The 70,963-nt window shown below is 43.1% G+C and overlaps 5 protein-coding genes across 5 annotated transcripts in view; 3 read left to right on the plus strand and 2 right to left on the minus strand.

Moving 5' to 3' along the window:
* Positions 1 to 6,131: 6,131 nt before the first annotated feature.
* Positions 6,132 to 21,146, plus strand: LOC139418667 (proto-oncogene DBL). Its single transcript, XM_071168299.1, has 27 exons — positions 6,132 to 6,185; positions 11,273 to 11,401; positions 11,678 to 11,794; positions 12,000 to 12,149; positions 12,272 to 12,396; positions 12,571 to 12,685; positions 12,784 to 12,903; positions 13,053 to 13,244; positions 13,418 to 13,609; positions 13,928 to 14,099; positions 14,324 to 14,409; positions 15,372 to 15,457; positions 15,665 to 15,731; positions 15,821 to 15,936; positions 16,061 to 16,130; positions 16,252 to 16,344; positions 16,519 to 16,611; positions 16,719 to 16,844; positions 17,009 to 17,224; positions 17,345 to 17,437; positions 17,844 to 17,964; positions 18,107 to 18,167; positions 18,492 to 18,691; positions 18,923 to 19,035; positions 19,189 to 19,301; positions 19,391 to 19,494; positions 19,886 to 21,146. Exons 1-27 carry the CDS (start codon positions 6,135 to 6,137, stop codon positions 19,918 to 19,920), a joined length of 3,156 nt encoding a protein of 1,051 aa, XP_071024400.1. The 5' UTR covers positions 6,132 to 6,134; the 3' UTR covers positions 19,921 to 21,146.
* A 114-nt stretch (positions 21,147 to 21,260) lies between these two features.
* On the minus strand, positions 21,261 to 26,720 carry LOC139418668 (coagulation factor IXb). The gene is made up of 8 exons (XM_071168300.1): positions 26,415 to 26,720; positions 23,506 to 23,675; positions 23,372 to 23,396; positions 23,129 to 23,242; positions 22,756 to 22,887; positions 22,294 to 22,646; positions 22,071 to 22,197; positions 21,261 to 21,977 (listed from the first exon to the last, which is right to left on the minus strand). The coding sequence occupies exons 1-8, from the start codon at positions 26,479 to 26,481 to the stop codon at positions 21,397 to 21,399; spliced, it is 1,569 nt and encodes a 522-aa protein (XP_071024401.1). The 5' UTR covers positions 26,482 to 26,720; the 3' UTR covers positions 21,261 to 21,396.
* A 12,858-nt stretch (positions 26,721 to 39,578) lies between these two features.
* LOC139419602 (fibroblast growth factor 13-like) lies at positions 39,579 to 45,455 on the plus strand. The gene is made up of 5 exons (XM_071169578.1): positions 39,579 to 39,783; positions 41,628 to 41,738; positions 41,946 to 42,049; positions 44,271 to 44,469; positions 45,041 to 45,455. The coding sequence occupies exons 1-5, from the start codon at positions 39,579 to 39,581 to the stop codon at positions 45,181 to 45,183; spliced, it is 762 nt and encodes a 253-aa protein (XP_071025679.1). The 3' UTR covers positions 45,184 to 45,455.
* A 17,165-nt stretch (positions 45,456 to 62,620) lies between these two features.
* Positions 62,621 to 65,295, plus strand: LOC139419603 (zinc finger protein ZIC 3-like). Its single transcript, XM_071169579.1, has 3 exons — positions 62,621 to 63,581; positions 63,799 to 63,962; positions 64,651 to 65,295. The coding sequence occupies exons 1-3, from the start codon at positions 62,621 to 62,623 to the stop codon at positions 64,843 to 64,845; spliced, it is 1,320 nt and encodes a 439-aa protein (XP_071025680.1). The 3' UTR covers positions 64,846 to 65,295.
* A 3,096-nt stretch (positions 65,296 to 68,391) lies between these two features.
* Positions 68,392 to 70,963, minus strand: part of LOC139419604 (pinopsin-like) — a 5,210-nt gene continuing 2,638 nt past the window's right edge. Inside the window, exons 3-4 of the mRNA XM_071169580.1 lie at positions 68,758 to 68,991; positions 68,392 to 68,625 (exon numbers count right to left, since the gene is read on the minus strand). Coding sequence (XP_071025681.1) covers positions 68,392 to 68,625; positions 68,758 to 68,991 — 468 coding nt within the window. The remainder of the gene's footprint in view (positions 68,626 to 68,757; positions 68,992 to 70,963) is intronic.

Genomic DNA, 70,963 nt, shown 5'->3' on the forward strand with positions numbered 1-70,963 from the left:
AACCAATACATTTGTATTTAATTTGAAGACACATTGGGACTGGCAACCCTTGTTTCCAGAACGCATGAGTCCTGATCAGACATGTAACATTTATATATTTCTGTGTGGTACTGTGCCAGCCAGGAGGACAGCGTCTAACAGATGTTTGAGTCGACAGTGTCAGGAACCTGGCAACCTGCATTCTAAATATGGTCATTGGCTTAGCATAGCGAGCAAGCATATCCTCAGAAAGAATGACACTAAATACTACTAAATGTAGTACTTCAAAAAACGACCGAATTCCAAGGGTAAATATGTATATCAGTAGTAGAGAGAATTAGAGAGTATTATGTCAGTATTAGAGAGTAAAATATAGAGTAATGCTAGTTCCACCTGAAATTAATGTAGGCTTACTATTATTACCTTATAGGGTAATAGGGTACATTTGGGTACATTTGTGGGTGCAACAATTCACACAGTTGCTGAGATATAGTAGAGTCAATGCCACTGCTAACAATTCCTTTGCTAGCTATATTTTTTTTGCATTTTTCTGTTGTATTATGACAGAGTACTTACTGTGTGCTATAGTCTGGCAGCACTCTAGAATAGCTATTTTATTATCTGAGGTATAGTGCCACCTACTGGCCGAACAATATTGCTTCTGATCCAAGGACTATATGAGAGATCAGATCACTGTCCAATGTCATGTTGCGTCAGACGGAGGAATATTCCACTGCTGTCCGTGGTGCTAAATCTCAGCTATATGCGGCTTGGTTAGCCAAGCATCGGCCCTTTTCCACTTGACAAAGTCACCACAGGCTAAATCGGCTTCTTTACTCGTTCCAAAACTTTAATATTTCCAGCACTGAATTCAGTAATCCATCTATGTGAACGGATAGTGTTGGTGTTGTACGAGTGACGCTTCGGTTAGTAACCGAAAATACCGAAGAACGAAATTACAGAGTTATCCAGGAAATCCGCCTAGGCCTACAGGTTTTGATTGAATAGGAACTTGTCAGGAGTCTAGTCAGAGATGAGTTTAGGTGAAAAGTTGAGTTGTTTGGCTTGTTGGAGAATAATCAGAATTAGTTGGTAACATAGGTAAGATGTTTTATATTCATCATATGTTTGTAAGTTACTTCTCATCAGAATGTTTTTGTATAATACTGTGGCGGGGTTTGCAGTCATCTGGTCTCTGTCAAGACTAAGTTACGTGGGCCGGAGAGAGGGGAGAGGTCAAGCGTGTATCTCTTGGCTCCACAATGTCTGTGTGCCAGTAAATGTGTCTCTGTGATCTTGTCAAGATAGGATGGATTTGATATATGCCTGTTGATATGGAGGATTTGTTTATGGTTCTGAGTTTGAGAAAATAACATAGTTTAGGAGACAAAGCTGAACGATAAATTATGCCTATGCTGTCTGGCTATGTGTGTCTTTGCTATTGAATTTGTCTTTCTTCCCATAATTTCATTTTAAGTACTCCAAAGTTTTTTCCCATCATTCTTCATATCATTGATCTTGGCTTCATAATACAGGTTTTTCTTCTTTTTGTTGAGTTTAGTCAAATAATTTCTCAATTTTCAATAAGTAAGCCTGCAATGTGCAGGCAGATTTATTAGCCACTCCTTTTGCCTCATCTCTTTCAACCATACAGTTTTTCAATTCCTCATCAATCCATGGAGCCTTAACAGTTCTAACAGTCCGTTTCTTAACAGGTGCATGTTTATCAATAATTGAAAGAAGCAATTTCATAAATTCATCAAGTGCAGCGTCAGGATGCTCCTCATAATGGATTCTTCAATCAAAATGAGCTGTTTTCTGTCATGCTGTTCCTTATTTTATCTTAGTGTATTTCTGTATTGTTTCAGTGTTTCACCATAGTGAAGACGTAAAGCTAAGGTTTTCTGGTTCTCTGTGTTTTTAGTTGGATTAGGTTTCTCAATTTCTTTCTTAGGTTTTTACATTCTTCATCAAACCATTTCTCATTGTTGTTAGTTGTCTTAGGTTTTCTGCCAGAATTTTTCATTTAATATGTTAGGTGATAGGTCAGATATATTGTTCAAGCGTCCTACTGTTACGTATACACCTTCACTGTTGCAGGAAAACATTTGGTCCATGAAGTTGTCTAGGAGGGATTGGATTTGTTGTTGTCCAATTGTTTCTTGGTATGTTTCTACACTACCTTCCTTCCATCTATAGCATTTCTTAATAGTGTGCAGTTTGTTTGGCTTCGATGCCTTTCGATGTTGATTATTGCTCTGTTTAAGTAGATTGTGGTTTCGCTGTGATCTGATAGTGGTGTCAGGGGGCTGACTGATAACGCTCTGGAGAGACTCTGGGTTGAGGTTGGTGATAAAGTAGTCTACAGTACTACTGCAAAGAAATGAGCTATAGGTGTAGGAGTCCCCTCGAAGCCTACCATTGACTGTGTACACATACCCAATGGGCAACAGAGCTGCAGGAGTTGGGACCCTTTGTTGTTGGTCATGTTGCCGTAGTTGTCTCTGGGGGGCATATGGGGGACATAATGCTGTCTTCTCCAGGTAGGTGTTTGTCCCACTGTGTGTTGAGGCTATCAGGTTCTTGTCCAGTTCTGGCATTTAGGTCATGTTTAGGTCATTCATACCATGTTTCTTGTAGGATAACAATGCCTGTATTTCTAATTTCTTTGGTGAAGTCCAGGTTCCTGTTCCTTAGGCCAAGGGCAGATGACTTCAGGCAATTGGATATTCCAAGATATTTCAGGATGAAGTGTCCAATGTTGTTAGTCATGTGGTTTGGCCTCAGACCAGTAATTGTGAGAAGAGCCTGCTGAGCATATTGGCTAGGGTAAGAGTGGAGTGGGGGGCATAGACCAGATCTGAGGGGGCCTTTATGGGGTGTGGGCATGGTTGGTTTGGGGGGTATTGATTGGTCGGGGTGGGGGTGTGGAAGTGGCTGGTGGTCCTGTGCTCTGGATGTAGGTCCTCTTGTTCTTTCTCTCTCTCTCTCTCTCTCTCTCTCTCTCTCTTTCTCTCTTTCTTTCTCTCTCTCTCTCTCTCTCTCTCTCTCTCTCTCTCTCTCTCTCTCTCTCTCTCTCCCTCTCTCTCTCTCTCTCTCTCTCTCTCTCTCTCTCTCTCTCTCTCTCACCTCTCTCCCACCTCTCTCTTTACCATTCTCGCTCTCTGGTTATCTCTCTCTCTCTCTCTCTCTCCTTCTTTCCCTCTCCCACTTCTCTCTTTACCATTCTCGCTCTCTGGTTATCTCTCTCTCTCTCGCTCCCTCTCTCGGCAAGAATTGTTTTAAGGTGGAGATATGGTTCTTCTGTTGTAGTCATGCTCAATGCTCTTAACTGAAAAAAAACATGCTTATTTTATTTCATAATAAACAACATTTAAAACAGCCAAACTCTATTCACAACAGTATTCAGTTGGTAAGAGACAGACATTCAGTGAATACTAGGAATAGATTGTCCACCATCTATCTATGTGTTATCTAGACAGAAAAGAGAAATGTTCATCATAGGTACACTTCAACTATGACAGACAAAATGAGGAAAAACAATCCAGAAAATCACATTGTAGGATTTTTAATGAATTTATTTTAAAATTATTGTGGAAAATAAGTATTTGGTCAATAGCAAAAGTTTATCTCAATACTTTGTTATATACCCGTTGTTGGCAATGACAGAGGTCAAGTCTTCACAAGGTTTTCACACACTGTTGCTGGTATTTTGGCCCATTCCTCCATGCAGATCTCCTCTAGAGCAGTGATGTTTTGGAGCTGTTGCTGGGCAACACAGACTTTCAACTCCCTCCAAAGATTTTCTATGGGGTTGAGATCTGGAGACTAGGCTAGGCCACTCCAGGACCTTGAAATGCTTCTTACGAAGCCACTCCTTCGTTGCCCGGGCGGTGTGTTTGGGATCATTGTCATGCTGAAAGACCCAGCCATGTTTAATCTTCAATGCCCTTGCTGATGGAAGGAGGTTTTCACTCAAAATCTCACGATACATGGCCCCATTCATTCTTTCCTTTACACGGATCAGTCGTCCTGGTCCCTTTGCAGAAAAACAGCCCCAAAGCATGATGTTTCCCCCCATGCGTCACAGTAGGTATGGTGTTCTTTGGATGCAACTCAGCATTCTTTGTCCTCCAAACACGACGAGTGGAGTTTTTACCAAAAAGTTCTATTTTGGTTTCATCTGACCATATGACATTCTCCCAATCTTCTTCTGGATCATCCAAATGCTCTCTAGCAAACTTCAGACGGGCCTGGACATGTACTGGCTTAAGCAGGGGGACACGTCTGGCACTGCAGGATTTGAGTCCCTGGCGGCATAGTGTGTTACTGATGGTAGGCTTTGTTACTTTGGTCCCAGCTCTCTGCAGGTCATTCACTAGGTCCCCCCATGTGGTTCTGGGATTTTTGCTCACCATTCTTGTGATCATTTTGACCCCACAGGGTGAGATCTTGCGTGGAGCCCCAGATCGAGGGAGATTATCAGTGGTCTTGTATGTCTTCCATTTCCTAATAATTGCTCCCACAGTTGATTTCTTCAAACCAAGCTGCTTACCTATTGCAGATTCAGTCTTCCCAGCCTGGTGCAGGTCTACAATTTTGTTTCTGGTGTCCTTTGACAGCTCTTTGGTCTTGGCCATAGTGAGGTTGGAGTGTGACTGTTTGAGGTTGTGGAAAGGTGTCTTTTATACCGATAACAAGTTCAAACAGGTGCCATTAATACAGGTAACGAGTGGAGGACAGAGGAGCCTCTTAAAGAAGAGGTTACAGGTCTGTGAGAGCCAGAAATCTTGCTTGTTTGTAGGTGACCAAATACTTATTTTCCACCATCATTTGCAAATAAATTCATAAAAAATCCTACAATGTGATTTTCTGGATTTTTTTTTCTCCCATTTTGTCTGTCATAGTTGAAGTGTACCTATGATGAAAAGTTGTGCCGGAATATGGTAGAGGAATAATCACTCTATCTTCTAGACTGTTAGAGTATTTATCTGGTCAATATGTCAGTCTGTTTGTAACAGTGTGTTATACGAGAACACGTGATCGTATTATAAATTGCATTTTAATGTTAAAGGACTCCTGGAAGATTAGTCCAAATTAAGAGTCCAAATCAAAATCTCTCTCTCTCTCACACACACACACACACAGACACACACACACACACACACACACAGACACACACACACACACACACACAGACACACACACACACACACACACACACACACACACACACACACACACACACACACACACACACACACACACACACACACACACACACAGAGAGAGAGAGAGTCCTATAGAAAAGATTGCTCACACACAGCATGGCATGGGGAAATACATTTTTTGTAGAAAATGATGAAGGACATAATTCATATTATTTACATGAATTTGATTTTGCAGTTGACGTGAAATGCGCGTGACAGTGACACTGACACACCCCTATTCTGAGTGGACGCAAGTGCGTTCAAGGTGTTGCAGACAGACAGCGCAGCCTGTTACTGGTGATGGGTATTCCGAGTCTTTTCGGTGAACCGGATCATTTGGCTCCTTTCACCTTAAAAGAGCCGTTCATTTGGCTACCAAACGGCTATTCGTTCAGTAGTGCTTGCAAAGTGACACTAACCCATAAAAAAATAGCCAATCTCTAATTTAATGCCTAAAACGTTGCCTACCATTAGGTCAGATCGTGAAATGCGAGTTCAACTATATTTTTACCAGACCAAATATATGAACAAATATAATGCAATGAAAAACATTTGCGTTGATCAGAATGAGGCTCTCTCCTCACTATATGGTTCCGGCATTGAGGAATGACCATCTTCAGATAATGTTTTTTATAATTTGTCTGCAGATAATCGATGTCTGGAGCTGAAAAAGCAACAGTAACAGTATGCAAATAAGGGAGCCAAATGAACGGCTTTTTCACAGATGCAATTCGATTCCCAACGTTCACCAAAAACAGCCGTTCAAAAAGAGCCGTTCGTTCGTAATCACTACCTGCTACCCACCCGGCCACTGCAATGCGATGCTGCGGCTGCTCACTACTGCCGAGAGTCCCGCGCAGTACTGATGGAGGGAGGGAAGTTGTGAGGCGGCGAGATATCCCCTTAAAATAGGGTGATATCCCCTAGAAAGGCCAACCCAAAACCATGGCGGAGGCCAATCCTTTTAGGGGACTGCCCCGTTTGCGGAGGGCCGCGGTAAGGTGTTTACGATATAAGTATTTATTTGATGTTTCCCGAAATTAGGAATCAGGATCTGTCTATTGCAGCATAGCGAGGCGAACACTGCTTGGCCGGGATTTGCCCTACTGCGGCATCAGCTAGAAATCGCATGCGACTTAAGGCATATACAAATGTCAGATAACACTCGAGTTTCTGTCTGTTCTAGTAAGCGTGAATTTCAAAAATAGTTTACATAGTTGCACGTCTATACATGTGTTTGGAGATGCGGGGGGGTCGGACAGGACATGCCAATGACAAAATGGTGTGTATGATAAGTCTTGCGGGATAACAACAGTAACATTAGTTGAAACAGGTCTTTAGGCATTGAAGAGTGATATAACCTAGTGTTTGTTGTAGGAGGGTATTATCTTCAGTGTTATCTTTATCGACAGAGAGTTAATGCATATTGTATGACCTTAAAATATTATTGCAGTAACCCAGTTGCATTTCTACAGCTGTCTGTATGTATCCGTCTGCATCATTCATATACAGTTAGCTAATAACTGATATAGCCTATTGTACTATATTTGCTCTGTAGTTCACCACAGGGCATCACAGGCACCACAGCCAATTCCTACTTTGGCCGCCTTTCCTTCCAGTTCTCTGCTGCCAATGACTGGAACAAATTGCAAACATCACTGAAGCTGGAGACGCATATCCCCCTCACTAACTTTAAGCATTAACTGTCAAAGCAGTTGACTAATTATTGCACCTGTACATAGCCCATCTGTAAATAGCCCACCCAACTACCTCATCCCCATATTGTTTGTTTTCTATCTCCTTTGCACCCCAGCATCTCTACTTGCACATTCATCTTCTGCACATCTATCACTATCACAGTGTTTAATTGCTAAATTGTAATAATTTCACCACTATGGCCTATTTATTGCCTTACCTCCCTAATCTTACCTCATTTGCACGCACTGTATATAGACTTTTCTATTGTGTTATTGACTGTACGTTTGTTTATTCCATGTGTAACTCTGTGTTGTTGTTTGTGTCGCACTGCTTTGCTTTATCTTGGCCAGGTCGCAGTTGTAAATGAGAACTTGTTCTCAACTGCCCTACATGGTTAAATAAAGGTGAACTATATATATATATATATATATATATATATATATATATATATATATATATATATATAAATGTACTGTAAGCAAGGTATTTCACTGACACAGCAGTGTGGCTGCAAACGATGGAGACAGTAGTTTTGGTAGAGCTGAATTATACCAAAAAACTGTATCTCATAATACATGCATTATGTGATGGTATAGGGGTCTATTTGAGATGTGTAATAGGCCAAAAAACTGTTGATATGCATGTTTCTGATCTGTGCTGCAGTGGTCAAACTAATCTTCAGCATGTCTCCACTAGGATTGACTGAGTGTGAGGGAAAGCTGATAGGCTTGGTGTCGCCTGGTGTGTTTCATTGATCACCTGTCCTGCAGACTTTCAGATTGACTTTGCCTTATATCTATTTGCATTCACGCTGCTGCTCAAAGCTGCCCCTTGGATCACAGTGGCCTGTACATGGAAGTACATCTCCAATTGGCCTATGCAAAGTTCCATTACTGAAGTCCTCTTCACTTTTAGTGCTGAGCCTGAGGTGCATTTGCCTCACACATCTGAAGAGAGTCTGACATAGAACAACAGCTAGTTGGTCACAGGGATGTTATAAGAGTCTAAGGACCTCCACTGTTGTTGCAGTATGATGGAGGGGTTGCAGTATGATGTTGGAGGTGTTGCAGTATGATGTTGGAGGTGTTGCAGTATGATGTTGGAGGTGTTGCAGTATGATGTTGGAGGCGTTGCAGTATGATGTTGGAGGTGTTGCAGTATGATGTTGGAGGCGTTGCAGTATGATGTCGGTGGCGTTGCAGTATGATGTCGGTGGCGTTGCAGTATGATGTCGGAGGTGTTGCAGTATGATGGAGGTGTTGCAGTATGATGTTGGAGGTGTTGCAGTATGATGTTGGAGGTGTTGCAGTATGATGTTGGAGGCGTTGCAGTATGATGTTGGAGGCATTGCAGTATGATGTTGGAGGTGTTGCAGTATGATGTCGGAGGTGTTGCAGTATGATGTCGGAGGCATTGCAGTATGATGTTCGAGGCGTTGCAGTATGATGTCGGAGGCGTTGCAGTATTATGTCAGAGGGTGTTGCTGTTACGGAGTCTAGTTGATAGGTGTCTGTCTTTATTATTTTATCCAACATATCCTACTGAAACAGATGCAGTATAATGTTGGAGGTGTTGCAGTATGATGTCGGAGGGCGTTGCAGTATGATGTCGGAGGTGTTGCAGTATGATGTTGGAGGCGTAGCAGTATGATGTTGGCGGTGTTGTAGTGTGATGTTGGAGTTGTTGCAGTATGATGTTGGAGGCGTTGCAGTATGATGTTGGAGGTGTTGCAGTATGATGTCACATGTGTTGCAGTATGATAGAGGTGTTGCAGTATGATGTCGGAGGTGTTGCAGTATGGTGTCGGAGGTGTTGCAATATGATGTTGAAGGCGTTGCAGTATGATGTTGGAGGTGTTGCAGTATGATGTCGGAGGTGTTGCAGTATGATGTTGGAGGCGTTGCAGTATGATGTTGGAGGTGTTGAAGTATGATATTAGAAGTGTTGCAGTATGATGTCGGAGGTGTTGCAGAATGATGGAGGTGTTGCAGTATGATGTCGGAGGCGTTGCAGTATGGTGTTGGAGGTGTTGCAGTATGGTGTTGGAGGTGTTGCAATTTGATGTTGGAGGCGTTGCAGTATGATGTCGGAGGTGTTGCAGTATGATGTTGGAGGGAGTTGCAGTATGATATTGGAGGGGGTTGCATTTTGATGTTGGAGGTGTTGCAGTATGATGTCGGAGTTGTTGCAGTATGATGTTGGAGGTGTTTCAATATGATGTTGGAGGCGTTGCAGTATGATGTTGGTGGCGGTGCAGTATGATGTCGGAGGCGTTGCAGTATGATGTCCGAGGCATTGCAGTATGATGTCGGAGGCGTTGCAGTATGATGTCGGAAGCGTTGCAGTATGATGTCGTAGGCGTTGCAGTATGATGTCGGAAGCGTTGCAGTATGATGTCGGAGGCGTTGCAGTATGATGTCGGAAGCGTTGCAGTATGATGTCGGAGGGCGTTGCAATATGATGTTGGAGGGTGTTGCAGTATGATGTAGGAGGATGTTGCAGTATGATGTTGGAGGTGTTGCAGTATGATGCTGGAGGTGTTGTAGTATGTTGTTGGAGTTCTTACATTATGATGTTGGAGGTGTTGCAGTGTGATGTTGGAGTTGTCGCAGTATGATATTGGAGGCGTTGCAGTATGATGTTGGAGGTGTTGCAGTATGATGTTGGAGGTGTTGCAGTATGATGTTGGCGGTGTTGCAGTATGATGTTGGAGGTGTTGCAGTATGATGTTGGAGTTGTTGCAGTATGATGTTGGAGATGTTGCAGTATGATGTTGGAGTTGTTTTAATAGGGTGTTGGAGGTGTTGCAATATGATGTTGGAGGCATTGCAGTATGATGTTGGATGTGGTGCAGTATGATGTTGGAGGCGGTGCAGTATGATGTTGGAGGCGTTGCAGTATGATGTTGGAGGTGTTGCAGTATGATGTTGGAGGTGTTGCAGTATGATGTTGGCGGTGTTGCAGTATGATGTTGTAGGTGTTGCAGTATGATGTTGGAGGTTTTGCAGTATGATGTTGGAGGTGTTGCAGTATGATGTTGGAGGTGTTTTAATAGGGTGTTGGGGGTGTTGCAATATGATGTTGGAGGCGTTGCAGTATGATGTTGGATGTGGTGCAGTATGATGTTGGAGGCGGTGCAGTATGATGTCGGAGGCGTTGCAGTATGGTGTCGGAGGGCGTTACTGTTACGGAGTCTAGTTGATAGGTGTCTGTCTTTATTCTTTTATCCAACATATCATACTGATACAGATGCAGTATAATGTTGGAGGTGTTATATTATGATGTCGGAGGGCGTTGCAGTATGATGTCGGAGGTTTTGCAGTATGATGTTGGAGTCGTTGCAGGGTGATGTCGGAGGTGTTACAGTATGATGTTGGAGGCGTTGCAGTATGATGTTGGAGGTGTTGCAGTGTGATGTTGGAGTTGTCGCAGTATGATGTTGGAGGCGTTGCAGTATGATGTTGTAGGTGTTGCAGTATGATGTTGGCGGTGTTGCAGTATGATGTTGGAGGTGTTGCAGTATGATGTTGGAGTTGTTGCAGTATGATGTTGGATGCGGTGCAGTATGATGTTGGAGGCTGTGCAGTATGATGTTGGAGGGCGTTGCAGTATGATGTCGGAGGCGTTGCAGTATGGTGTCGGAGGGCGTTACAGTTACGAAGTCTAGTTGATAGGTGTCTGTCTTTGTTCCTTTATCCAACATATCATACTGATACAGATGCAGTATAATGTTGGAGGTGTTGCATTATGATGTCGGAGGGCGTTGCAGTATGATGTCGGAGGTGTTGCAGTATGATGTTGGAGGCGTTGCAGTATGATGTTGGAGGAGTTGCAGGGTGATGTTGGAGTTGTTGCACTATGATGTTGGAGGCTTTGCAGTATGATGTTGGAGGTGTTGCAGTATGATGTTGGCGGTGTTGCAGTATGATGTTGGAGGTGTTGCAGTATGTCGGAGTTGCATGGCTTTCGACCTTCGTCTCTCCCAAGCCCGTACGGGAGTTGTAGCGATGAGACAAGATAGTAGCTACTAACAATTAGATACCATGAAATTGGGGAGAAAAAGGGGGTAAAAATGTAAAAATTTAAAAATATCTAAAATAAAAAAATAAACATGCTGACTTAGGTTTATTCACTCGTCTAGTGCGATAGGGAGAAGGGCTTTATGTAAGAGTTATCTAATGAGCTAAGAAGGTCAACACTGTGAACGTCCACACTTATTGAGTAGGATGAAAACTATGAAGAACCGCTTGAGAACGGTAGTGAGGCAATAACCAAGTAGGAAACAGAGCAGGCTGACACAACAGTCATGCCACACAGGAAATAAGGTTCAATGATATCAATTATCTTAACTGTTGTTCTCTTCTCCTGCTGTCTTCTTTCTGCAGATGTCCTTCCCGGGGAATCTCCACCTGGTGTTGGTTCTGCGGCCCACCAGCCTCCTGCAGAGTCCCTCAGGCACCGGCACTGACTTGGGCTTCCGCTTCAGCCAGGATGACTTCATGCTCAAGATGCCGGTAAGAAGTGGAAAATGACGAAACCAAGGCTTGTTTGAAATGTTGAGCAAATACCCGTACAGAAAGTGGTTAAGGGGCCGTATTCGGGCGATCCCAGTAGTTGTTTCAACAGTCGGACAATATCAGGGGCTGTGAAAGACTCTCTTAGGTTGTGTTTACCCACAATCTCTCTCTAAGATGTATTACTGTAAGGTGAGGAGTGATTATGATCGATTCTGGTTGTCACGGTGGTTTTGTGCTGTACACCTCGGTCTGCTACTCTGCGTTCTTCCGCAGGTGGTTATGCTCAGTTCGGTTACGGACCTGCTTCGCTACATCGATGAGAACCAGCTGACCTCAGAGTTTGGTGGAACTCTGGAGTACTGCCATAGTGACTGGGTTGTCCTTCGTACGGTAAACATGCTGTCCCACGGTGTCACCTGAAGCAACACATCGATTTATAGGCAGACCTGGTATTTTGGTACACGGACCTTCGTCAACAACATGTAGACAATTTCACCGCAAAGCAGCCTAGATGTGCAGTGTGGCAGAGTACATGACAATATTGGTGTTTTTGGTATAAGGCAAGACGTTCATTACTATTTGTCTCCCTCTGTAGGCTATTGAGAGCTTTGCCGTGACTGTCAAGGAGATAGCCCAGTTGCTGCAGTCGTTCGGCACCGAGCTCGCCGAGACTGAGCTTCCAGATGAGGCCGACGCCATCGAGTTCCTCCTCAGATCCCACACTGACAAATACAGGCAGCTGAAAGTAAGACACGCCTCCCATGACAACCTCGGAATTATTCAGAGTTTTTGTTGTTGTTGTCGCAAGGCCGTAGTAGTGCATGTTGCTGTGATGTCCCGTGAATAACTGAATGGCAACGATTGCAGGATGACATCAGGTCAGTGATGCGGGAGGGCCGTCACTTGCTCTCCAACCTGGAAGCCGCCAAGGCAGCTAAAGCTGATGGCCAGGAGGACAAAGATATCAAACAGGACTGGGACACGGTGCAGAGGTACAGTACATTGTTAAAAAAAAGATGGTTCAGACAATTGTGTTTCCTTGGTGTGTCTAGTTTCATTTATCTCGTGTTGTCTTTGCGGTAGCTGCCATGGGATGGGGTTCTGGAGGAGTTACCGTTTTGATAAAGTGTTTGACCTTTAGCTTGTGTACCATCTGTTTTCTTCAGGCTTCTGGCCCAACTACGGGACATGGAGATGGCTTTTGATGGCTTTTTTGAGAAGCATCACCTGAAACTGCAGCAGTACCTTCAGCTGATGAGATATGAGATGAGCTTTCATGAGGTACAGCCAGTTTACAGTGGTAAAAGGGAAAAGTGTCAATCTGTACTATTTCCTACATTTAGTGCCAAAGGTCAAACTTCCTTTTTGCTGTTGCTCAGATGGAGGAGATCCTGGACCAGCTGTCTGGTCAGGAGAAGGAGGTCGCTGCCGTGGGCGGGACTGTGGTCCAGACAGAACAGCTATTAAAAGATCTGGAGTCACTGGACACCCGCGCACAGGTCAGGGTCCCACGACAGAAACGAACCTCTCGCTTGACCCTTATCGAGTACATCCTGAGATTTCTGACAGAGAAACGTAAACTGATAGGTGCACCTATGATGGCTATCCTTGACTGTTTTTTTTGTTGTGTGATTGTGGTGGTTGTCAGGAAGAGATGGGCCGCGCCCAGATCATCATCCTGCGAGGCCACCAGCTGGCCACCGGTCACCACTACGCTCTGGCCCTGATCGTCCAGCGGTGCAACGAGCTGCGGCACCACTGTGACGTGCTGACCACCGCTATTCGAGCCAAACGGGCTACCCTCACCCGCATACGCCACCTGCTGCTGCGTCTGGAAGAGGCATGCGAGCGCACGCACACACACACACACACGCACACAATTGTAACCCCCATCCTCCCATATCCACTCATAAAGCTTGTAGAGTCTGTGATGTCTGTGATGGTCAGTGTGTCATGCTTCCATGCGTCTCTGTGTGTGTGTGTCTGTGTTTGTGTGTCTATATCCGCCTTCAGGCCCGGCGCTGGTGTGACGAGGGGGCTTACCTCTTAGCCAATCAGCTGGTGGATAAGTTCCAGTCCAAGGAGGGAGCTCAGGGAGCGCTGCAGGATATAGAGAGACTCCAGGAGGAGACACCGTTGTGTCTGAGCCAAAGCCCTGATGTCCTCAGTCTGGAGTTTGAGGCCATCCTGACCCCTCAGCTAGAGGTATGCATCCCTGTTCCATAGTGTGTTCTTTGGCATCAGTCACATTTCCACCCAGCCTGGCTCCAAGTCATACCGTGCCATTTCCTCCCGTTATCACCGTATCATTTCATCCCAAAGCTCTTTGGTGCGACGACAACATCCTGTCGACACGGCAAACTTGACATGTACTCTAATACTACAACTGCCACAAGCGTAGGGTATTATTATCAACAACCTGCTGTTGCCAGCACTTTCCACCTTTCTCCTCCCTCATGCAGATCCAATAGGCCTGTCGATCTCTATCAGTAATCTCTCTCTCTCTCTCTGTCTCTATCTCAGTCTCAGATTGGGGTGGCCACTGAGAAGCTGTCTGCCATGCAGAGAATGATCCACAACAGACAGGCATGTCTGAGGAAGCTGGCTGACATTCAGGTGCGGCCCATCCAGCTGGTGGCCCCTCGGCCTGAGCACTCTCCCCGGTGCAAATCCCCTCTCTTCTCCCCCAAACACAGTACGTTACCTTAAATACACAACCACAAAACTCTTACCGAGGCCTAACGGACGCTGAATGTGAGTTAGTTCTCGTACTCTGATTATTAGGTGTGTGAGAAAAGGTTTTTCAAGGATGATAGTGGACATTCAGCAGCCTGTCTTCCTCAGATCAAGTGTTCATACTTGAAGTAATAGTATTTTTTTTTATTTTTATAATCATTCTGTGCATTTTCATGCCTGCAGGTGTAGATTTCAACTCGGTTCTCAACTCAAGGTTCTCTTTTGACCTCTTACCTGGCAAGAGGGCAGCTCGGAAAAGCCCTCGAAAGGTGAGAGTTGGGTTGTGACACCTACAGATCAGAAGGTTCCTTAAGATCCACTGCATTCATCAAGTGTCTGACACGCACGGGACCTGTATTAATATAGGACTTTGGCTACGTGGTTGTTTCGAACCGGAACACGTCCGTTTTTTCCCCAATCGACGATTCGAATGGGATTCGTTTTCCCAAACTGCCCCGGGAAATATATAATTTTTCTCATTCAAAATGGACCAAATGGAGACAGGAGGCTGTTCTAGGTGTGAATATATTTCGACTTACCTGCGTGAACTGTATGCAGTCATTCAATTAGCTGACGTAATTGCCAATGGATCAATTCATTGGCACAATTATCATCCGCTTAATCTTTTAAAAGAGAAATAGGCACTGCCCGCTGGTTGAATCAACGTCGTATCCACGTCATTGTAATGAAAGGACGTTGAACCGAAGTGGAATAGACGTTGAGTTAAAGTCTGTGCCCAGCAGGCGGGAAAGTTGGTACATGACAAAGCAAATCCAACATCTGTAGCGCTTTGTTTTAAGACTGCGTGCAGCACCTGTTCAACTCTGTAACATCCCTCAAAACACAGGGATGACGATTCACACGGGATAAGTATTAGCAGAGAACCTGGGGAGTCTGGAATAATAACCTTCCCGCCAAGTAAAAATGACTGATATGGCAGAAGACTAAAATGACAGATGTGGTGTTTTGTGCTCGTGCGGATAATTACATTACCCAACCATCCCAACCTCCCCCGTCCCAATAGGGCTATAGAATGTCCCTACTTTACATTTCATGTCAACACGATTTGCATTTTCTCCAGTGTGGGATAGCATATCCAGTGTGGGATAGCATTTTTTTTTATTTTTATCTGGCCTCCACATCATCTTTGTCCTACAGGGTGGCTTATCACGGTTTCAGCTTGTCATGTTGACTAAATTCATTCTTGCCCTCTCTCTCTCTCCCCCTCCAGATAGAGGTGATGCATGACTATGAGGAGAACCGCAACTCTCTCTCCTACGGCCAGGAGGGAGAGGAGAGCCCAGACCAGCTGAAACGGTGAAACAGAACCCCACTCATCATCAGTCTGCATGTACTGTCTGATTCCAGCTTGGTTTCATCAACTGTTTATCTGTCTTTGTCTGTTATCTGCCTAGAAAATGTAATTGCATTTAATTTAATAAAGGAATTTCCCTTACTGGTGCCTCTCTGTCTCTCTCTCTCTCTCTCTCTGTGCATAATGCTGACTGTGCTTTGTGTCTTCAGACACATAATCAAAGAGCTTATTGAGACAGAGAGGATCTATGTAGAGGAGCTGCTCTCTGTCTTGCTGGTAAGGTGTTTCATTTAACAGTTGCACAGACACACAAACCATCCCAAAGGGTACAATATTAAAAAAAAAACAAGTCTTAATTTCTGTAGGGTTACAGGGCAGAGATGGATAACCCCGCCCTCTCCAACCTACTGCCCTCTGCCCTGCGCAGCAAGAAGGAGGTCCTCTTCGGGAATATGCCAGAGATCTACAAATTCCATAGCAGGCAAGGAAGTGCACAAACACTCACTCTTTCACATGCACTGAGGCACTGATAAGCAAAAGCTCTGTTTTTACAGTGAGGAGAGTATTGATTGAAGTCATGCCTCATCCGCCCCTCCTCTCTACAGGACCTTCCTCCAGGACTTGGAGGGGTGCCTGGAGACTCCCGAGAGGGTTGGAGCATGCTTTCTACGACGGGTGAGCAAGCTTCTGATCACCCCTCTCTGACTTCATGTGGTATGGGGTCATCAGGCAGAGCCCCCTGTAAACCCTCTACAGTCAGTTGGCTTGGTTTTGACGTTTTCTCTGTCCGTTTCAGAAAGAAAAGTTCCAGGTGTACGAGCGTTACTGTCAGAACAAGCCACACTCAGAGTTGCTATGGAGACAGTGCTCTGCTTCCCTCTTCTTTCAGGTACTCTGGCTAAGTGGACTGCCAAACTGTTTTTTTTCATTGAAGAGAGATGCACTTCCCATCACTTTTGAATCCCCTTTCACGTGTTGATCAAAGTGATATAGTTTTGACGAACGTTGCCTTCTGGATACATTTGAACGATTTCTTCAGTCTTTACGTCTCCATCCTGTGCAGGAGTGTCAGAAGAAGCTGGAGCACAAACTGGGGTTGGACTCGTACCTCCTAAAGCCTGTCCAGAGACTGACTAAGTACCAGCTGCTGCTGAAGGTAGGGCTTGGGCTCAGCCGACATCTTGACTTACATGGTCCGTGTGTGTGCTTTAACATTCCATTTGAACACATTGGGGCCCTCCGGGCTCCTGTCTTTCCCGACAGGAGCTGTTAAAGCACAGCGCAGACAGTGATTATATCTCTGAGCTGCAGGGGGCACTAGAGTCCATGCTGGATCTCCTCAAGTCTGTCAATGACTCCATGCACCAGATCGCCATCACAGGTTATGAGGTAAAGCGTGTGACTGAGAGAATGTATGAGTGACTAAGTGATAATGAATGAGAAAGGGACAGATGTGCATCTTGTTTTTCTCTTTTTGTAATGATTTTTTTGTAATGATTATGTCTTACCACATCCAACATGCTGGGTTGTGTTGTGTCTGGCTGTGTCCCCAGGGGGAGCTGAGTGACCTGGGACGGGTGCTAATGCAGGGCTCCTTCAGCGTGTGGATCAGCCATAAGAGGGGTCCGACGAGGATGAAGGCCCGTTTCAAACCCATGCAGAGGCACCTCTTCCTGCATGAGCACGCTCTGCTCTTCTGCAAGCGCCGTGAGGACCATGGGGAGGGCCACGACCGCACCCCCTTCTACAGCTTCAAGCACTGCCTGAGGGTAAGGCCCACGGGGAGGGGGCACGTCCGGCACTTCTGTTCTTATCATATGGACACGCGTTCGCTTTGATTAAAGGGACAGTCAACACACTGGCGGTGGTGAATTGTGTTTTCTCTGCAGATGAGTGCTGTCGGCATCACTGAGAATGTCAAAGGAGACGTGAAGAAGTTTGAGCTCTGGTACAGTGGCAGAGAGGAGGTGTACGTTGTTCAGGTGAGGGCCACATTATGTATCGTTTGATTTTGATTATCTTGTGCTCTCAGTTTAGTCTGTGCCTTGGCAAGTGATGGAGTGGGCTTGGTCTGGGCTTCTTACTTCATATGTATTCATTGTATTCTAGTCCAGGCTCACCCTAAACAACTACTGCTGTGCCCGCCTTTTCTATTCCTACGCTGTCCATAATTTCTATACACACACCATCCTGTACATTGATATTCCGGACACTGACATTGCTCGTCCGGACATTCCGCAATTCTTTTATTTTATGTTTGGTCGAAACACAAGCATTTCGCGGCACCCACGATAACATCTGCAAGATGTGTACGCGGCCAATACAGTTTGGTTTGATTTGACTCGCTGACACACACGCGGTACTGATGCCCGTGGCTGTGTTCCACAGGCCCCGACGTTCCAGATCAAGATCACCTGGCTCACCGAGATCAGGAAAATTCTCACCAACCAGCAGAGGCTCCTCCAAGGTTTCTACTTTGCGTCTACTTGTCTGTCAGCTTCCATGTTGGGTGTGTTATCCATTCCCCTTGTCTTCTATTGTGGTGTGATGTGACTCGTCTGTCTGCATGCCAGTAGTTTGGTTAAACTACCTGGAGGTCTAAAATCACTTTTATCTGCCCTCTGCCCCCCCCCCCCCCCCCCCCCTCTCAGAAGACATTCCCCCTATTCAACTCTCAGAGCAGACTCCTCTGTCTCCTCCCTCTACTGACAGGTGATGCTCTTTGCATGTCCTCTCACGTCCTCTCATGTTCTCTCATGTCCCCGTGTCTCACAATTTGCATGATGAACAAAGAGAACGTTAGGGATTTCCTGGAAATGTTTGAAAATGGCGCTCGTAGCGTGTGATTTGTTTGTGGTCGATTCCAATCATAGCTTGGTTTCAACTCATCTCCAGCCTAGTGACTCCCGAAATGTCAAGCTTGTTTCTGTGGCGTTGGTCTGGAGAACGGTGTGACTTAGCCAGTGCCTGAGGCCAAGCTTGTGACCATGTGGATGTTGTGTTTCTGCCCCCCCGTTCCTTTGCGACGCGGGACAGTCTGGCTCATATGTCGGTGTGCATGCCGTGGAGTCCCAGGCAGATCACTGGCTGCTCAGGTTGTTTTGATGTCCTTCCTCACAGTAAGCCTCCAGACCAGTCCCTCAGCACGGAGGAGGCCGAGTCGTCCGGCCGCACCAGCCCCGTCCTCACAGACCCCGTGGTCTTCTCCCCTCAGCCCCAGCACAACAATCGACGCAGTGAGTATGCGTGGAAAACAGCAACCATTTTGTCTCACACACTTTAGTAGCAAAGCAGACTCCAAGTCTACTGGCCAATTGGGGCCGGTCTGTGAGGTTTTGACACTGAAAAGTCCAGCATGTCTTCGCAGTGGAATTGTGTTTTTGTCATCCGGGTGAAGGTTTTGAAAGTGAGAGGCCTTTGACTTGCAGGGAGGGTTGTAATCAAGAGCTTCTCTCTGTAAAACATAGGTTGGCCTGGCACCTCCCACTCAGTGGACATCTGTGAGGGTCCGGAGGACTGGAGCACCACGGACTTGTCCAACCTGTCAGACTCTGACGAGGAGGACGACCCTACTCCACTGGTGAGCCGGTCTAAACGTCACCCGGCGTTGTACTGTCAAGTGTTCCTGCAAAACAGTTTGTGGACGTAATTGGACATTGGAGTTAGAGCGAGGCTATTGTCAGTCTGTTTTTCGGTTTATCTGGTCTTAAGGGGACATGCTTTCCTCTCACAGGTTCCTGGGAGGTACAGGGCTCTGGTGGAAAGTAGTGTGTGCAGTACAGATGACCTCATCATTAAGTGCGGCGATGTCATCCAGCTGCTGGATCAGGACACTGTAGGGAAGTGGTGAGAAGCCCCGTTACTAACATCACTACCGCTGTTGCTGTTGCTTGCTGTCGTTACTACAGCAGTACTCCTTATTCTCTCTCTGTCAGGCTCGTGAGGAATGTCAGTCGTTGTGATGAGGGTCGGGTCTCAGCTGATAACCTGCACAGGATTCTGGGAGAGAGTGGCCGTGCCCACTCAGGCAGGATGGAAGGTGAGGGGCTCCCCGTGGACCAGTAGTAGAGCTCACTGTTCTGGTGTTTGTAGCTATTAGCATGGATGAATAAGATGTCCTCATATCCACAAACATAGCTGCACATTACGACCTTACTACCTGTGTGTTTCTCTACATACCTGCACATTACGAACTTACTACCTGTGTGTTTCTCTACATACCTGCACATTACGACCTTACTACCTGTGTGTTTCTCTACATACCTGCACATTACGACCTTACTACCTGTGTGTTTCTCTACATACCTGCACATTACGACCTTACTACCTGTGTGTTCCTCTACATACCTGCACATTACGACCTTACTACCTGTGTGTTCCTCTACATACCTGCACATTACGACCTTACTACCTGTGTGTTTCTCTTTCAGGGAATCAGAAAACCCGGAAGCTCAGCTCTCTCTGAATGAAATACGTGCCATCCACCCTCCGTCCGGACACAACCTCTGACCCCACAACTGTGGTCCTGACATCCTTCCCATCCAAGGTCGTCTTTCCTGGAGACTCCAGGGGCCTTGAACATGCTGCCAGAGACCGACCAGTCATCAATCAAACCAGAGGATCTGAAGGGTCGACTTTGCCTTCTTTTAACCGTCCATCTCCAGAAATGTATAATAATCACCACCATATTAATACCATGACGATAAAACCACAAGGACGTCTTTTTACATTTCCTCCAGAGGGTGCATGTGTTGCCGTGGGTAACGTCCCTACCCACGTCAAGCAAACAACCTCGAGCACAAGGCAGTGGACTGAGTCTACTTTCCGACCCCCGGGCAGCATCACAACATCACCTTAAAGAACTGTCACCCCGGGAGATAGGTTCTCCATGTCTTCATTTTCCTGGATGAGATGCATGAACTGTTTCTAGTCCACTTTATAAATATTTACTTAGAAAAGGACTGTTTTACTTCTGTTACAGTCAAAGTGAATCCAATCTCTCTTTTTTTTTTTTTACATTTGTGTGTTACTATCATGGTTCATGAAAGACCATAACAGATTTCAACATATCGTCAATGCCAGGTTATGTGCCAAAACATGCTATTGTACAGTTTCCCTGTCTGCTTTATTTGTTAGAACAGCCTCATTTTGTACCACTCTCATTATCCCCAATTACTATGGTAAATAGCTGACATTTCAGTGTGAAAGCTAACAGCAAGCAAACTGTGCCAGGCGTTGTATTTCTATGCTCACTATTCTGCATGAATGTCGACAGGGTGTTGCAAGTGGTCAGTTCCAAGTTGAACATTGCCGAATGCTTCTTTTTATGTTTACTGCAGTTTTGTGCCAGTAGGGGGTGGTGTGTCAGTCGTCTGACCATTTGACGTGAGAGGAGGGTCCCGCAGTGCCGCTGCCGCTACTTCTGCTGCTGAGTGAGTGTGATGATTGGATGTTGCAGCTTCTATGTAAATTCTCCACATAGACGGACGTTGGGGATTCATGCGAATCTACAGAGAATTTCATATATGATATGGATGGAAATTATTTTACCAAATACAAGCACAAGCGGATCTGATGGGAGAGTCTTTCTTTACATTCTAGTAATTTTAGCAGACACTCTTATCCATTTTCATAAATGTTTCTTTACAATGTCTTAACTTTATTATTATTATTTTTTTTATCTTTATGGGTATGGATGTGCATTTTGTAAATGTTGACTGGTACTACTGTACAAGGCGTAGGCCTCTGGGTCAGTCCCTAATGTTTCTGAATCTGCCTGACTATTTTGAATAACTTACAGAAGACATTCAAAGAGACATCATTTCCCGGATCCCTTTTAATTCATCAACAAAGAGTAAATCAGCTCAGTTAAACATTACACAATGGTAATCATCCAAAACGTTAAGTAACGTAAGGGCAGGGGGGGGGCGTCTTGGACCTCTCAGACATCAGGCTCAGAATTGGAACCAATGCTTCTCAGCCCAGTGACATTGGAGATCCACGGGAAGTAACGTGACACACGTGTGTAGATGCCATACTTCCCTTCCTTGGCGCACTCCTCCCCCCAGCTCACGATGCCTGTCAGAAACCAAGTGTCCCGGTACTGGGTGACATGGGGACCGCCACTGTCCCCCTGGCATGAATCCTTCTGCTCGCTGCGGTAACCGGCACAAAACATGAAGCGGGACACCCGTTCTGCGCTGCTGCCCTTACACTCGGTCCTGTCCACGTAGGGCACCTCCACCTTCTGCAGTATGGAGGACTCAGGGCCCTGGAAGCGCATCCTGCCCCAGCCGCTGACCACCGAGATAGAGGCCTCCCTCAGCAGCGTCTCAGTGAAGTCCTTGGGCCCCAGACAGATGGGGAGGCTGTAGTCAGAGAGGCGTGCGGGCGTGCGGAGCTTGAGCAGGGCTATGTCGTGGTTGTACTGACTTATCTTGGCGTCGTATCTCGGGTGCATGTGATGCTCAGCCACAGCGTGGTCATGCTCCGTCCCCTCCTTGACCTGCATGTTGTGCTCCCCTGGCGAGAGGCATTGTGATCAGATGAACATTATTTTGAACGAATGAAGCACAAATACCAAATAGGCAGTCACTCCTACTTGTTTTGACTCACCCACTCTGATGAAGAAGGTTCCAATCTTGCCCTCGTTCAGGCAGTGGGCAGCGGTGATGACCCACATCTCACTGAGGAGGGTGCCACCACAGAAGTTCTGCCCGGTCAGCTTGCTCATCAGGGACACCTGGCAGTGTCCCAGAGGTTAGCACAGACAACCGCAGTCTAAACACATTGACTGGAGGGGCTTAGTTACACTCACACACTCACACGACTGGCCTACCTGCCAGGGGATCTCCCCAGGTTTCACTGTGTTTCCCCCAACGATGCGCTGGTCGCTGGATGTCTCTTCCTGGATGGTGGGCAGTGTTGGGAAGAAGGCCCAGGAGGGCAAGTCCCCCAGCACTGAGGAAGAGTGGCTGCTACTGGTGCTGCTGACGCGGTGGGGGGTTGTGGTGGTGGCATTGACCGCAAGAGAATCCAAGGTGTTGTTCACAGAGGCCTCCGGTGTCTCAGTGATGTTGAGGGCGTTGTCGTCGGACTGCCGAGTCTGATCAACATTTACGGCTGTGATGATCGACCGAGAGGACAGCGTTGCGCTTATAGCCTTGCCAAGATGACCACAGGGGAATGGTCCTGGCCAAAACAAACATAGATGAGACCGGTTGAAAAATAGATGATAGATGATTTAAATCAACGCAAAGAGAACATGGTGCGCGGACTTATATGCAGGATCAATCAGCACCTTCTGGTTCGCAGGTGGTCTTGTCCGGAGCCAGTCTATACCCTGTGGCACAGTCGCACACTGCATGCTGGGCGTTCAGCACACAGAAGTGGGAGCAGCCACCGTTGTTAATGTCACACTGCTTAGCCATCTCTGAGTAGGGAGAATCCATGAGAACAGAGGATTAGGAGACGAGTTGATTTTGAACAATGGGGGGGGGGGGGGGGGGGGGGGGAATTAACGAGGTTAACATGTAAGCTACTATAAGGTAAACATATGCAATGTTCAAGTTAAAGCAGGAATATCTGCAAATCCAATCGAATGCCAAGTGGATGACAAGATAGTTGACGTTACTGCGTTTGATTTGATTTTAAACAGATTACAGGTTACTCACCGATCTCACAGTTTTTCCCATTGAATTGAGGTAGACACCAGCATACGTAAGCACTCATGGCATCTTTACACTTCCCCCCATTCTGGCATGGGTTGGACTCACACTGGTCCCCGTCTGTAGGGGCACATAGACAAAGACTTGACTACAGGTAGATGAGATAGATTATACCAATCAGCTCATTGTACAACTCTACTATCTCTACAGAATATTGATTTATTTTTTATTTTTAGCCTTAATGCTTACCAAGGTAATTCGCCCAGAATTGCATCTAAATCAAAAGAAAAAGAAACACCATTATTGAGGCTGTCCATCACTTGACATGGCAGAGCCGAATGGGCAGATGGACTTCATGTGGGGTTGTAGGGGATGCTACCTACTGTTTTCTCCTCGTTCTCAAACACTTCCCTCGCCTCCTCCAGATTGCAGCGCTCCTCGATACACTCCCTCTCCAGGTTGTCCTTCTTCATCTCCTCGAAGGCCCCCGTGTTGTAGCGCTTCTGCCTCCTCAGGAGGGTGTCTGCAGACTGCCTGGACAGAAAGACTGAGGCTGGGGAGGAAACGAGGACAGAGATGGGGGGACGGGGGTCACTAAATGAACAATTGCGTTGAAATGAATTCACCTTATAGGTTCAGGTTGGCAAAGCATATGTTGTTTCCCATGAAGAAGAAAATATCATCATTGACATATAGAAAACGTCTCTTCTTCTGACTCTTCTCATCCTCGCCCTTATGCTCTCATCCTGTATCTGTACCCTGAAGTTTATACAATGTGCCATTGCATTTGACTGACTGACAACTGAACTGGAAGGAGCAGGGGTGTCATGCACACCAAAAATCGGAGGGGGCACAAAGTATGTGAGGATGACTAGGGGGAAGTCTGGAGGGGGGCTAGGGCCCCTGTCAGGAAGTTGAAGAATTTAGCATTTTTCAAACACTTTAAACAGCTTTTTCCTGCAATCTAGTCATAATCATTATGCTTAATTCTATAAAAAAAATATATGATTATTTTTCTGCATGTCTAAGCATACCTCTTGAGCGGTCTGTATCCTCCCGACTGGTGGTTATTTTTTTAAAGAAACTAAATACACTATATAAACAAACGTATGTGGACATAACAATCGAGCACACAGCCATGCAATCTCCATAGACAAACATTGAGAGCAGAATGGCCTTACTGAAGAGCTCAGTGACTTTCAATGTGGATCTATCATAGGATGCCACCTTTCCAACAAATCAGTTTGTCCAATGTCTGCCCTGCTAGAGCTTCCCCGGTCAAACTGTAAGTGCTGTTATAGTGAAGTGGAAACGTATTGGAGCAACAACGGCTCAGCCGCACAGTGGTATGCCACACAAGCTCACAGAATGGGACCGCAGAGTGCTGAACTGAAGCGCGTAGCATGTAAAAATGTGTCTGTCCTCAGTTGCAACACTCATTACCGAGTTCCAAACTGCCTCTGCAAGCAACGTCAGCACAATAACTGTTTGACGGGAGATTCATGAAATGGGTTTCTATGGCTGAGCAGCCGCACACAAGCCTAAGATCACCATGCGCAATGTCAAGCGTCGGCTGGACTGGTGTAAAGCTCGCCACCATTGGACTCTGGAGTAGTGGAAACGCATTCTCTGGAGTGATGAATCACGCTTCACCATCTGGCAGTCCGACGGATGAATCTGGGCTTGGCGGATGCCAGGAGAATGCTACCTGTCCGAATGTATAGGGCCAACTGTAAAGCTTGGTGGAGGGGGAATAATGGTCTGGGGCTGTTTATCATGGTTTGGGCTAGGCCCCTTAATTCCAGTGAAGGGAAATCTTAACTCTACAGCAAAGAATGAAATTCTATACGATTTGGAGCTTCCAACTTTGTGGCAACGGTTTGGGAAAGGCATTTTCCTGTTTCAGCATGACAATGCACTTGTGCACAAAGTGAGGTCCATACAGAAATGGTTTGTCGAGGCCTCCCGAGTGGCGCAGCGGTGTGAGGCACTGCATTGCAGTGCTGGAGGCGTCACTACAGACCCGGGTTTGATCCCAGGCTGTGTCACAGCCGGCCGCGACCGAGAGGTCCAGGAGGCGGCGCACAAATGGCCCAGCATCGTCCGGGTTAGGGGAGGGTTTGGCCAGCCGGGATGTCCTTGTCCCATCGCGCTCTAGTGACTCCTTGTGGCGGCCAGGTGCGTGCCAGCGCACTGCGTTTACTCCGACACATTGGTGCAGCTGGCTTCCGGGTTAAGCGAATAGAGTGTCAAGAAGCAGTGAGGCTTGGCGGGGTCGTGTTTCGGAGGAAGCATGGCTCTCGACCTTCATCTTTCCGGAGTCCGTACAGGAGTTGCAGCGATGGGACAAGACTGTTACTACCATTTGGATATCACGAAAAAGGGGTAAAACGTGGAAGAACTTGACAGGCCTGCACAGAGCCCTGACCTCAACCCCATCAAACACCTTTGGGATGAATTGGAACGCTTGCAAGCCAAGCCTAATCACCCAACAGCAGCGCCCAACCTCACGAATGCTCTTGTGGCTGAATGGAAGCAAGTCCCCGCAGGAATGTTCCAACATCTAGTGGAAAGCCTTCCCAGAAGAGTGGAGATCGTTAAGGCAGCAAAGGGCAACCAACTCCATATTAATTCCCATGATTTTGGAATGAGATGTTCGACGAGCAGGTGTCCACATACTTTAGGTCACGTAGTGTGTGATTCCCTTCATCTCTGCTAACTTCTGTGTAAAAGATTGAAAGGAATGTGAGTCTTATCCATTTAGATATTGCGTTTATTTTCTTAAGTCTACCAACCTTGCCAGCAGGCATGCCAGCTAATATAGTTATACAAGTAATCTACTCTAACTTGGTAGCCTGAAATGGCTTCTTGGTAGCTAGTTATAAGGATGGGTGATTGAGAACCTATCTGGGCTAGCTAAAACAACTTCATAAAATTGCTAGATGGCTAGGTATTACAGAGAAACAACCACAAAAAAAATTATTCAAATGATAATAGATATATATTTTTAAACAGGACAAAGCTGAGGGGGAACATGCCCCTGTGCCCACTACGGGCATGAGTTATCAGGGAAGAAGTGAGGCCAGTTTACTGAAATCAAAGTCAAGCCCTGGTTTGGGTTTATGTGAAGCAGATATAATGGAAAATGTTACGTGAATAATGTTATGTGAATCAAACATCACATTCGTACGGTATTTCTATACTATCATAAAGACTGATAAAGAAGCACTTGTGAAAAGCATAGGATACTGTTTGTCAATATCTGTTTTTTTGTTAAAAGTGTGAAGCCTACCTCCAGAAGTGAACTCGTTTTCCACCATGAATACCGCAGTTATGACAAATAAACAAATCCTTGTCATCTTGTTGCTCTAGGTAGTTATTCTTATTGATATCCCACCAAACAGAAAAGACCAAAAAGGAATGGACAAACTTGACTCTAAACTCCAAAGTACAGGAGACTATTTGCACATGACCACCTGGGTAAGCGAATCTCTCTCTCTCTCTCTCTCTCCCTTTCGCTTTCTCTCTCTCTCTCTCTCTCTTTCTCTCGCGCTCTCTCTCTCTCAGTCTCTCTGTGAGTCTGTATAAAATTCCTCTTCGAGTTTAAAAAAAAGAAGTTGGGTGGCTTGAGTTAAAACCTAACTGTTATTATTAAATCTATTGGTCTATATATTTTGGTGATTCAAATGAAATGGTTCATACCTTTTTACTAATTGAAGACAAATGTGGTCCAAACTTGGGCAACACAACAAATATTGACAGTTGCTGTCTGACTTTTGTCAACCCTGTGTTTGAAGTGCAAGACCGCTGAATAGGGGTTCTTCAACCACAAGGTTATTTCCACTCTTGATAAAGGTTAAAAACGGCTGTTGTAAATTCTAGTCTGTGTCACAGAAAAAAAAACAATGATTGTGTACCCAAATGAGGGGCAGAGGTGGGCATGTCAGTATAACTCTTAAGTTGTACAGTATTTGCAGAGCTCGCAAAACTGTCAGCTCCTGATCTCTTCCTAGGGACGATGCCAGCTCAGGCTGATGAAGTTCTGCCTCGCAAATGATGTGTCTTTTCCAATATCTGTTTTCCCCGTCTGAGCTTTCGTGACCTTTGGATGATAAGAGTATAAACAGGGCACTAGGCCTCTAAAACAGGCTACACGCAGTCACAATGTGAGTGTGGTACTACCAGCAGAACAGGCAGTGTGAAAGCATCAGAACAAAACATAGGACATGGAAACTATTGGGAATATTTCTAAAATGTACAACTACAAAGTCATTATTAACCATTATATAGTTTTGCACAGCTAACATAATGTAAGATTTATCATAGACAATGATGTCATCTCCCCAATGGACATTGACAGCACCTGTATTCAAGCAATGATCTCGTTCACAGATAAATATATTTTGCTTAGAAATTACAATGACGAGCTGAAATATGAATTTGGTTCCTGTTTATGAAAGCTTGGCCCTTTGAGTCGGTACCAATGATGTACTGCATATTAACCCTGGATTGCTGATGTTATGCATTGGCCATTGAGAGGATATGAAGCCACTGGTCGGCCATATTGGCACTACCCAGTAGGAGCAGTCCTCCATAGGAATGAATGGAATTAAATGTTTCAAGGACAAAATGACATCTATTTAGGTATATTTGTGTTATAGTGGGGACAGTAACATTAGTACTCTCTAAGAAAATACTTAAAGGAAAATGTTTTATGTAGTTACACAATGAGTAAATAAATACACAATGATTAACTAAAACTTGACTATATACACGGTGCATCAGTACCGAGTCAATGTGCAGGGGTGAGAGGTAATTGAGGTAGATATGTACATATACTGTAGGTAGGGATAAAGTGACTAGGCAACAGGACCAGCAGCATATGTGATGAGTCAAAAGAGTTATCAAAAAGATTCAATGCAGATAGCTAAGTAGTTAAGCAATAGCTACCCGGACTAACTATTTAGCAGTCTTATGGCTTGGGGGTCGAAGCTGCCGTATGGTGTCAGAGAGTCTTTGAAAATTTTTAGGGCCTTCCTCTGACACCGCCTGGTATAGATGTCCTGGATGGCAGGGAGCTTGGCCCCAGTGATGTACTGGGCCGTAAGCAATACCCTCCCTCTGTAGCGTCTTGTTGTTGGATGCCAAGCAGTTGTCATACCAAGCGGTGATGCAGCAAGTAAGATGCTCTCAATGGTGCAGCTGTATAACTGTTTGAGGATCTGAGGGCCCATGCCAAATCTTTTCAGCCTCCTGAGGGGGAAGAGGCATTGTCGTACCCTCTTCATGACTGTGTTGGTGTGTGTGGACCATGATAATACCTTAGTGATGTGGACACCGAGGAACTTGAAGCTCTCAACCTGCTCCACTACAACCCTGTCGATGTGGATGTGGGCGTGCTTGGCCCTTTGTTTCTTGTAAGTCCACAATCATCTCCTTTGTCTTGATCACATTGAAGGAGAGGTTGTTGTCCTGCCACCACACTGCCAGGTCTCTGACCTCCTCCCTGTAGGCTGTCTCATCGTTGTCGGTGATCAGGCCTACCACGTGTTGTCTGCAAATTTAATGATGGTGCTGGAGTTGTGTGCGGCAACACAGTCGTGCGTTAACAGTGAGTACAGGAGGGGACTAAGCACAGACCCCTGAGGGGCCCCAGGGGTCACATTACACATTTAGTAATGACAGAATGCATTTGAAACTTCACACACGGTAACACTTTCGTATGATTTAATAACATTATTGCTGTAACGGCTGTCGTCGGAATGAGACCAAAGGGCAGCGTGGGAAGTGTTCATGATTTAATGTTCAAAAAACACTCAAACAAAATGACAAAAGGTGATAACGAAAGCGCCAAGTTCTGTCAGGAGAAAAACACTAAACAGAAAACAACATCCCACAAAACCCAAATGGAAAATGACAACTTATATATGATCCCCAATCAGAGACAACGATAGACTCTGATTGGGAACCACACTAACATAGAAATAAGGAAACTAGAATGCCCATCCTAGTCACACCCTGACCTAACCAAAATAGAGAATAAAAACCTCTCTATGGCCACGGCGTGACAATTGCATTGATAGGAGTGGGGGGAAAGGTGCTTGTGGTTGTTAATTGATAAGCACATCAAAGACGGCATTAACGATAAGTAATAAAATAAATATGGCACTTCTAAAAGCCTATTTCACACCATAGCCTGCTGAATTTTCAAGATAACTTTTATTTCATTTGGATTTCGGCACAAAGGAAATAGTGCCACTGACTCGCCCATGGATTGCTGTATCAGCATTGTCTCAATGAAGAACAAATTCACTGAGAATACATTGCATAGGATGAAGAAACAATACTTCCGAGCCGCAGCACCATACTACTTGTCAGACATAGAAAACTGAAACTATATACTGGTCTTTGGGGTGGGATTGGCATGGTGTGTGGGGGGATCCGTGGGTAGCTTCTGACCACTTATTTGGATTCCTAATGTCTTACTCATTGTTAGAAAAAAGTTTGGTCCAAATCAGATGTTAGGTACTATAATTATTTAATATTATATGAATCCTATAAATTAAAATAAATGGCTTCTGGAAAGCTTATCTTGTCTTCTTTCTATCTGCAGAAATGATTTCAGAACAATCTGAGATGGCTTGCTGAAATGACATGGAAAGATCCACTTAAAAAATAAATTGCTTACAAATTGCTTACAACATAATATCCAACAACAAAAAATATTGATTGTGGATGCTCTATCAGAAAGCTATTGGAATCCTATTGGACTGCTTTCTTTCATGGACATCAAAAGTAGGCTCATCCTAACGGATCCTGTAGGATTCTCGCAATGCTGTAAGATTTTGTATCACCTCTATCAGAATCCTATTAGTGTATTAGTATTAGTGTTTTTTCCTCCATGTTTTGAGGAAAAAAATCCTTAAGAATGTAACATAAATATATATACAATTCCCATCAACAACATGTATTTAAATCCTATAGGAGAACAAAAAAAAACTCGAAATCCTATAGAATACTTTAGGATTCAAATACAACGATCCAATTAGAATGCAATTAGAATCCAATAGAAAAATCTCATCAGATTTTGGAACCAGTACTATTTGACTCCGATAGGATTCTATCCTATATTATTTTATACACAATAATCTCATTGAAAAATCCTATCAATGTGCTGAAGTCTGGTCCGGACTATGGATCACATATGCCCACTCCCCCGACTGTCTGTGCCCTTCACCACTTTATGTAACCCTCTCTAATATATGCCTCCCTATCTGTCATTTCTTCTGTCCTGTCAACAAAAATACAATAAAATAACTCAGATCTCCCCCCCCCCCCCAAAAAAAGTAAGTTGGCCTTATGCCTAATAACCCCAGTCAATCTACTCTGCCCTCAATCTTGTAGGCTGTAGTTTTGAGCCAGTTACTCTTGATTAGTTCGTTAGTATAAGAACTAAATGGACCTCAGAAAGTCATAATGATCATGACAGGAAAGAAAGCCAAGACTAAGATAATAACATGTTCTAAGTAGGCTTATCACTATATACTTGTGATTATATAAGCATTCGTAGTCGTGATAATCACAACAACCTAAAACGAAGAAGTATGACAGATGATGATGATGATGATGAGGATGATGATTCTGATCACGATGATAATGATGCTGATGATGATTAGGCTGTCACGCGTTATTAAAGTCCTTTTTGGAAGAGGCTAGTGCCTGTATTGGGAGTAATAATACAAATACGGGGAGTAATTCATGCATTTCAGATGATTTAAATGTCGTTTTATTCATTTTGACTGTTTTGTTTCAATGAAATCTCTTTAAACAACTTGACACTTGCACTGTGAAGTTGGCTCCTTGGAATCTTGAGTCCCTGAATAGTGTTCTTCAGAGTCTCGCAGGCGCGGACCTGTGTGGCTGAGTGGCGGATGCGTTGTCGGTTCTTGTGGAAGGACACCGAGGGAGGTTACTCAATCTTGGTAAACTACCTCCGTTCACTTGTCATTTTGTATCACCTGCTATCAATTTGACACCTTAGAAATATGATAATTTGTATCAATGTGTGTATGTCTCGGTTATGGCAGTTTTGCTTTGCTTGCAAAAACGTGGCGGAGTGGTCTGAGTATCGAACTGTTTTATGTGGTTTACAACAATGCTGAAAATATCTTCTGTAATATTACATTAAGATGACGTGTTTTACTGGACACTGAATTCACATGGTAAATTATGTTTTATATATTACCTCTCTCAATAAATCAAGTCAGCAAACTCCCTGGCTAAACGGCCAGTAGTTTACGGTCAAGTAGCTTATCCTTAGTATTTTTGTGCCACAGAGCCCCACCTGATGATAACAAAAAAAAAATCTGAAACCGCTTAACATATTCTTGTAATTCGAAGGAGAACCAGTGTGGCGTTGTTCTGCTGGGTTGAAGCTTCATTGTGCGATATACCAAGACGGCTCTATGAGTGCGAAAACGGCGAAACAAGTGACAAAGGAGGAAAAGGAACATGCAACCAGAGGTGAGTGATCAGCCTACCTAAATGACAGAATGTATAGCCTTTAGGAATGCTTTATGTGACTTTCACTGTAATGTAGGGGTTTAACATGAAGTCGGTTAATGATCTTTCAACTAAACGAATTCAGTGCACCTCATCAATATACTATCACAACAGTTTTGACTATTATCAAGGTTACCTACACACAGTCGATACGATATGCAAATAACAAGGAGAAACGACTGGATAAAAATGTAAACAGTGTAGGCTAAACAGAATATGCCGTGTGCATGGAGAGGAGAGACAGACACCCGGTCTGTTATGACAACTGTAGTGCGTAATGGAGAGGTTATGGTGGTTCACTGCGAGGTGCGCGTTCTGGACAAATATTTATGTCATGAACAGAATCTCCGCGGGAAACGCCGCAATGGAAGCTGGGAAAATAAAATTGCCATGGAGACAAAGGAGGTAGTAGACCGCGAGTTCTCACTGCTTTCACTACAGGGAGTACACCAAATGATGTATATAAACCCTGGATTGCTGATTCTATGTATTGGCCATTGAGAGGCTTTGAAGCCACCGGTCGGCCATGTTGACACTCCCCAGTTAATGTATTTAAGTATTTTTTTGTAGTAGTGGGGACAGTAAAATTACTCATCTCTAAAAAAATATATTTGTACATATTTTTCCCATTTGCATTTTTAAGTTTGCAATAAGTTGTCTGAAACAGAATACATGTGGCAAAAAAAGAATGTAGACGTTATAAATGCATTTCTATTAGGTTCCAAAATATTTTTACACTGTGGGGGAGTGCCAAGATGGAGGCACGGTGGCTTCAACACAGCGCCCCTTAATAGTCATCTAGTATATATATAATTCATTGAGTAGACCTCTACAGGGAGTAGACCTAACAGGGTTTAGACCAGGAGCTCTCATAATGACATCATATTCATACATTAGAAAAACAATGGTTCATTCATAGCATTCACATGACTAGAATGACTAAATAGGTAATTGTAGCTACTCAGAGTAAGGATAAATCAAAACAGTTATCTGGTAAGGGTACAACAAAACATCTCTGCTCGCTCTCTCTCTTTCTCTGGTAGAAGGTTAGATGTCATTTAGCCAGTTTCTAAGGACCCCAAAGGATCTTGAATTTTTAGACTTTGCAGCGGATTAAGTTAGTGTAGACTGTAGACACAAAGTCATTTAACGTTTATAAAATCATGTGAATTAAGGAGGTTAAATAAAGTGCAGATAAAGGAACAGAACGGTTGATAACATAAGAATTTGAAGTTGAGATGATGCCACTTTCAATTGCCTTTTTCCTTAAAGGATACTAAAGGTGGGTATCTTCGGTAATGTTTCAGCTCAGCATCCATACTCGATTTTTCCAGACGGACTGTCAAAGGGGTGTTTTGTGTTGTGTTTCAGGCTCCAACATCTTCTATAAACAAATGTTTTTATATATTTTTTTGTCCCATATGAATTGGTGCTTTAAAGCCCTGTTCTACGCTTCAGACATGAACACAAGTGACTGTCAATTGTGACAGCGTAAGCCACATTATTGTGGACTGTTATTCGGCAGATGGAGGTCTGCCTCTGCCCATAGCCACAGCAGACCCTAGGGCTGCAAGACTGCTGTCTCTCACCGCCCACTGATCATGTGTGGACACTAACATATCTATCCTGGCAATTTATCATCAGCATTAAAGTGTAGGAAGCTGGAGATAATGTAACTCACCGCAATTTAACTACATGCATATATTTTGGGATTCTGATTATTACCGTTTCAACATATCCATTTATGCCAACTGATCATTTATCCAAAAACACAAAGCAAATTGTGTATGGACAAAGTAGAGGTATTTTAAAAGGCTTTTATTGACGACATTTAAATCCCATTTACACCAAAAACCCTCTGTCCAAACTCCTTCGCCACAGGGTTACACATGACAGGAGCCCATCGACATGTGTCTTGGCAGCACATTCACTCATCCTGAGTACTGGCAGTGCCTAGTCACAATTTTCCAGGCCAAATGGTGTGCATTACCTCCAGAAGAAAGATGCTCGGGCAAAAAGATAATGGACACGGGTGTTCTTCCTTGATCTCACAGGATATTCTGCTGTCTCTGGTGAGAGAGGGTTATATAAATCCACGTCTTACTGTGTGTGTGTACGGTATGTGTATTGTTGGTGCACAATCAAACTCATTTTATGGTAGGATATATTATAACCACGGTGCAAGACCCTGGATTATGTTCGGTTACGGCAGGATTCTAGCCAATCTGTGGAGGTGGTTATTATTGAGTCCCCCTGCCGTAATACGTGTCACAAAATCTTCTGCTGTCGATTGAAGCAAGCCATCAGAATGGGAAGAGAAATCTCTCCTGAGGGTTTGTCCATGAAAATGTCATGTTTGCACCTGGTTTGTCTTTTTGATATACATCTTTGGGCTTTGCTTGAATTCAGTTGTCCTTTGAATGGCATGTTGATGTCATTCAACAGGATTAGGATGTGCTTTTTCCCCAGCATTGGAACCCCCCTAACCCCAGCCTGGATGCACCACAGTAAACCTTCAATGCTTTTTTTCCTTCATGGGAGAAGTAGTAGGTGATGATGTCTTGGACCACATTTTTGTTTGTACATAAAGTGTGTCAGAGTAGTAGTGCTGATCCTAGATCAGTACTCATATCCTGACCCACTTTATGAATATGGACCCTGGAGCCCCACTCACTCCTAAATGATTTTACTTTCATTTGGCTCCATCTAGTGGAGAGTGTTCCAGTTTGACGAGTTACAACTCAATGGAGATAAGTTATCACCAGTTTGTAATACTGCACATTAGAGGGCATACCTGGTATGCTGGTGTCCTTATAGCCTACCTTGAAAATACAATCTGTAGACTAAAGAATCTGAATCGGATTGGAAAAGAACGCCCCTGCCCTGAGATTAAGTTAAATGGTAGAGATTTAATGGTAGAAATTAATGGAAATAGTTTCCGGGAAGCTGGCTATTGTGTCTACCTTGAAGTTTTCCCCCAATGACTGTGGAAACGTTTATGTTTGTGGTCAGTTAGACTTTCTATTAGAGTTACCTAATGATAGACAGGGTCGCAAATATGACTGCAGCTTACAGATTGTAGTTTATATATACTATATAGCCCACTCCCCGCACTAATTATGGCTCATTCTAATTATTGAAAGATCTTTTTTCATTTGATCATTTCTCTAATGCAAAACCGTTGGCCTATTGTTCACCACGATGACGACCATCTGTGTTGTAACAGGAAGAAAGAGCATGTCCCGAGCTGTAGGCCTAATAAGACTTCCTTATTACTTCTGGATTTAATGAGTTGCGAGTAAAATCTTTAAAGCTGGAATCCTTAATGGTGAAACTGCCACGTTCGTTTGCGATATTACAACAAAAGTTACTCCAGAAAATGAACACTTGCAATAGAACAGAAGCATGTATGTACTGTACATTTTGTTTGCCATGATGCGCAACGTTCCCCCAGCGCTCCCCACCTCTGTTTCATAAAAAAAATTAATAATAACAACTGCTGTGGGGCAGAAAGTGGCTCTGTTCCCCCCTAGTGCAGAATCCATCTTTGAGGGGGGTGGATTGCTTGGCTTCCCCTTTATTTCCACGGCTGTTGTGGGAGTGTTGTAGTCTATGTTATGGATACCTGCGATCTATGTGATGTTTAGATCAATTCAGCCATGAAGACATCAATGTCACAGTCCATAACATTCACACTTTACAGTATATTTAATGCCAGGGTGAATAAAATGAACATTTGCCATAACAAAGGATAGACTTCCAAGCCAGTATATGCCATGTTATGTTTGTAAAGGGGTTCCCTTACCTTCCTGCACATCAGCGTTGGCTACAGTGGCCCAGTGATGCATGTTTTTATTTTCCCGATCAGCGATACCTTGGGATAAATCATTAACGAGCGTTTCTAAAGTCATAATAATGGCCTTGCACTAATGCTCTATAATGATATCCTATCACAACCACGTGCACAGATTTAATGGATGGAATGCCTTTGAGAATTGTCGTTTAAACTTCGGAAAGTCCTGCTGAAACATTAACAAAGGACTCTTCCTTGGCGAAGTGGAACGTAAACAGAAAATCAAAACAACAGTACCACTAGTATAAACCTATATTTATACCACGAATCAAGCAACTAAAGGGCTTTAAAGTAGGGTTATAATTTTATGGAAATCATTCATCCAAATACAAAGAAAGTTATAATAGGGGAAAGTTATACTAGCCTACGTGGACATTTTATTTCACATTAGATCTCATTAAATCTCAATCGAAGAATATGATTGATTATGCTTTAATTATTCATCCAAATAAAACCAGGAGACGCCACTCAGTTGATCCTCGAACTTTCATTGACATGAAAGGACCTATAGGATATATGGCGCCAAATCCGAAACCACAACTACATTTAAATGCATTTCAATCTGATGACGGGTGTGGTTGTTACCTGAGTGAAGACAGGCACGGCATTGACGTTAGATAGATTTTACCTCAGGATGAAGACCCATACCATAGTCCTTCTGGAAACAGATGAGATCTCGGTTTATGTCCTCGGCTCTTCGGGAATGCACCGATTGAATGAACCTTTTGGAAAGTATATTATGCAGATTCATATCACATGACCACATCCCTGTTGGAGAGGGGACAGGGAGCTGAATGAGGCATGATCTGCCGCAAACAAGTTAGTCTTAGCAGAAAACACTCAACTGGACATTCCTCCCTCTCCTGATTATTTTTGCGATGAGGACATATGCGACATCAGAGCTATCTATATATATCCCTGGATTTATACGATACAACGTTTTCTTGAATTATTTTTGGACCAGCGTCTCATGCCTGTCATATGCTTATATTCAGTTACCTGTTTCTCCTAATCAATTTGGACAAGACTCCTGTCTATTGCGCAATTCATACCGCAGAGTTAGGGAGGTGAAAGGAGTAATGGCACCACTAGTATTCTGCCAGCAGCACAAGTTATGGCGTCACTTTTATATGGTCATGAGGAAACCTTCAAAATATAAGCCCACCACTTTTCAACATCATTTTCATTCAGCCATGAAGAAATCAATGTCACAGTCCGTGACATTCTCCATTTACAGTACATTTAATGCCAGGGTGAATAAAATGAACATTTGCCATAACAAAGGATAGACTTCTAAGCCAGTATATGTTTGTAAAGGGGTTCCTTTACCTTCCTGCATGTGAGGTTGAAAAGTGTCCGAATTGCCCTTTAATAATGAAATTATATTTAAATATGCATTTGTTATTTATTTAATGTAGTGGTGGGCACCAATTTTGATAAGTCGATGTGATATCGATATTGTTTGATATCGATATGAGCAAGGCGTATCGTGATATTGGTTTATTCTTCAGTGTTCTGTAAAAAAAGCTTACATAACTCTTCCTGCATGCGCAACGCCCTCCAACAGACCTTCTCACAGGCTGCTTCTCATTCTTTAAAAACCTCCACTAAAACTGAAACAGGTTCCTTAGCATACTTAGTTGCCTGCTGATGGGCCATCAACTGTGGATGGGGTTCCCATTGTATTTAAAACTGTTTAGGTAGGTTTATGCCACCATAACACACCTGGCCCAATGGGAAATCCATAAGCAGTTGTCTGGACTATACAGAAACATTCAACACAGTCGCAATGTGATATTCTACAAACCGACATATCAATATTGAATCGAAAAATGCAATTGATGTCGATATAGATTTTCCATATCGGCGCCCATCATTCATTCTATTTATTTATTCAATGAGTGATTGAAACGAATCATAGAGTGTGTTAGACCATGCATTTTTAGCCTAAACATTTTATGAAACGGGGGACTGAAATGAATGAATGTATCCCAGTGTGTTAAAACGGGAATTAACTGACACTTAACTGTTAACAATTAACTGTTTTATTCCAGTGCTTCTCAGAATATTTTCTCTTTCGACTGTTATTGTGGATTGTCTCACGTAATGCACTTTAAACTCAGAAAAAATGCCTTTGCTGACCTTCATAGACAATCACCATAATATAGATTGTAAATGATCTTCTCTCTGTTATTGTTTTTGAAAACTAGTTAATAGACATTTACTGTATACTGCTAACCTTGTTAGGTAAGCAACACATTAAGGCCTGTAACTTGTAAATAGTTGTGTCCATTGCTGTTCTGAAAGCGTGATTATACTGTGTACTAATAGCCTGGTTGATATTCATTACGTTTACCTTGTAAATAAACACGATTTTCATTTTGAATAAAATGTTTGCAAGGTGCGTTTGTTTTTTGAGTGTTGATAGTTCTGCGTGTATATCGGCATTGACTTCAGGACCACGGATAGCACCAGATCATTGTAAGGCGGTTTAACCTACAATGTTCCTATTAAGTAGTTGAATTACTGAGGGCTGTTGATAGAGGTCGTCCTCATACATTTCAGACCCACATTCCACGACACAGGTACTCTACTTTAAAAAAAAATCTACTGTCAAAAATGTATTCTGTGTTTCAAGTGCAGCGTCATCAATGAATTGCAGTGCATTGAGGAGGAAGAGAAGAAAGTGCTGCTGGGTATTTAGACCACAGTCCCCCATTAAATGGCACCATATATATATATAAACTATATGATGTATCTTTCTCTATAAGCCCATATGTAATTGCTGGGGACCAATGGATTGGTTGTATTAGAAAGTCCTGCTGGGTATTTAGATCACATTTCCTCATGAAATAACACCATACATAGATTCTACAGACCCCACTGAGTAATCCCAACCCCCTTTTTACCTCGGCACATTGGATCTCTTTTTCTATATAAGCCAATATGTAATTCATACACAGTGTATGGAGAGGGTGGATTAAGGAGTCACTAGCACTCTGTATTAAACCCATTGCCCAGACCAATTTAAGTTTTGCAGACTCTATTGAGTAATTCCAGTTACATATATTTGTATTTTATTAAAAGTGTATTTCTTTAAATATAGTCTACACAATAGCTTTCAAAGTACCAGTATTGGTGTAAGCCTTCTAAAGTGGTTGCAATGCAGTGAAAAACATTTGTACTGCACTAGAGTGCTAAAAATATATATATTTCTAAAGTTTAGCGTGTCTTTGCAGGGGGACTCTTATTTTTAAATAAAATAAAAACCTGTGCTCTTGCAGCCAGCATAATATCCTGCTGCTAGGAGAACGGTAATAGGGGAACCTCTGCACCAAAATGAGGCTAGACTCTCTCTCTCTCTCTCTCTCTCTCTCTCTCTCTCTCTCTCTCTCTCTCTCTCTCTCTCTCTCTCTCTCTCTCTCTCTCTCTCTCTCTCTCTCTCTCTCTCTCTCTCTCTCTCTCTCTCTCTCTCTCTCTCTCTCTCTCTCTCTCTCTCTCTCTCTCTCTCTCTCTCTCTCTCCTCACAGCATAACATACATGATTTTTATACCTCATGGCTTTAACAGGTTCTATTTACCGTAAGCCATACTGTACGTGGCATTGGAGAGGATTGCTTGTGGTTGCTGCATCAATGGTACACACAACTATGACAAGAGTTGTTTCATTGACTGAAAAACAATTTGAGGACTGCATTTTTCTCACGTAGAGTGGACACATCACATCCATTGTGTGCATGCAAGAGAAGCTGCAGTGATCAACAACAAATCAAATGTATGAATTGGAGGGACTAGCTGTTGATTCACAGCTGAAGGTTTTTCTGCTTGGAATATCCAGAATCTTCTTTTCCAACTTTGACAATTAAAATGTGTAGGCTAATATAATGCTTTTATTACACACTTGAAGGCTACCATGGATTATTTGGTTGACTTAAAAACAATACTACAAAGACTGCATTGGATAATATTCATTGTTTGGTGAGCGGAGGATCTCAAATTTTCTCCTGGGACGTTTTGTCATCACCAAGCCGCCAAGCTGGCTATGGCCGCGGCGATCGCCAGCTCCCTCATTCGGCAGAAGAGGCAGGCGAGGGAGCGGGAGAAGGCGAATGCCTGCCGCTGCGCAAGCAGTCCGGATAATTGCAAAGCAGGGGACAGGGGACCCTGTGAGAAACCGAGCAAGCTGAACGTGTTCTCACGCGTCAAACTCTTTGGCTCTAAGAAACGGAAGAGAATAAGGCGACCAGGTGTGATCTTTCGACTTAACACAAAAAAACGGTTATCATAACCATCATCATCATCAGCGGTGTAGTGATGCCTGGAGAAGTGGGTATACTTTCATTTTGCTAATAATTTCCCAAACGGGCAGCCCGGAAAAAGGAAAGGTGCCCTGTGTGAAAAATTCTATGAGAAACAGTGACCTAAAATGATGAATCCCATATTGGTCTTTCACAGTCAGGCCAACCCAAGCCGTACTGTGCAATTAGGCTAATGGTAGGCCTACTATTGAAACAGATAAATGAGTCTGTCAGAAATGTACAGGTTTAGCATTTTTCAGGTTTTTGGTCTCACAGTCACACTTTTTTAAGAGAAAAAAAACGACAACATTTCATGTTCTAAGTCGATAACAAACCTTAAACCACATCAGGAGACCATTTTTGAGGTTTGGGGAAAATCTAAGAATTTTAGATTTTTAAGTGTAGTTACCCTTTAATTCAAGTGTGCAGGCACCTAGCACTGTTGTTTGGTTAGTGGTGTCTCTGTAGCACATAAGATGGAGTTTTCCAAATAAATTGCCAATGGGATTGATGCAAATAATCATGATATCATTCTGCCAGGTAGGCATAGGCTACTTTGTAGCTATTTAATATTTAATTGAGAAGGTTTATGGGAAAGCCTTTTTCGTCTACCAGAAGCCAGTTAGGCCTATCATCGCCATCGTTAATTTTTTCCTGTTCCTTAATTGTTGAAACCTGGATGTTTTACTTCGTATTATGAGGCATGTCTTACCTTGCTTTAAAGTAGCCTATAGCCAAAATCCCACCATAGAAACATGGAGGCAAGTATTTTATAAAGACTTCCTCATTATGCGTTCTCCTGTTCTATTGGTTTTCTTTCCACTTTCTTTCATTGTCTAGCAGCCAAAGGCATTATCCTAGTCATCTTAGCATCCCATGATAGTTGTTGCATCTTTAGATCTCCTTTCTTCCTAAATTTATGCTCATGTGCAGTACGCATTTTTAGAACAGTATTTATCCGCAAATTGCACTTCGGGACATTTGCACATAAGGCCTACCGCTGCACCTAAAATGTGAACCAATAATAGTTGGCCAACATTTTAAGATAAACATTCTGATCTGTTCAATTAGCCTTATTCATTGACAATGGCACGTACCTCCACCACACTACTCTGATCTCTGATACGCATCGTGGGGACTACGAAGTGAGTATACGCAATGCCCGCTGAAAAGTCGGTATACCCTTCACTACACCACTGATCATCACCACGAACGTCAACAGCACCACTTCTATCCCACTTTAAAGCGTGAAGACCTTGGAGTAATGTCACCTCTGTCCAAATGATGATGTTATAGCATAAGAAAGACCTTATTTGACAACATATTTCATCAAACTCTGGTGATCCTGCAAGTCCATGCACTCATCAATTCATTTCCTCACTCGAACACTTAAGACACCAGCAATACGTTCAGTGTCATTATCGGATACGTGCACAACACCTTCACACTTCCATGCTTCTGTTGTGCATGAAATTATCATCTAAACAAGAGTTACATTCAAAATACATTGCACCGTATCCAGAAAGCTAGTGCACCTGTGAATGAGCTTCTTTTCTTCTTCCTTTTTGCATGGCCGGCCACCACGATCCCAGGTACCCATCACACTGTCTGGGTTTGTGCCTTAGTGTGATGTCTATGGGATGCCTGAGGTTCCCCCGGAAAGTTTACTACTGACTGTGAAGCCGTGGCAAACGAGTAGCGTTGGACTATAGACTTGGCATGTGTCCAATCTCTCCTCTGCTCCTCTCTTCCCTCTCCTCCCGTTCTCCCATTCTGCCCTGTCGTCTTCACAGAGCCCCAGCTCAAGGGGATAGTGACAAAGCTGTACAGTCGCACAGGCTTCTACCTTCAGACGCAAGCTGATGGAACCATCGATGGAACCAAGGACGAGGACAACAGCCATGGTAGGACTGTGTGCATTTGACTGTGTTTTTGCCTTTAATTCGTGCCGATTTCAGATTATTGTTATGTCGAATTCAAGAAGAAATGTTGGCTTGGTTTTTTTGCTCAAACATTTCCTGTAGCTGTATTTTCACTATTGCATATTGAGTATAATGTTTCTCTTATACAGTTTACTACGCACCCTCTCTCTTTTGTATTCCACATTGCAGCTGTGTTCAACCTCATTCCTGTTGGGCTGCGAGTTGTGGCCATCCAGGGGGTTCAGACCAAACTCTACCTGGCCATGAACAACGATGGCTTCCTGTATACCTCTGTGAGTCTCCTTCCTTCCCAACCACAACATTGTGTCTCCTACACGCGGCACATTCGGAAAGTATTCAGACCCCTTGACTTTTTCCACATTATGTTACATTTACAGCCTTCTTCTAAAATTGATTAAATAAATGTTTTTTCTCATCAATCTACACATAATAATCCGTCCGGCCAAACTGAGCAATCGGGGGAGAAGGGCCTTGGTCAGGGAGGTGACCAAGAACCTGATGGTTACTCTGACAGAGTTCCAGAGTTCCTCTGTGGAGATGGGAGAAACTCCCAGAAGGACAACCATCTCTGCAGCATTCCACCAATCAGGCCTTTATGATAGAGTAGCCAGACGGAAGCCACTCCTCAGTAAAATGCACATGACAGCCCGCTTGGAGTGTGTCAAAAGGCACCTAAAGGACTCTCAGACCATGAGAAACAACATTCTCTGATCTGATTGAACTATTTGGCCTGAATGCCAAGTGTCATGTCTGGAGAAAACCTGGCACCATCCCTAAGATGAAGCATGGTGGTGGCAGCATCATGCTGTGAGGATGTTTTTCAGCGAAGGGACTGAGAGACTAGTCAGGATTGAGGGAAAGATGAACGGAGCAAAGTACAGAGAGATCCTTGATGAAAACCTGTTCCAGAGAACTCAGGACCTCAGAACGTGGTGAAGGTTCACCTTCCAACAGGACAACAACCCTAAACACATAGCCAAGACAACTCAGAAGTGGCTTCGGGACAAGTCTCTGAATGTCCTTGAGTGGCCCAGCCAGAGCCCGGACTTGAACATCTCTGGAGAGACCTGAAAATAGCTGTGCAGAGACGCTCCCCATCCAACCTGACAGAGCTTGAGGGGGATCTGCAGAGAAGAACGGGAGAAATTCCCCAAATACAGGTGTGCCAAGCTTGTAGCATCATACCCAAGAAGACTCGAGGCTGTAATCGCTGCCAAAGGTGCTTCAACAAAGTACTGAGTAAAAGCTCTGAATTCTTGTGTAAATGTGATATTTCGTTTTTTTAATACATTTGCCAAAATGTCCCCAATTTTTTTTTTGCTTTGTCATTATGGGGTATTGTGTGTAGATTGATGAGGGAAAGAAGCAATTTAATACATTTTACAATAAGGCTGTAACGTAACAAAATGTGGAAAAAGTCAAGGGTTCTGAATACTTTCCAAATGCACTGTATTTCACAGTACACAGTGTTACTGAGCTAGTTGATTACATTAAAAGTCACCTTAACCGCCATGTTAATTCTATTTAATAATCACTTGTTGCTGTGAAAACACAAGTTGGTTCCATTTGTTATGTCCCCATTGGTAACCTGCATCTTGTTGAGAGGGCTGGTTTGTATTCTGCAAGTTACCATGGAGACACATGAGTATGGCAATGCTAATGTTAACCCTCTCAAGTTGTTATTGTTTTAGCTTTGGTAAGGTTATTTAGCAATCTGGATGGATATTGCATTTCAAACACTTTTTTTTAGGTTAATTCATTATGTTTATTTATTTACTTATTTGTGTGTGTGTGTGTGTGTGTGTGTGTGTGTGTGTGTGTGTGTGTGTGTGTGTGTGGTCACCATGAACATTGGTGTCGCTGAATATCTCGTGCCAGAATGTGGTTTTGCATCAATCTTTACCAATGAAAGTATGAGTCAGTGTTTTCATAGCGTGCAGTTTAAAAGTCACAATCTGAGCAAGCTGTGAGAGTGATGGATGGCTCATGGTGGCTCCAAAAATCAGAGATTCCCATCCTAGGCTTATTCACATAGCATGGCAAGCGAGTTCAATTCAGCTCACCAGTCACAACTGAGGTATTCGCATTGTAGATTTGCTGCCGGGCACTGTGTGGCCGGCCTATCCTGACTTGTACGTAAAAGGTTCCCAAGCATAGAACTGGAATTGGTCCCAACTGCATTATAGCTCAGTCTTCTGTGTCCGCTTTCAAGCCGATTGTCAGTGTTTCATTCCAGTTAGTTGTTTCCATCCCTTCTGTCGTCATTTACTCCCCCTTTGGGCATTTGATATGAATGGATAGCCTAGGTGAGAGTGAAATGGCTGAAACTAGGTGTAGTTTTCTTTCTTTTTCTCTCTCTCTCTCTCTCTCTCTCTCTCTCTCTCTCTCTCTCTCTATGTCTGTCCATCTCTGTTTCCGCTCTCTCTTTATTTATTTTCTCACATACACACATTCCCCCTCCTGTCTCTCTCTCCTCGCTGTCCCCCTCTTTAGGAGCACTTCACCCCGGAGTGTAAGTTCAAGGAGTCGGTGTTTGAGAACTACTACGTGACCTACTCCTCCATGCTCTACAGACAGCAGCAGTCAGGCAGGGCCTGGTACCTTGGCCTCAATAAAGAGGGAGTCATCATGAAGGGCAACCATGTGAAGAAGAATAAACCAGCGGCCCACTTCATCCCTAAACCACTGAAAGGCAAGTGGGCCTTTTTCTGCGAGGCTTTGTGCGTCTGTGTTGAAGTCTGTTGGTGGGAACCCTGAAGTGGCTCGTTAGAAAGACTCACCCTAGTATATTTTCTTTTGGCGTTTTACGGAAGAATGTTTGTCAGAAGCTTAATCAAGTGTTGGGGAAGCTACTCTGGAAATATAGTTTACCAAGCTACCGATAACTTCACACCGGCAGAAGTTCAGCTACACTAAAGCGACCCTTATGAAACACATTGTTTACTTAACTAAAGTTACTTTGAAAAAGTAGTTCCCAACATCCAAACTACTTTCGATGCCAATAAAGAAAGGAAATTCTGGCCTACTTTATCCATATTTACTTTCTGCAAAAGAAGTAGTGCGTAGTTCCAGTAGTTAGCTACACTGCTACATGGCAAACAAAGTATTGAACTTCTGTAAACACCACCAAGATTTGAATGTGGTTCAACTACCACCAAGCTGGAGCAAAATGTAATTACTACTCCCCAACACTGTGCATAATACAGATAACCAGACTTTATCTTTACCAAACGTGAGCTCCTCTCTGCCTCTTTCTCTTCCAGTTGCCATGTACAGAGAACCCTCACTCCATGACCTGACCGAGTTCTCCCGCTCCGGCAGCGGTACTCCCACCAAGAGCCGCAGTGCGTCGGCCTTGCTGAACGGAGGAGGGAAGACACTGAGCCAGAACGAGCAGTCCACATAGCTGTGGGGAGTCCGTCTCGGGCAGAGGGCGGCTCTCCCAATCGTACAGTAAGCAGACTCAACTGATCCTCGTCCAACTGATCAGGTGGAGAGCGAGGGAATTAGCTTAGCTTAGCGTGTACTGAAACCACTGTGACAGACTATGACATCATCAATGAAAAAAATCCATGGGTTTCTGCGGGTCAAATTTGCTATGAACTTTGATACAAAAGGCCTAAACCATTTTGCTGGTCTGGAGTATATATTCTTCCTTGGATTATTCTTGAGCATATGTAGCGTATTAGCCATGTATCTCTTTCTCCAAGGGTCTTGAGAGGGAGAGTTACTGGCCAGTAGTTATGTGGTCCGTGATCGGTCGCTTCCATGCCTCCTAAAAAAAAAGCTATTTTTTGGGGTGTTTGAGTCCAAGAAAGCTGTACATATCTGCAAGCCTTCTGCATCGGTCCGACTATCTGCCATATTCATTGCTTGCCAGCCATACCAATTGCGTTAATTTGTTCCTGTGTACCAAAGACTCAAACCTGTTTCTCTGGTTTGGCTGAAGACAAAAAAAAGTCGGAAAAACTGTGGACTAATCGTACTACATACTATTTACAACATACTGTTTGGCAAAAAAATGTATACAATAAGTAACACATTTCAACATACTAGGCTCACTCATACTGAAAATGCCTCATCTAATGCAGAATTGCGTTGCTTTCCAACCTTCATTCATTTTGGTACAACTCTTCCCCTTACCTGATTATCAGCTGTTGCCAAGCACACGTTGGTGTGAAAATATGTTTCTCCCCCCCCCCCCCCCCCCCCAATAGCATGTAGCGAACTCGTACTAGATGAAACGTGAAATGACTATGACATCGTGGCATTTAAAGCGAATAACATTTTCGAAATTTGACACCCTATAACACTTTCTATCGAACGCAAGTAGACTATGAGTAGGACAAGGGGTAATTGGACACGGCCAATGTGTGGTTTATAGGGACTTGTTTTCACAGACCCTCCTCTGTTTATCTATATTATTTGAAGAGTCTGTTTCCATCTTCGGTTATTACATCCGACAGCCTAACTAGAGACCTCTTGAGTTTTGGGAGATCTTGTTGTTTGAATAGGCCACTTATATCAACCCTTTTACAGCATTGTGTCATTAGTAGGCTCCTTTTCCATTCTAGGGGACATAGCAAACCATGAACGTAGTTTCATAGTGTATTTAGATGTGTTTCATCATTTGTTTACGTGCTTGTATTACGTGCTCGCTTTCGTGTATGTGCAAGGATAATAACATAATCCTCCATTTTTTTTCAATGTACAATCAAGTGGGGATTATTAGTGAAATGGAGGGCTCGTCCAGATAAAATGATTGTATGTATTCTCCTGCATTGTTTTTTCCTTCCCTGGGGCCAAATGCACTGAACAAAAATATAAATGCAACCTGCAACAATTTCAAAGATGTTACTGAGTTACAGTTCATGTATGGAAATCAGTCAATTGAAATGAATTCATTAGGCCCTGATCTATGGATTTCACATGACTGGGAATACAGATGTGCGTCTGTTGGTCATAGATGCCTTTAAAAAAAGGTAGGGGCATGGATTTAAAAAGAAAACTGTCAGTATCTGGTGTGACCACCATTTGCCTCATGCAGCGTGACACATCTCCTTCACATATAGTTGACCAGGCTGTTGTTAGTGGCCTGTGGAATGTTGCCCCACTCCTCTTCAATGGCTGTGTGAAGTTGCTCAATATTGTTGGGAACTGGAACACACTGTCATACACGTTGATCCAGAGCATCCCACACATGCTCAATGCGTGACATGTCTGGTAAGTATGCAGGCCTTGGAAGAACTCAGACATTTTCAGTTTCCAAGAATTGTGTACAGATCTTTGTGATATGGGACTGTGCATTATCATGCTGAAACATGAGGTGATGGCGGCGGATGAATGGCACGACAATGGGCCTCAGAATCTCGTCACAGTATCTCTGTGGATTCAAACTGCCATCGTTAAAATGCAATTGTGTTCGTTGTCCGTAGCTTATGCCTGCCCATACCGTGACTCCACCTCCACCATGGGGCACTCTGTTCACAACGTTGACATCAGCAAACCGCTCAGCCTCACAACGCCAGACATGCTGTTTGTTAATTGCCCGGTAAAGTTAAAACTGGGACTCATCCGTGAAGAGCACACTTCTCCAGCATACCAGTGGCCATCAAAGGTGAACAGTTACCCACTGAAGTTGGTTACGACGCCGAACTGCAGTCATGTCAAGACCCTGGTGAGGCAAACGAGCATGCAGATGAGCTTCCCTGATACGGTTTCTGACAGTTTGTGCAAACCCACAGTTTCATCACCTATCCGGGTGGCTGATGCTCAGATGATCCCACATGTGAAGAACCCGGATGTAGAGGTCCTGGGCTGGCATGTGAGGCCATTTGGATGTACTGCCAAATTCTCTAAAACAACATAAGAGAAATTAACATTCAATTCTCTGGCAACAGCTCTGGTGGACATTCCTGCAGTCAGCATGCCACTTGCACGCTCCCTCAAAAGTTGAGGCATCTGTGGCATTATGTTGTGTGACAAAACGGCACATTTTAGAGTGGCCTTTTATTGTCCCCGGCGCAAGGTGCACCTGTGTAATGCGCATGCTGTTTAATCAGCTTCTTGATATGCCACATCTGTCAGGTGGATGGATTATCTTGGCAAAGGAGAAAGGCTCAGTAACAGGGATGTAAACCAACGTGTGCACAAAACTTGAGAGAAAGAAGCGTTTTGTTGTGCGTGCCGGAACATTTCAGGGATCTTTTATTTCAGCTCACAAAACACGAGACCAACGCTTTACATGTTGCGTTTATATTTTTGTTCAGTATAGATGCTGATGTCTAACATTTGGTTTGATGCATTGATTTATTGACACTATTATTGCATGGGAGACTGTGGACCTCTGGGAACTAGCAGCATGATGTACTACTGTAGGTCTAGTGTTCTTATTATCTATCTGTTTTGGACCCTGTGTTCCAGTCTGTACCAGACTACTAGTGAATGATCCATAGCACAGAAACACGTTTAATCTGGAACCTTCTTCCAGTTTGTTATTTGTTGTTCTAATGAAAAAGCACTGAATAAAATGTTTATAAGGAAATGCGATTTTGCTTATGCTGTCCCTCTTTTCCACTTGTTGATACTAGTGGCCCCTCCCCAGCTATGAAAGGGTTAAACCGCTGTCATCAGTGCTAATACTGAGACTACAATATCCTGGGCGGTGTAAAATGTCCATCCATCCATTATGGATGGGCTAGCTAGATCATCTTCAATGAATCCTTAGGGAAGTGATACACCCCTCTTCTAGTGGTGCTAAAGACTGAGAGGCCATTAATATTGATGGTAATTCCTCACATGTTGAAATCCAAGGCCATCTCAGCAGGAGGGGTAGCCAATCACGCCAGAGTGGCGCACAACTCTAGAGCTCTGCTTGAGATGGGATAGACCTCAGTACAAACAGCGTTATAAATGTGAGTGCCCGCAAACCGAGAAAGACATTTGTTTTATTTTATTTGGTAGAGCATGTCTATTCGCCACAGAAATAAAGAAATGTAGTACTGTGGGGAGAGCCCTTCCGTGCAGTGAGGGTGGAGAAAGCATACAAGATGTAAGATCTTAATTTGAGCCAGTTTGCTACAGCAGGAGAAAAATCTTTTAGCAACAGGAAAAGTGAATTATTATATGGATTATAATTAATGGACATTTTTTGTTGGGGATGGTACATTTTTCGTCCGGGCAAATCAAGTCTGACATTTCAAAATGGAAATTACAACTTTAGAAGCTTTTTTAGACCTTGAATACACTATAAGTTAGCATTTCCTGCTCTGCGGGGGAAGATTCTCAGCAACAAAAGAGCGATCAGATTAAGATCATGAGTTGTACATGGTCAAGACCAAAGGGACTAACTGTCACTCATGAAACAGGAAGTACCACTAGGCTCATAAACGTCCTGCATTGGAATTGATTATGGTATTGATGACAACACAGAGGACAGTGCACTTCCTTGACAACAATCGATAGATGGACCTCGAGCCCTGGGTTCAAGGGTAAGGTTAACATGCCAGAGCAGTGAATAATAGCCCACTCTTATCAATCGCTCTGGAGGGGCCAATGAAGGGTCAAATGGCAGTGAGAGGAGAATGTTATTTTACTTACATTTCTAAGGGCTCAAGTCAACCTGTCAAGCTGAAGCATTAAAGACTCGACCACAGAAATGTCAAGGTCGTTTCTGATTGAGCTGACATTATCCAGCGGTCACCGTGAGCGCCGTCTCCGCCAGCGTGGAGAACATTGCCTTTAATTAGGCTTTAGCGCTGAGTTTCCACGATCCGGATTGAATAGAGCCTCACGTCAATGAGGAGGCCCTCTAGATAGCCAATACTAATGGCAGATACATACCACAGCACAATGGCTTACTTCGATCAACAATTGTGTACTTTAAAGTAACAATACTTACATAGATTAAGGGCCGCACTGTGTGGTACTGTAATCTTTCAGATCCTGACCTCTCAACTTCTGAGCTATTACTGACCACTCATTTTGCTACCCATTGTTATGTTTGTTGGGAAACCTTTTCAAGTCACACACTTAGCCTCAGGATAAAATGCATTACTGTCTTAGTATCTCGTGAGGTCAACTCTTTCCTCAAATCTCATTTACTTTCTTATGATATAAAACACTGTTATTTGGTATTTGTATTAGTTATTCAACAATATTGACAGATTCAAACGAGAAACTTACTGTGGCCACAGTGCTATTACCGCAGACATGTGACTGGCTTTTCTGAGGATATAGAGGAGACAGCTAGATTTTACTGAAGGCATTTTACTGAAGGCCTTTTACTGAAACCTGAGTCCCAATCAGTGCAGGGAATGGCTACATAAAGTATGTGAATACGTGAACATCTCATTCCAAACTCATGGGCAATAATATGGAGTTGGTCCCCCCTTTGCTGCTATAACAGCCTCCACTCTTCTGGGAAGGGTTTTCCCAGAAGCACGCCGCCATTGGACTCTGGAGAAGTGGAAAAGCGTTCTCTGGAGTGATGAATCACGCTTCACCATCTGGCAGTTCGACGGGCAAATCTGGGTTTAGCGGATGCCAGGAGAACGCTACCTGTTCCAATGCATAGTGCTAACTGTAAAGTTTGGTGGAGGAGGAATAACGGTCTGGGGCTGTTTTTTATCATTTGGGCTACGCCCCTTAGTTCCAGTGAAGGGAAATCGTAACGCTACAGCATACAACAGCATTCTAGACGATTCCGTACTTCCACCTTTGTGGCAACAGTTTGGGGAAGGCCCTTTCCTGTTTCAATATGACAATTCCCCTGTGCACAATGCGAGGTCCATACAGAAAGGGTTTGTCGAGATTGGTGTGGAAGAACTTGACTGGCCTGCACAGAGCCCTGACCTCAATCCCATCAAACACGTTTGGGATGAGTTGGAACGCCGACTGCGAGCCAGGCCTAATCACCCAACATCACTGCCCGACCTCACTAATGCTCTAGTGGCTGAATGGAAGCAAGTCCCCGCAGCAATGTTCCAACATCTAGTGGAAGGCCTTCCCAGAAGAGTGGAGGCTGTTATAGCAGCAAAGGGGGGACCAACTCCATATTAATGCCCATGATTTTGGAATGCGATGTTTGACGAGCAGGTGTCCACATACTTTTGGTCAAGTAGTGTATGTCAGAGACAAAAAAATGTCAGAACAAGGGGTTCTGTCAAGGTAGAGATGGACCTCACTAGAAACAAACATCCTACCATGATATAACAAATGATTGATTCTGAATTATTGATTGAATTGAATTTGGCCTAATAGGTTCAAATGAAATGGTTGTGGTTAGCCTACACAACAGGCAACCGATGCAAGGTCAACCGATGTAAGGCCTTGTGTTGGGAACATGACAATGACTTCTTGTGAATAGAGTGGAATCAATTCTCCATGGGACACACTCCTGAAGGAACGCAGATGTGTAACCAAGATTTGAGAGGAGTTCTGCAGCAGCCTCGCCATCGTCTGTGAGTACCAGAGTCGCCATCTACTGGTGAACAAAGGGAGCCACCCATTTAAATGGGAAATCTACCATTAAAATAAAAACAAAGCGCCTACCCCAGCCACTTTAGGGGAAACAGCTGAGGGATGGGGCTGGAAAAATGTCACCGCTTTGAAATTCATAGACAGAGCTATGGATGCAAGGACTGACCATCCATGACGTTACAATTACAGTCTTAACCATGTTTTGAGGCTATGTCTTTGTTTACAAGCAAAGACGTAAAACGAGCTTATATTTTGGGTTCTGATTGGGTTAGACAGTTGAACTAAGCTCACGAGGCCTTTCAAAGTTATATTCTTCAAGAATCAAAGGCCGTGTAGGGTGAGAGAAAGAAATGTATGTGGCAAATGCAGATTGAACCTTTAATGTAATGTAGAGACGCGCGCCGACTGGACAATGCTCTTTTCGGTTTAACTCCTGCGTCCTCTCTCCTCGGTCTACTTTCGACTCCTTTTGAAAAAGGTCGAAGGTAAATCGAGGAGAGGCGGCCAGGAGACTGAACGTGGGCGAAAATACGCTTGTATGAAATGAAAAGCGCCTTCCTCACTGAGCACACACTGGTTGAATCAACGTTGTTTCCACGTAATGTCAATGAAATGACACTGAACCAACGTGGAATAGATGTTGAATTGACGTCTGTGCCCAGTGCCCACTCGCACATCACCAGGCAAAAGATGTTTACAGGGGTGGGATCCCAAAATAAATGTGCAAAGTGATAAAAACAAATGCAGTTAGTTGTACAATACATTTTTATTATTAAGTAGAATATTGTTTTTAAATGTAGACTATGCATGCTTTTCTCCTACAGTACAATATAACGTCTGATTCAAAGGGTGATGGAAAAACTACTAAATTGTCGTACTTGAGTGACAGTAAAGATAGCTTAATAGAAAATGAAGTAAAAGTGAGTCGCCCAGTAAAATACTACTTGATTAAAAATCGAAAGTAACTGGTTTTAAATGTACTTAAGTACAGTGGTGGAAAAAGTACTAAATTGTCATACTTGAGTAAAAGTACAAAGTACACTTAAATGCTAAACATCAAATCCCTTTTATTTAGCAAACCAGACGGCACAATTTTAATTTTTAAATTTTTAATTTACGAACAGACAGGCACACTCAGACATCATTTACAAATGCAGTATTTGTGTTTAGTGAGTCCGCCAGATCAGAAGCAGTAGGGATGACAATGTGTTATATTGATAGGTGTGTGAAGTGGACCATTATTGCTGTCCTGCCTGAGCATTCGAAATGTAACTAGTACTTTTGGATGTCAGGGAAATGAATGGGAGTAAAAAGTACATATTTATTTCATGAATGTAGTGGAGTAAAAGTAGTCAAAAATATAAATTGTAAAGATACCAAAAAAAAAACTACTTAAAGTAATACTTTAAAGTATTTTCACTTAAGTACTTTACACCACTGGGTGTGGCAGATATCAAAAGTATTCCGCAGTAGGATAGACTTCTGCTTCCTCTCCAAAAGGAGGCTATCGAGGAGGGGAGGACCGTTTTCCATTTGTCTGCTAACGAATTGACACAGTCCTCGACTACCTATTGGCATCCTGGTCACGTAGGACAGAGAACGGAGGACAGACTTTTGCCCAAATGAGAAAAGGCCAAGGTATGGCCATCTGTGCACTTCTAGAATTTGTTAACCCCGATATTTGTTAACTCTCTCTTTCTCTCCCTTGCAGTTAGTCGGTGAAATGATTAGGGCTCATTCACTTGTTCAAAGGTGCAGTAAGAGTTGCATTTGACACCTGGTTGTTAAGGATTTCTGCTGTGGTTTTGGAGTGTGGAGTCAGGGCTTGATTCATGCCATCTGGGTAACTGTCTGTTTGGGTCGACTAAAGCCCACCAACAGGGTCATTATCTCAATGCAGTAGAATCCCACTGGACAGCCATATCATTCTGGTTTGAGATGTGTCAGGGCCACTAGAGGCCATTGTTGAGAACAACGGTCGGATTAAGTTGGGTTGAATCAATTTTCACGCCAGAATACAGCAAAAGAAACAGTCACACAGCCATGGTTGGTCACTCCGATATAGAGGGATTTAATAGAGCTGCCCCCCTCCCCCCTCTCTTATCTGCCTCAGAAATGCCTTACCTCAACACATACATGGAAACATGGACCTTCCATCCTTCCAGCAGAAGTTGCTTCTTGAATTTGTTCTATAGGGAAGTGATTATGGATTAATCGGGAATCATTTTGGTGGGACAGAAAATGTGAAAAAAACTTGATGTTCCTGTGTTTATATTTCCACGCTATGAGATTGGAATAATACTGTGAAATTGTGAACATGATGATAATGCCTTTTTAGTGTAAGGACTGTTTGAAAAGACCGCCTGAAAGTTCAACCTGTTTTGGTGGGGTGGAGTTAATAGACCAATTGGAAAGAGAGTTCCAAACACTCGGCCAATAATAGCTAGTTTTCAGTTTTCCCGCTTCCCACTCAGACCACTCGCAGACAGGCCTAGCAAAATTCTTATTTGAAGAATTTATTTTATTTTTGACCATTTGAATTGAAAACAATTACAGTAAGGTACTTCATTGTTACCCAAAAAGGATTTGATATTGAGAGAAAAACAGCTGCATTGAACCTTTAAGATTGAGTACCAAGCTCAAGATAAATTGCTGCATCAACCATAGTGCACTAGTCTTAGCTATGCAGCAGAGGGCACTCTCTTCTAATGTAAATGTCCATTTTCTGCTACCTTTTGTGCTACTATTTTGAATAGTACAGGTAAAGTGTAATATAAATGGGATAAAATGATATGTGCCATCATGTAAATATGATGACATATCCAAAGATTTCATTTATTTATATTGAAACCAAACCCACAAATCGTCCAAAACCCGGTTGGACTACTAAGGTTTTTAAATCATAGTTAGTGTTGCGAACAGCGTCATAATACTCTCATCATCTCACATAACCATTCATGGAAAAAGACAATAGAATGACAGAACTAGCCAGTAGGGGGCATAGCTTTCTGTCTGTCCCGTTTTGTGACGAGAAAGGCCTCTAATCTATATCATTTCTCTCACATCTCCTCTCCCTTTTTCATCCATAAACAGATAAATAATCACCTACTCAATCTGTCAGCCATTCAACTGTTTATTCTCTTCTGTCAAGTGGTAGGCCTGCTATAGATTGATCATCACGATGAGCAAGACCATAGTTATTTGTATAACTGTGTGGGGGACATTTGAAAAGAGACAAAAACAGCAAGAGCTCCTTTTATAAGGGAATGGGACACCACTACTTTAATACCCTCCCACCTCCCTCCCCCCTCTTCTTCCACATATGCTGTATGATCAGATCCTCGATCTGTACTTTAAAAAGAAACCTAAAGTCCAATATCGTTCTCTTCTGATGGCTCATATAATGGAGGTTTAATGTGCCATCCAAATTCTCACAAAGACTCCTTCTTACTATCTCCTCATAAAAGCTACTGGCCCAAATAGAATCTGTAGTCTTAAGTGAGTGGTCCATTGTCCTGTATGCTTATATTGGGGATCTTTTCATAGGCACCGGAGCCAGCAGTGAAATATTGAGGTGCTCCTCCAAGGTACTGTACCCTCTTCTCACTTTTCTCCTCTGCGATAAATAACTTTTAGAGGGCAAAGGGTTTGGGGATGGTTTTAATGTGGCAGGGTAGCCTAGTGGTTAGAGCGTTGGACTAGTAACCGGAAGGTTGCAAGTTCAAACCCCCGAGCTGACAAGGTACAAAACTGTCGTTCTGCCTCTGAACAGGCACTGTTCCTAGGCCGTCATTGAAAATAAGAATTTGTTCTTAACTGACTTGCCTAGTTAAATAAAAAAAAAATGAAAACATTTGAAATACATGGACAGATTTTGTGGTAATACATTTTTGGGTAAGGATTATGTTTGGGACAGGTTACAAGAATGCATGTACAGTGTTCAGTTTCCGTTTTACAAACCTCATCTCGGATTGCAATTGTTCAAATAATAGCCTGTGCATTTTGTCGTTGGGTAATGTGATGTTAGCTTGTTCAGGTTTTGTAGACTGTTAGGTTATCGTCAATACAGGTTTGTCTGTGTTCATGGATCATACTTTGTAGTATGAATGGCAGGTCATTTGATAAGGGATATTAGAGATAGACTGTATTGTTGCTTTCACTGGCAGCCAAAGATCTCAATACTTATACTCAACCAACTCTGAGCAATCACGGGTTGGATGACACATCACCATGAAGATGTACTTTATTTGACCTCTGAACTGGTGGGTTTGCTGTACGATTAATACTGGTTAGGCTAGTGGTTTACTTTCTCTTCATTGACTATGTCTTCACATGAGATTCAATAAGAACACAAGCAATACGTATGGATATATAGTAAATCAATACCTTGTATACTACTGTTGAAGACTCAATAGTAGGGATTTTCCTTTTTTTTCTCAAATTATTTTAAGCTTCACTATTGATGCTGCTTCTGCTTTTTGCTATTAAGAAAACACACAGGGACATGGAAAGTTAACCGTAGTGTCAAAGATCATATTTACCCATCAATTATACAATGAGCATATTGTGACAATAGTGAGTAAGGATCAATTGACACATTTCTCATAAGTAACACAGAGATGAGACAGTCACAAATATCCTTTGTTCTTACATTTGCCACTGCTAGTATTGGAATAGTTTAAATTACAAATGTTCTTCCATATCAAAGGCTGTGATCAAATTAAACATTACAAAACCAAAGTCACGCCGTGAGTAATATTTCAAATCTTTCTCACTGACAAATATTTCAATAATATTTCCAACTCATTGAAACATCAGACTCTCACAAAAAACGGAGGATCCTGATACAACATTTCATCCTACCAGGGACAAGAACGTCTAAAAATGGCTACCATCCCTGAGTCATATTTTTTATTGACAAATTCATGCAGTGCATGACAGCTCGTAACATAATCTTAGCCTTTCTTTACATACACAGACATCAAAAAAATAAAACGTGTTGGTTGGGTGCGTTTAGGGATGCGTTCGTTAGATCTATTTAATCCATTTGGCCAGTGAATGACTTTGATCAAATTCAATCTATGCTACTGTGTCTGTATTAAAGATCAGGCCCAGAGATGTTTCAGCTTCCTGATGCCTCAACATCCTTTGTCTCGTACTGGTGCCATTAGGATCATGAGAGTGTTTTGATATTGATTTAATAATGGAACTCGTTTACTATGAACTGAATCTCGTATGCTCAGTACTTGACTTGGACTGAATTAGGTGCTGGTATTCATTTTGGATGCTGGTAATGTTTATATTTAGATGCAGGAGCTCCACAATACTTCTGAGCTAATGTTATATGAGGAACAGGAGATCAAGCAGTAGAATATTTGAAGTCATGTACTAAGCTCCGGTGAGCTCCTGCCCAAGGCAAGCACTGTGAACGCTGCCTTTTGAGTTTTGAATTATTAAGGAGCTTGCTATTGAGGCCTGCATTCAAAATGCTTTGCATTTCGACCAAAGACAGAAGGAGATCATCATCAACAAGGAATTAATTCATGTTTACTCTGTGGTTGCGGCGAATTCCTTTTCAATGTCAAAGGCCTCTGAATAGTAGTTGCATGAGATTGCTGATGCCTCTGATGCAGAGGCCACTGGAACGAATTTGTATATAACGTCCCAACACGCTAGATTGGTTAGTGCACATGTTTATTGCCTATCACAAACATAATATTACCAATCCAATTGTTGTTGTTTTTTGTTGCGTGAATTGTATCAATTTGTTTGCTTATGGGGTTATTGAACACACCTTACTTCTGAGAAATCTGCGCGAGCCCTCGAACCATGGATCACAATGGTCACACTGACTCCTCAAATAGGAAACAGAGGGGACATCCCTGCAGCTAGTGGATGAGAAAAAAATACATCATAACTAGGGGCTGGCATTTCTTAGATGGCCGAGAAAGTAGATGGATAGCAAAGGAAGATGCTTCTTGCATCCAAAAAGTAGGTCCATGTTAATGATGGGGGAAAGCTTCAGGATTTCCTCACTTGCACGTTTTGATCCGCCAGACCTATCGTTTCCAACGGCTCCAAACTGTTTTTACAACAATGGGATTACGATTAAAGGCACCATTGAACGTCTTCACATTTTAGCTCCGTTTTCCCCGAATGAGAAATGTCATAGACCAGGATACCTGGATAGTTCATTCTTGTATTGATGTATTCATTTCGTTAGTGCTACGGTCTGCTGCACCTGGTACTCTATGTGATAGGCTTCCTACGGAGGGCCGCGGTAATGCCCTGATCTGATCCGTGACACCGCCTGGAGTTTGTTAAACTTGATTGGCACTTGGATTGGAACCGGTGCTATGGTTAAATAATAACATGAAAATAAAGCTCTTCGGCCACGCACACCATGTATTTATTATTTTTAATTTAACAGGCTTGCCTGGGTAAATAAAGGTTAATTACAAATTCTTATTAGCAATGACAGCCTACCCCGGCCAAACCCTAACTCGGACGACGCTAGGCCAATTGTACGCCGCACTATGGGACTCCCAATCATGGCCGGTTGTGATACATGTGGTGGGTTTGGTATTGAAAAAAATAAGCATATCCAGAAAAGTGCCTCATACCTACGGTAAAATATTGTGATGGATTGTTGATGTTATTTTAGTCAAAAGCCTGGTTGCCTCTTTCAGGAGTCTGTCACTTGGCAGCAAGTGGATCTTCCAGCAAGACAATGACCCCAAACACACATCAAAATCCACAAAGAAATGGTTAATTGACCATACAGATAAACATTTTGCATTGGCCATCTCAGTCTCCAGACATGAACCCCATTGAAAACCTGTGGTTTGAATTGAAGTGGGCAGTCAATAAGCACAGACGAAGGATATCAAGGATGTGGAAAGATTCTGTATGGAGGAACGGTCTAAGATCCCTCCCAAAGTGTTCTCTAATCTCACAAAACATTTGAGAAAAAGGCTCAGTGCCGTCATCCTCGCAAGGGGAGGGTGCTGGAGTAATACTGAAAACAAGGGTGCCAATGATTTTGACCCTTATCTTTTAAAGTTATTATTAAACAACATCTCTTTTTCTGAGCAATTGTATTAGTATAAAATATTAATATACTGTACCAGTCAAAAGTTTGGACACACCTACTCATTCCAGGGTTTTTCTTTATTTGTACTATTTTCTACATTGTAGAATACTAGTGAAGACATCAAAACTATGAAATAACACATGGAATCATGTAGTAACCAAAAAAGTGTTAAACAAATAAAAATATATTTTTTATTGGAGATTCTTAAAAGTAGCCACCCTTTGCCTTGATGACATCTTTGCACACTCTTGGCGTTATCTCAACCAGCTTCCCCTGGAATGCTTTTCCAACAGTATTGAAGGAGTTCCCACATATGCTGAGCACTTGTTGGCTGCTTTTCCTTCACTCTGGGGTCCAACTCATGTCTTAAAGTAATGATGGACTGTCGTTTCTGTTCTTGCCATAATACGGACTTGGTCTTTTACTAAATATGGCTATCTTCTGTATACCACCCCTACCTTGTCACAACACAACTGATTGTCTCAAACGCATTAAAAAGGAAATACATTTCACATATTAAGTTATAAGAAGGCACACCTGTTAATTAAAATGCATTCCAGGTGAATACCTCATGAAGCTGGTTGAGAGAATGCCAAGAGTGTGCAAAGCAGTCAAGACAAAGGGTGGCTACTTTGAAGAATCTCAAATAAAAAATATACTTTTTTTGGTTACTACATGATTCCATATGTGTTATTTCATAGTTTTGATGTCATCACTATTATTCTACAACATAGAAAATAGTAAAAATAAAGAAAAACCCTTGAATGAGTAGGTTTGCCCAAACTTTTAACGGGTACTCTAATTTTCACACAAAAAATTGCATGCAATAGAGCTCAGTGTGTATATTTATTGTGTAGTATTTTTGCATATCTTTATCAAGGGTGCCGATTATTATGGACCTGACATTATATTCCTCAAGAATCAATGGGTATATATCATTAATTTATAAGTTAAAAAAAATGGATGTAGCAACTAAGGATTCTAGCTTTTAAAACCTTGAATTAATCACACATGCACCAATGCAAATTGGAATGTTGTCTATTCTTAGGCTAGATTTATTGAAATTGTGGTTCAGGGTGATATTGAACTTTATGTAGGTAAAAACTATGATAATAGGCCAATACAACAGCAAAAACATTTTTTTTAGTAACTATAGTCATTCAGCTAACCATAGCCCGCCCCTAAGGCATATTTTAATTTTGTTTGTTTGAATTTTTAACTGTCTGGTCACACGGTTATAGCCTACCACTGTAACCTACACGTGGCAGCAAAACTGGATGAAATTGCTCAATTGCTCTGAAACAGAAGTGATTCTTGGGATAAACAAATATAGTCTAAACCTCACGCTACATAAAACCTCCCTGAAATGTCCCTTTTTTTTAGGCCTATGCGCACATAAACAGTCCTTTCAAATTACGTGTAAATGATTGGTGATAAAATATTCAATAATATATTGTTGCATAAATACATGAAATGTTAAACAGTGTGTTAAACAGTAGCTTAAGATAGCAATTATCTCGGTTTTTCGGACACAGGGCGATTCATCTATTGGGGCCTGTCTATAAATTCAGAAAATAACACATATTTACACAATTGATAGGCTACTTGTGTTATTATGAATTCTGCAAACATGCATGGGGGGGATCAAACGTCCCAGATATTTGTATGTACAGTGAACAAAAACATAAACGCAACATGCAAAGAGTTGGTTTCATAAAAGATCCCAGAAATGTTCCACATGCACAAAAAGCTTTTTTCTCTCAAATGTTGTGCACAAATTTGTTTACATTCCTGTTAGTGAGCATTTCTCATTTGCCAAGATAATCCATCCACCTGACAGATGTGGCATATCAAGAAGCTGATTAAACAGCATGCTCATTACACAGGTGCACCTTGTGCTGGGGACAATAAAAGGCCACTTTAAAATGTGCAGTTTTGTCACACAACACAATGCCACAGATGTCTCAAGTTTTGAGGGAGCGTACAATTGGCATGCTGACTGCAGGAATGTCCACCAGAGCTGCTGTCAGTGAATCGAATGTTAATTGTTCTACTATAAGAAGCCTCCAATGTCGTTTTAGAGAATTTGTGGCATTACATCCAACCGGCCTCACAACCGCAGACCACATGTAACCACGCCAGCCCAGGACCTCCACACAAACTGTCAGCAACCATCTCAGGGAATCTCATGCCCGTGCTCGTCGTCCTCACCAGGGTCTTCTGCTGTTCGGCGTCGTAACCGACTTCAGTGGGCAAATGTTCACCTTTCGATGGCCACTGGTACGCTGGAGAAGTGTGCTCTTCACGCATGAATCCCGTTTCAACTCTCTTTCAAACATACAGTTTTTAAATTCCTCAATTTGAAGACTTCAAATACAGGAACTTCAATTTTTTTCCTCTAAGGTCATCAGAGTAAAAGGAAGTGAAGGACCTTTTTTATTCTTCAGATATGCTTATTTGTGTTCCTCTGCAGTCAAAACATTTGAGGTTGTGAAATGCTACATTTTACAATAATATTCTACCCTCTTGGTAAACCTCAATGTTTACTCCTACGTGGTTATCTTGTCTGTTTTCAATTTATTTTGTTTTGTGTTGTCAATGTGAACTGAAAATAAATGATGTCCTGTAATTTGTATTTTTTTTAAAATCATTGAATGATCTTGTATGGGTTGTGTGGGAGAGCGGTTTGCTGATGTCAACGTTGTGGACAGAGTGCCCCATGGTGGAGGTGGGGTGTTGGTACGGGCAGGCATAAGCTAGGGACAATGAACACAATTGCATTTTATGGATGGCAGTTTGAATGCACAGAGATACTGTGACGAGATCTTGAGGCCTTTTGTAGTGCCATTCATCCCCCGCCATCACCTCATGTTTCAGCATGATAGTGCACAGCCCCATGTCGCAAGGTAGCCTATGGCCCCTTGTCAATGTTGTGAACAGTGTCCCATGGTGGAGGTGGGGTTATGGTATGGGCAGGCATAAGCTACGGACAATGAACACAATTGCATTTTATGGATGGCAATTTGAATGCACAGAGATAGCGTGACGAGATCATGAGGCCCATTGTCGTGCTATTAATCCGCTGCCATCAGCTCATGTTCCAGCATGATAATGCACAGCCCCATGTCGCAAGGATCTGTACACAATTCCTGGAAGCCAGACATGTCACCCGCTGAGCATGTTTGGGATGTTCTGGATTGACGTGTACGAAAGTGTGATCCAAGTCCCGCCAATATCCAGCAACTACGCACAGACTTTTGAAGAGGAGTGGGACAACATTCCACAATCAGCCTGATCAACTCTATGCGAAGGAGATGTGTCCTGCTGCATGAGGCAAATGGTGGTCATACCAGATACTGACTGGTTTTCTGAATCAAGCCCTTACACCTTTAAAAAAAAGTATCTGTGACCAACAAATGCATATATTTATTCCAAGTCATGTGAAAGCCATAGATTAGAGCCTAATTTATTTATTTTAATTGACTGGCTTCCTTATATGAACTGTAACTCAGTCAAATCGTTTTAATAGTTGCATGTTGCGTTTATATTTTGGTTCAGTGTTATCATTTTGCAACCGGCACGAATGTAATATTTATTTGGAGGCATTTTCGTGGGCATGTGCTTAAAGATCTGTCCGGTAACACGTGAGAGGTTACGGTGTAAATACCTCAGTGCGGGTTTGGTTGAATTACCCAATACTGAAATTCCAAACATTGCCGATCTAAAGCAGCAGCAGCATCATTGCAGGTAGTGGTGGTAATTAGGGTCAAGCGTATAGCAATGACGCAAAGCAGAGTCATGGAAGACATGGGAATAAAGGTACACTTTTTGATAGAGAAGAAATAGGAGAGCTGGCCGGGTTTGGTGTCACTACAGACGCTTATGGGACATGCAGGCTACCAATTTGCAATGAGGAAATAGCTTGTCAATGAATTCACTGTGCGAAAAATCACGTGCCAAGAGGTTATCTTGGATGTCATTGGTTACTGTATGGGTGCTGCCGTTGTCGTATTGGTGGAGTGATTGACTTGAATCGACCAAATACATTTAGGCTACTATAGCCTACGTAATCGAAAGTGTTAGGAGTTTGACCCCCTCTCACTTTGTACCCTCTGAAAAGCTTGGTTTCAATGAATGTTGTGGGTTAGCCAACATTTAACAGATTGGAAGCATACATACGATTTTCGCGCAGTATGGCCATGTTGGAGACCATTTGGCTGTTATGAAGCTGTAAAAGGTTTCCGTATTGTTTTCCATCTTCTGTGCTTCAATGACCAAGCTAGTTGACGATGGTGCGCAATTCTCCGCGCTTGTTGTCGGGGGCGTTGGAATACCAAGACAACATGAACCGGGGGACAACGACGTTCGGTTAGGGATCAGACCGTATGGAGAGACCTCTCACTTCGCAGCCTTCAATTTCATTGCCCCCGCACAGAAGTCCCAGTTTATTCCCCAAGTCTCCGGATACGCAGCTGCGCTAGGAAGCCACTGCGGAGGGCACATCGGTTCACATGGATACAGAGCTATCGATTCCAGGAATATTACGTTTACCTATCGCACTCCAGACATTGCCGATTCCGCAGCAAGAGATACTCGACACGGATTTTTAAGCCGCACCGCAACAGGAAGTGTGCGAATTCCCCCAAGGATCTCTGAAAACCGAGCGCACACTATCTTTTCATCTATAGGTGAACAGAGCGCATTCCCAAATGGATACATGGCGAATAGCAGGGCGCATTTGGGTACACGGGGAGACATATTCGTGGGAGCAGATCCGCATCAACCTGTCTCGAGCCCGCACCCGCATTTCAGTGATACCCAGCTCCACTTTGATCACAATGTGGACATGGGCATGAGAGTGACAACACAGACTGGTCACGGTGCTTTCTTTCGATACATGCGACAGCACTCTAAGCAGGATGTCACTTGTAAATGGATAGATGCGAATCAGACGAATCAACTCCAAAAAACCTGCGGCAAGATGTTTTGCTGTATGTCCGAGCTGGTTACGCACGTCTCCATGGATCACGTCGGCGGTCCAGACCAGAGTCTGCATACTTGCTTTTGGGAGGATTGTCCGAGAGAAGGCAAATCTTTTAAAGCGAAGTATAAATTAGTCAACCACATTCGTGTACACACTGGAGAAAAGCCATTCAATTGCCCCTTTCATGGCTGTGGGAAAATGTTTGCCAGGTCGGAAAATTTGAAAATACATAAAAGGATTCATACGGGTAATGAGCCAGCCATACATGCTATAAAACCAACCGGCTTATAACACACAATATTTAATGTTTCATTTGAACTTGGTGGAAGTTACAATGCTATGGGTCCAACTTGGGCCAATTACCAGTCAATAGGCCTATCCAACTGCAATTTTGACCTACAACGCATTACAATTTCTGAACTCCACGTCTGTGTTAAAAATAGGCTACACATTTTCTTTGGCAGGTGAGAAGCCCTTCAAATGCGAATTCGAAGGCTGCGACAGGCGGTTCGCAAATAGCAGCGACAGAAAAAAACACATGCACGTTCATACCTCAGACAAGCCATACATCTGCAAGCTGTGCGACAAGGCCTACACTCATCCCAGCTCTCTGAGGAAACACTCGAAGGTAAGCCATTTTTTTCTGGAGAATGAATGCAAACGTACGGTAACTGCCAAAATAAAGGAAACACCAACATAAAGTGTCAAAGGGGCGTTAGGCCATCAGGAGACAGAACAGCTTGAATTAACCTTGGCATAGAGTGTCTGGGGGTTGCGACACCATTCTTCCACGATAAATTTCATAATTTAGTGTTTAGTTGATGGTGGTGGAAAACGCTGTCTCAGGCACCGCTCCAGAATCTCCCATAAGTGTTCAATTGGGTTAAGATCTGGCGACTGAGACAACCGTGGCATATGGTTTACATCGTTTTCATGCTCATTAAACCATTGTGACCGCTCCTGCCTTATGGATGGGAGCATTGCCATCCTATCTAAAGTAATGGCCTGCCCAGCATTTTTATACTTTATCCTAAGCATGATGGGACGTTAATTGCTTAATTAACTCAACTGCTTTCAATAGACGTTTTATCCCTCAGTCACTCAAGTGTTTCCATTATTTTGGCAGTTACCTGTAGGCCTATATGACCTAGAAATCACGTTTCTTCATTGTTATTTCAATGTTTTTTTTAACACACACAAAATATTACAGAAACAACGGAAGGACCACATAGGCATTTTTTGTTTCTCAATTGGATCAATAAAAAAAAAAACAGTTTTACATGATCAAATGTACAATACATGTTCTCACTTCGTAGGTTCACAAATCTCAAACCTCCGAGAACTCCCCAACGGGAACGTCTGGATATGAGTCGTCCACGCCACCAGCTCCGTGTAGACCTACATCCTCAACCATCAAAGACTCGACAAAAACATCCATGCTGCTGGTCAAGCGTCATAAGTCAATATTTAAAGAGGATCTCTCAACCGATTTGGTTGAATGGTACGTTTGAAAGGGTTAACTGTCCAAGTGTAAACACTAAAACGTCAATAGAATTAGGAACACAGGCCTATCGGACTACGTTTGCCAAGTTTTCAACAAAGTTATAGAAAACACAGGGTATAGGCCTATGCATTGCCTTGGGTGTTACGCTTTAAAGGCGCCATCATAAAATGTTGTAATTTTGGAGTAATTTCTATTCTGTGTCATCCCTGCCAAATGTTTGGAAAAGTCTTATCCCTGGCCTACACATTGACTGTATAACAGAGGAAAATGTGAGCCACGCAAAGCCTTTAAATTAATAGACAGGCCTCTCTGTATAAGCCTATGGGCTACTGATAAATAGACAAATAAATGAATACATGATGAAAGAAAAATATACGAAATTAATAAGCAAAAGTCAAATAGGCCTATAGAAACCAAATGTATAAAAAGAAAGAAGGAAAGCAGATGACCGAGGAAATATATTAATAAATAGAGTTGAACAGTATAGGCCTATTTGCATTGTTGATAGGCTAGCGCTAGCCTATTTGAGCTATTTTGTCAGAATCCGTTTTCAGACAGAAAACAATATTTCTACTGTGGTCGACATTCCATGTCGCCTTTAGAAAAGAACAGCATAAAAATGAATGGCTTTATTTCTCTATCTTAAAATATACCGTTTATAATATCATTTATTTCATTGTATTTTTGTTGGAACGTATTATAATGTTGGTGTATACATTTATGGATATAAATAAATCAAATACAAATTATATTTCTAAGAGGCATGCAACTTGAGTCAACTTTAGTAAGAAATATGTTTATGGGCATTTTATACGATGTTGAGTCTAATAACTTAGGTAAGATAAGATCCATTTGTATAGATGTTTAGACGTTTATTTTTTTAGATTCTGGAGTCGTAACCTACCTTTTGCTAAATGACTCCCACATCCAGTGTTTGAGGACAATGCTAAAGTTAACAACCCATTACTGCCCACAAGACACAAAATAATCTGAAAGTTTTCAGTTGAACGTCAAGGGAAAGGTTTTAAACAAGCAATTTAAATACATCTGGTACAGGACTAGTATGTTGTTCAGTTCGTCAAAACTAGCATCAGATTTAGACTCAAGTAGGCATCTGTTGTTTTCCCCGCTGGAATTCAAAAATTAAATGAAAGCTAAATGTAAACTACCATAGAACAAGGCAAAAGTTTCATAAATATCAGGAAGAATATAATAATAAATTACATAAATCTGACCTTTAAAAACAAACAAAAAATGGTGGCCTTTATTTTATGGCTCGTTGATTTGTTGGAAAGGATTCCATCGGTGCAGTGTATCCCAAAATGGCCAATAAATTGGTACTACTTTAATTTTGCCTTCCCTGTTTATTTATCACGATGCTGTACATTGTGTAGATCCGTACACTAATCTGCTCTCAGTATAGCCTATGAGATATCGTCTGCTTAGAAAATGAAGAAATTGTGTTGAAATACCCAGATATCCTTTATCAGATTATTAGAATTAATGCAATTTTGACGATGAGCACGGGAGCAGAGAGAACCCATATTTAAATCAATGCACTGCACCTTTCATGTATTATCTATTCCAAGTGTTTATTTTCCTGTTGGCCTTGAACGGGCACACAACAGTTACTCACCTCCTCAACCTACCCTTCAGCTCTATTCGTCTAGATCTGCTGGCTTAGCTCGCACTACGTTCTAAGAGGATCAAGCCATATAAGCATTTTCCAACGGCCCTTTGTCACGCAAGTGTCTGTGTCATCGTTGAGGGGGTCTAGTCGTGTTGATTTCTAAAGAATAGCCTGGCTGTGCCAATGTCAACAGACTTCCTGTCGGTTCTGCGGGACAACCTCACAAGTATAAAATGTGTACTCAGTAACATCACCGCAATTTCCAATTTCACAAGCGATTGAGTAGTCATGCTTGCCACATATTTGATTTCAATTTTTTGGGGGGATTTCCAAAATTCCCCCATATCTTCATCTTCCCTGTTCTCTTGCTTCCTCTTCACCATAATCATCCTCATTGCCCTCCACGACACTGTTCCGAGGAGACTCCTGTCATAGGAGAGGAGCAGTCAGCCATGGTGGTGGTGGTGGTGAAGGTTGTGGTGACAGACTCGAGCCTGCAGTAACTGCGCCCCTGCTGAGGTGCTGGCCTGTCTTGGATCAGGGCCCAGCAGGAGGGCCCCTGACCCTGCAACCATGGAAACAGCCAGGGGGGGTAGGAGGAGGTGAGGGGCCTAACCAGTCACAGACTAAGACCGCCTACTGGCTCATCTCTCATACTCACTCAACTAAACAAAAATTAATCTTCCACCTCTTTGGAAAACTTGGGAGAGGAGAAACTGATGAATAAATATGAAATTCCATCTACAGTTGAGGCGGACGAGGAGGGAAGGGAAGTTAAAGAGACCTAGCATTCACAAAACCGTTTATAGTCAACTATTAGTTGGTTATCTGAAGACCGATGAGAAAGAGAAAAATTAACTATTTGTAAAACATTATAGGTCCTCATCATTCATTCCAAAATGTCGCTCCGCTTTTCTGATTCCAAAGTCATTTTTCCCCCGTCTCTGTGTGTGCGTGCATGCATTTGTGTCTACTTCCCTTCATTACTTTTCAACTGTCTCTCCTCTCATTGCCAGACCAAGCCTCCAGGCTAGTAAGGTACACATCTACCCCTGACCACCTGCTGGGCTCAGAGCACTGGCCCAATCAATGACTCTGCTCGTGGCATTCCATTTTGAGGTGTGGTTCATTGAAGTGATAAAAGCCCATTGGGACTCGTGGTGCCATCTAGTGGTGAAAAGGAGATGCAGCGGGCAGCCTTTCAGCAGTGTGACGTCCAAATAACACTGAATCTTCCTTTACACATGATCTTTGTAAAACATCTTTATTAAACAGGTCACCACATCAATGATAACTCAATGTCAAAGTGTAACAATGTTCATAGATGAAGAAAAGGTTAGGAGCCCCTTATAATGTGACAACCATCTTGTAAAAGAATGGTGATTCTCAACATGAATAGTGGGAGCGTTGAATGTTACTGTGTTTGAACATGCGTACACAACAAGGCATCCGGGTTCTAGTTACATGTGAGAGAGAGAACCCGTGATGAACAATGGCTTGCCATCTCATAATCTACATCGGAAACACTGCCATCAAGTTCTGCAGCCACATCAACTCACCGACCACTTGGTACAAAGACTATATACAGGAGATCTTACTAAGACGGATGAATGTTTTTTATCTCTACAGACTCCAGCAAAGGTCAATGTTACTGCAGGCTGCCACCTTGTGGCCGAACAGCACACACTCAACCGCAGGGTGAAGGAAAAGGTTGCTGCGATATAAATGACAGAGCATTTACACATCCAGGTGACAAATTACACCATCTAACGAAAAGAGAGATACTTAATGTATCTCCAGTTTGCAGCCGAATAGATAACTTCCTCTATCATATCATATGTTGCAGTGTGGGGCACCATGTGTTTAGGCTCTTATGAGCAGGGGAGTGGGCTTTTTCTCCACGGCCCAAAATACCTCTGTTCCTCAAGGGGTGTAGTGCACAACCAGGACCAGGTCACGTTTCTCTCTCTGCTGGCCACGTGTCTGAGTCTTCGAGGAGGTCCCACTGCCGTCCAGAGGCTTGCGTGTACCAGGCTCCTCTGGGGCTGGAGAGTTGCCATTAGGGCCAACCACTCGGCTGCTGGGCAGGGTGTGGAGGGTGTGGCTGCCTGCTGCCTCTGACCCACAGCTCATGAAGGCCAGGAAGCACCTGTAGAACTGGCACACATGACATCATCAATGCGTCCACTGTGTAATAACGGAGTACTGACGTTAAAGGTTTTTCCCCATTTCCATTTCAGATCACTAAGAAGTAGAAAAATGGCCAGTGTCCCGTTGATAAGCCGTTACCTGGTTATTTAAAAGCCCATATATGACAGGGTTGAGAAAGGTGCTACTTTTGGCAAGGATGGAGGGGACAATGCTTGTGGTGGGGCTGACCAGGCCAACCTGGCCGAAGGTGGCCAGCAGAGCCACCACCCCGTAGGGCATCCAGCACAGCAGGTAGCAGGACACCATGGAGACAACCATCACCAACACATGGGTCTCCCGCCGCTGTGCAGACGACTGGTTGATTTTGGCTACCTGAGGAGAGAACACATTTTTTTTCAAGTTACTTACAAAACCCTGTACCAAAGCCTCACTACCATCGGGTCATTAACATTCTCAGTGGTCAGGTTTAGGTCACAGTGACAGCAGTGTGAAGGCTACCTCGTGATTTCAGTATGTCAGGGAATGAACGCATAAAACACGCTTATTTCATGTTTACGCAGGGAAATCATATAACCATTACACAGGCAGTCATAGGGTGTGAGCTCTAACCTAAAAAAAAAACAGGCATAGAAGCTAGAGGTCATGGTTAATAATGGCTAAAGGGTGGTGGCCAAATCTCCATGGAATAGTCTCGAGTCCTGAAAATCTAATGGTTAAATGATAGAAAACAACACCGATTCTGAGATGCGCATCAGTCCCCGTTGTGCAGTAAAACTATACGATCATTGATTTACTCCTTGAAGTCTATACATATTCTGTTTGCCCACTTAAGAAACGATGATGTCATGACCTCCAATGTTTTCCTGCACAAGTATTCCCATGAAATCCATAAATAATTCCATATGCTGCATTTAACTGATAGTGTTCTCCCTGTAGGGTAAACTATAGGTAATGATGAGAATAGTGGGGTGGAGATAACTTCTTGTTGATGGATGTGGAATAATATTACCCCCCCATCAATTACAATTTAGCAACGCAGATGTAGACTACCTAGTAACCAAATGTTGTCGCATTTTTCATCAAATAAGAAAACGTGTCTGAGACAGAGAAATCTGGCTAAAAGATATCTCAACTTGTTTACATGAATGAAAAGTACTCCCTCATCTTAATAATCGAACCACAACAAATATACGGCACACTGGAAGGGGGGGGGGGGGGGGTAAATCAACAACCTCGTGTCAATTTCTGCTGTCATTACAACTTGTCAGCCACCTACAGCGCAGTCATTATTGAGTCCTACGGATTTGCTGAGAAAGTCAAGCTGTACTGAAGACTGCCTAATGCATAAAACCACAGTAGGTCTACATTGTATAAGCGTAGCAAAACTGGTGCTCAAAATCATACCCAAGCGGCATGCATTTGTGGCCCAACGCCAAGAAAACGTGTTCCTAAATGGCCAGAGGGAATATCGATCTGAATGAAAGGAGAGTGAACAAAGACTTATACGTTTATGTTAGGATATAGGGCAGGCAATATGGGTAGGTACTCCTCCGAGCGTTTGGTTTCAGAATGTCCTCTACGGCAGTCAGTCTTCTACAAAACACTTCTGATGTTGTCTTGTCCTTGTCCTCTGTGTGACATGGGTATAAAAACAAGGAAGCCAGCGGTACCACAGGTTGTCGTCATTAGTGACCAATGATAGACACATTCAATCTGGATTAAAAATAATCCCCGGGATGATTCATTCATGAGACCTATACGAGCTCTGGCCACCAAGACGGACGACTTTCAGACAGGTTGCATCAGCAGCTATCTCAATCAAACTCAGCTCTCCCCGTCTCCCGCCCAACCTTCCGCCACAAGGCGAAGGACACCACCTCAAAGGGCACCGTGTTGTGGATGAGCCACATTTGAGTTAAGGCTGACAGCCTGTTGTAAACCTGACCCCTCTAAGCATATTTCCCCCCCCTGGAGGAAAGACAGACGGTGCCATTGCCACAACCGCTGTTACTCATCTTCTATATATTCTTTCACAAAAAATGTGTGAGAGTCAAGCATCCTTTATGTTTTCATTTGTTTATGTCCCAAATGTCTCACTATTGCACTAGTGGAAAGGTGGACTAGTAAGCCTGCCTCGCTTTCAGAGTGAGGACTGCAAGCTGGCAGAAATTAGCCTTAATGATGTTGGCCACTAGAATTTCACAGCTGTCCCAACATGATAAATTGTTTCAATGGACTGAACCTGTGGTTCAAGGATTTCTTGCTAATATATTTAACTAAGGTCTGCTATATAAACATTGAGACATTTCCACTTCCTGCTTTTTCAATTATTTTCTCTGTCTAA

This window comes from Oncorhynchus clarkii, chromosome 10, assembly GCF_045791955.1.
Source record: "Oncorhynchus clarkii lewisi isolate Uvic-CL-2024 chromosome 10, UVic_Ocla_1.0, whole genome shotgun sequence".
In the NCBI taxonomy this organism is placed as follows: domain Eukaryota; kingdom Metazoa; phylum Chordata; class Actinopteri; order Salmoniformes; family Salmonidae; genus Oncorhynchus; species Oncorhynchus clarkii.

What these genes read in the sequence shown, in the direction of transcription:
- LOC139419603 (XM_071169579.1), top strand. Translation starts at nt 62,621, where the DNA reads ATGACCAAGCTAGTTGACGATGGTGCGCAATTCTCCGCGCTTGTTGTC. An exon ending in ACATAAAAGGATTCATACGG is followed by an intron (nt 63,582 to 63,798) that starts GTAATGAGCCAG and finishes TTTCTTTGGCAG; the next exon opens with GTGAGAAGCCCTTCAAATGC. An exon ending in CTCTGAGGAAACACTCGAAG is followed by an intron (nt 63,963 to 64,650) that starts GTAAGCCATTTT and finishes CTCACTTCGTAG; the next exon opens with GTTCACAAATCTCAAACCTC.
- LOC139419602 (XM_071169578.1), top strand. Translation starts at nt 39,579, where the DNA reads ATGGCCGCGGCGATCGCCAGCTCCCTCATTCGGCAGAAGAGGCAGGCG. An exon ending in GAAGAGAATAAGGCGACCAG is followed by an intron (nt 39,784 to 41,627) that starts GTGTGATCTTTC and finishes TCGTCTTCACAG; the next exon opens with AGCCCCAGCTCAAGGGGATA. An exon ending in ATGGCTTCCTGTATACCTCT is followed by an intron (nt 42,050 to 44,270) that starts GTGAGTCTCCTT and finishes CCCCCTCTTTAG; the next exon opens with GAGCACTTCACCCCGGAGTG.
- LOC139418667 (XM_071168299.1), top strand. Translation starts at nt 6,135, where the DNA reads ATGGCGGAGGCCAATCCTTTTAGGGGACTGCCCCGTTTGCGGAGGGCC. An exon ending in CTCGGAAAAGCCCTCGAAAG is followed by an intron (nt 14,410 to 15,371) that starts GTGAGAGTTGGG and finishes CTCCCCCTCCAG; the next exon opens with ATAGAGGTGATGCATGACTA. An exon ending in CCACTCAGGCAGGATGGAAG is followed by an intron (nt 19,495 to 19,885) that starts GTGAGGGGCTCC and finishes TTTCTCTTTCAG; the next exon opens with GGAATCAGAAAACCCGGAAG.
- LOC139418668 (XM_071168300.1), bottom strand. Translation starts at nt 26,481, where the DNA reads ATGACAAGGATTTGTTTATTTGTCATAACTGCGGTATTCATGGTGGAA. An exon ending in AAACGAGTTCACTTCTGGAG is followed by an intron (nt 23,676 to 26,414) that starts GTAGGCTTCACA and finishes TTTCCTCCCCAG; the next exon opens with CCTCAGTCTTTCTGTCCAGG. An exon ending in TGGGAAAAACTGTGAGATCG is followed by an intron (nt 22,888 to 23,128) that starts GTGAGTAACCTG and finishes CTCCCTACTCAG; the next exon opens with AGATGGCTAAGCAGTGTGAC.